Below are 72,089 nucleotides of genomic sequence, written 5' to 3'. Positions count from 1 at the left end.
GAGGAGTGTGCGGGGAGAGAGGGACGACGCAAAGTTCCTCCCATGGTCGCGTGGAAGCTTACATAAATGTCTATGGACTACCTTTTGTATTCGTTTGGCTTCAGTCCAGTGAATTGGAAGGCCGGAGCGGCGGGCTCGGCGCTCGGAGCGGCGGCGGATGGTACGAAGCTTCTCGTATTTTGCGTCAACAGTTGTGAACTTCTCGGGGACGCGGAAAACTTTCGTAGCGCCTTGGGTAGCTCTGACTACAGTATGGGCGAACGCCTCCTCAGTTGCGGGTGTAGATGCCGCAACAGCGTTCTCGACCGCGTCATGAAATGCATGCCAGTCCGTCCTTTTGGCGTAATGAACGGAACGATGCCGATGCGCTCCACCAATGCTGATCAGTACAGGTAGATGGTCACTTCCTAATGAGTCTACATTAACATGCCACCGGAAGCGGCGTGCAATTGATGCTGATGCAGCGGTAAGGTCCAAGCAAGACGAGAGGAGGCTGGTCCTGATAAACGTTGGCGAGCCTTAAGGGATGTGTGTTCGACGAAGTCGAACTGGCTACCCCAGTATGCTTACACACAGGAAGTACAAATAGATGAGAGATGATGAAGAGATGGTGATGGAGTTCAACATGTAGTTCAAAAGTTTCGACCAAGTGAGTGTAAAATGTGGGAATCGCTGGGGGCACACACAGCAGACATTCAGCGAGTTCGTTCAGCGAGAATGTTCATAAGCCCCGTTGTATGCAAGGACATGACCTGAATTTTGCTCTCTAATACACTTGCATACAACATTATTTCGTGTTTAACTTCAGCTATTTCGTTTATTACAATGTCAACTTACAGCTTTAATTATAGAACACAATGTCTGTTTTACAGCCACATGTTGTTGCGACGACAGAGGCGGTGGAAACAGGGCGACAGTTTAAATATTGTGTCGTTCTTTCGTGCAACCAATACCTAATCTTAGAGGCTTCCAACACGAAGCGACATTCAAAGCCACCGCCGCCACCGCATTCTGCAAGTATAGCGGCCACGCGACTTCTGCTCCATCTGTCAACTTTCCGCCTCACCAACCGGAGGTAGTGTTTCCCGGCAGCACGACAGAGGATGCTGTATGTAAACCGAAAATGATCCGCTCACCACCTCTACTTCGTTCCTTACTTCTGTTGTCTAGAATGAAATCAACATATGATGACTCCCGACGGAATTACCTCGTTTTGATTCCCGTCCTCTCCCGTCCGAAGACATGGGGCAAGCCACCATCACAAACACACACATAAAGAAAAAGAACAAAGGTGCTTGCGGAACGTGAAACATGACACAATCACAAAATTGTCCATTATTGGTATGAGTTTCAACCCTTCTGGAAATCTCGGAGATTCCACGTAGATTGACAGAATGGCGTAAATGCAGGCTAGCTGGTGGATAAATTCCATGATAGGCAAGCCTGAGCGATGGGCAAGGCACGTAAACAAACACAAACACGAAGGCTTCCACGTAGATGTTCCACGTATAGTCCACACTCTATAATATACCCCAAGAACACACGCGGTCCTCAGGATGTCCTCAAAGTGTCATCACGTCCTCGTCCGTGATGGTATGAACGGAGGAGGTCCCCAGGCTGTCATCATAGGAGCTTCCAGTGACTGTCATTTGCGTACATCCTGCGGTCGTCAACCAGAGGACGAGCACAGGAGAAGTAAATAACTTCAATCCTGCGTTGTGCATTTTAATACCTGCTAGCATTTATCAAGTCACCGATTTATTTCTCATTACCCAATAAAATATCAAAGAAGGAGTGCTCATGCATAAATTTAAAAAATACAAACAAAAATATAAAATAAAGACAGATATAGTGGTGCAAATACTGAGCTTCGGATTTTAAAGGAATCCGTCCATGTGCTGCGTTTGACGAGCAGTAAAATACAGTTTGCTAGACCTTTCACTGCGGTCTTGTTGCATGAGTGTCCGCAAAGGGTCCCTGGCAGGAGGTTGCACGGAGCATTTTATTTCCGAAGAGACAAAAAATAATAGTGTTTCACTGCTCAAGCTTCACTTGCGATGCATGCCTAAAACCAAAGCAGTAAGAAACACGGACACTGCCTTCATGGCGATTTAATACTCCAAGGAATTTCTCAGCTCATTGTTGCTTATTTGCAAAATCAAGTTAAGCTTAGATACCTCACCCTTTCTTTTGACTGAGATGCGAAAAGGACTCCCGAATCTGCTGAAGTTCGCAAAACAAGCAATAAGTTGTATCTGTTCTGTCTTGGAAAGGAAATGTTGTTACACCATATGCCTTTCTAAGTGATTTCGGTGGTCTTAGTGGCCTACGAGCCTTTTATATATATGTATATCTCTCTTTTTTTTTTTTTGCTTTTAAAACTGTGACACTCATTGCTTGTGATGAGAAATACGCTGAGCAAATACAGATGAGAAACCTCAAATGGTAGCTGGTGACCGAGGTTGAAAATATATAAAAACACACACACGCTGACTGGATGCTGCAAATGTGCCCTCACTTCCCACAATAAATAATTCACTAAGGTATCTGCTTGCTCCCAGAATTGTACTAGCCGCGTCATTTGGTAGCTCCCATAGGAGGTCCTGAGGATATGACGGGGAGTCTCACTTTGTCACATTTCTAACAAATTGAGGACCTGGTACGGAAGTCCTGGGGATGTTATCCCTGTCCGCTGATGACTTTCCCCGGACGTACACAGGAGGTCATTGTGTTCTTGGGGTAGTATGTCCATCATTTCATTTTCCAGTTAGTGTTAGCTGCCGAGAGTGAATTTCTCAAAAGTTATGCTAATTAATAACGATGTACACGAGAGCGAACGCCACAAAAGACTTCAGAGTAATAATTAAAAGCCGTTGGCTCCATGGTGCTGGAGACAACGCGCTACCTATAGTATGCTGATTGCTTCAATGGCGTATACTGTAGGGATCTAAGTGGAGCCCCGGCTTAATTATTTAATGATTCAATGAAACTGTTGAAATACATAATCTTTAACACAATAGTTGTTAGACACAACAGCTCACTATCAATAACCTTTCCAAACAAATGTCACACACATATCCTCTGCAGCAGTCATATCACTTTCTCTCCATTTACGACGAAGCAAAAAACATAACAGGGGCAACAAATTATTCGACTCCTGCAGCAACCATAAGTACATCTACATCATCAGACATACATACTCTTCGTGCGCGTCAGCGACCGTACAGGACACAGACAGGAACGGTCCTTCCATCTGACCGTTGTATTGACCGTTTTGAATTTGGACGCCAGTTTTTCTGTCCATATCTAAATCCAACTAGCGAACCGGAAGTACATACGCTATTCATAGGCTTGAAAAACAGTAAAAGTGAGGACACCGACAGAATCAAAATGTAACTTGTTAAGTTTGTCATTGACTTGTTTACTCCATTTTTAACGCCCATATACAATCTTCTTTTAACTACTGGCCTATTTCCTGATGGATTAAAAATGGTCAAGCTAATTCAAGCAGTAGGCGATCTAACGGGCCAAACAGTAATGAATAAAAGCCGTGACACAAGCAATCTTGGTAACTACAGGACGACTTGCACATAACTTCATTTTCATATTTCACATCTCATGCTTCTCGTGTAATGGGGTAGGGTACTGCTCTCAAGCGGTGAATCACCCCAGGCCATAGTCATGATTTAATTGTTGTTGTTGTTGGTAACTACAGGCCAACATCCAAGATCTGAGGCAGCCTCATACAACAGTCACATCGACACGTCGACCCCTCGGTTGCCTTCTTCATTGCGTGTCACTGCAGTCGCCGCGTGTAATCACTTCTGCACCGCCTAAGTCTCAACGTTGCCCGCACTCCGTTGCTGCCATACAAAACGGGACAATCCAGCTCCCCCTTATGTTCCAGCTGTGGCGAGGTGGCCGATATTCCTCACTATCTTCTGCACTGCCAGCAGCACCTTCACAAACGGCTAGCCCTCCGTCGTCGTCTAATGCACCTTGAGTGCAGCACGATGTCCATGGCTACCCTCCTTAGTCCCGTCCCTCGGCCAACCCACACTCTAAAATCGGTACCTTTTCGCGCGTGTCTCGTTCGGCACGGACGCTTATTCCTAAAGCTCCCGCCCAGACTAGGCTTAGTTCATGAAGCCATATCTTTCGTAACCCAGCTACCGCTTTGGACCAAGTTGTATGTTTTGCAAGTCCCGTCTGCCTATGGAGGGCGGGGATGATACCCCGGGTGTTGTGGCGAGGCCGGCGAGCCTTCCCGCCCCACAGCCCGAGTCTCCCTCGTCCTGGCGTGACAGGAGTAGTTCACCTGTGGGCCGCCGAGCAACTGATGAAGCTCCTGTGGATTTTCACATGTCGGATGCAAGTGGACCTCCTCCCCCTCCGTCGCCGCACTGTGACTGGTCGCAAGCTACGGTGATGTACGACCCCAATAAGGGCTCTGAAGATGAAGTCGCAGCGGACCGACATTGGTGACATATCGAAAGAAGTGGCCGAAAGGAATTCTCGTGCTCTTCAAACCCATCGATGTCAGCCGTTCCTTCTGTAACGTCAACCCCAATGTTGTGGCTCGGGACATATGCGCTGCGGAGCAGGAGTCAATTTCTCACCATCGCATTAGCAAGGATGGCAGCTTGTGCGTCTTCGTCAAATCTCAAGCAGCGGTTTCCAACCTTTTGGGGCTTGAATTCGTGGCGGGTATGGCTGTTTGCGCTTCAATCCCGTCATTTCGCGACTTCGTCACTACAGGCGAGGGGGCGTTACTACAGGCGTCACTACAGGCGAGGGGGACACGGAAAAGATCACTGTGCCACAGGGAGTTCCTCAGAGAAGTGTCCTTAGCCCCCTGTTATTCAACATTGTCTTGATGGGCCTCAAGGGTGCCTTCCTCGGAGGGTGCATCTGTCCATCTATGCTGATGATATTTGCGTCTGGACGGGTGGCAAGTCCCGCCCTGCAATTCAGCGTCGGCTCCAGAGCTCACTTGATGCCATACATGCCTACTTCCTGAACGCAGGGATGGACATCTCCACTGAGAAGAACGCTACCCTTCCGTTTACCCGGAAAGAGACGCGCCGGTTCCAAGTACACATCGGAGGATCCCCCTTAAGGCAGGTCAGGCACCACAGGTTCCTCGGTGTTGTGTTGGACCGGAACCTGTCGTGGGCAAGACACAATGACAATCTCACTTCAAAGGCGCAACGTTGCGGAAATGTGATACGTCACTTTGCCGGCTTGCGCTGGGGATGTTCTTGCACTCCACAAAGCGCTTGTTCGTGGCTCAGTAGTCTACAGCTTTCCTGTGTTGCACGGACTATCACGGACATCCGAACACAAGCTCCGTTGCGTCTTGGCGCGCAGCATGCGAACCTGTCTTGGCGTTCCGCGTTGCGCTGAGACGAGGATGGTGGTAGCCGAAGCCAGGGAACTCCCAATTGGCGTCCTCCGCCAGAGAGAAACTTTCCACCACTGTTTCCGATTGCGCGCTCACCATCGCCGTCACCCACTGGTACAGAAGCTTCGTAAGCGGAACCGCAGCAAAATCGCGCAGTGTGCGCAAGAACTAACGGACTATATACCTGCCTTCACTGTTGCCCCAACCGCTTCTTCAGTAGCACCATGGACACTGCCGAAACCATCCATCTCGTCTCACATCCCGGGGATCAAGGGGCCGAAGAGCCAAACCCCTGCTCCAGTCCTCAAGCAGGCTACTCTGGAGTGGATGGACGCTGCATACGGAAACCAAACCGCCGTATATACGGACCGTTCCTCCACTACTGGCGGGTCATATGCGGCATTTGTAATTCCACACTCTAAAACCGGCACCCGATATGTACCGCATGAAAGAGGACCCGCATCTGGGCCAAGCGGTACACATGAGGTACAGTCCTCAACCAGCAGGTACAGTTCGCGACCACTGCGAAATTCAAGCGGTACAAGGGCTCCGCGACCCATCCATACCGGCTAGGTACCTTTTCGGCGCGGTCTAGCAGAGCTGTACCTCATGTGTACCGCGTGTTTCCGGCGCATGAGTACGAACGCCTTCTCACGATCTCCATGCGCTGCAAAAATATTTCGCGTGATTCCGAATACTAGTCAATAAATTCCCTTATGCAGCAGTGCCGTAATGGATCAGCACTGTCATTCCATCAAAGAAGTGCAATAACTAGAACCCGTGACCGTGAGGGATCGCACGTTTGGGAAGAATGCGTTTCTTGCAACCGCTGGCAATTAAATCAGTTTGTTTTGAAACGTCGGGGAGCGAGGACGAGTCTGCTCTGTCATTGAAGAAACTCGTTGAAGAAACGCGGAGATAACGATTAGCTGTTGATTTACAACTATGATTGTTTCATTCACGGCAGATGATGTCGTCTATGTCGTCAGCTAAAGAGCCTCAGCCGTGGTACTTTTGTTCAAATTGTCTGCGTTTGTTTCAAGTGTATTACGAACACAGGCTAGACAGTGAGCAAGGAAAATGCCGTTCTGTATATGTGATGTTTATTGCTTATTGGGTATTTACATTGATAAAATAGAAAGAGATTGAAGTCTCTCCGTGTGTTCGTGAAGGAGGCAGGTTTGCTTTCTGCCAACATGAAAACTAAAAGAAAAAACATTCCGGAACAGATAAGCTGTCGACGAATCGCCAAGCCATACGTTCCGTTTCATGAGGTCAGGCGGGTCAGTTTCTTATTTTTTGTTTATCTTGCCTGGTATCTAGCCAATCGAACCTTTGATACCTACGGAAGAAACATACGTTATAAGTGCAGCCGCGTCTGCTTGTGAAGGCTATTTGTGATCAGGAAGCCGCCGTCGTCGCACGGTTAAGTTGACCGGTTAAGGGACATGGAAAGGCCGGGAAGGTGTACCTGCTCATGGTAAATTGCTCTTTAACGTTGTTCACAGAGAGCCGAACCGAAACGTTTATCGGTTCCGTTCGTGTTTAGGTTCGACGGCAAGGATTCAGTTACAGTTCAGCTCCGGGAGGTAACTATAATGGTTCGAACCGGTTTTCTTTTAAACGGTTCGGTTCACGAACCGGTTCAGAGGCGACGGGTTTAATGAAGCACAACAGGCAGGTTAAAGCACACTTCCGTTTGTGTCCTACAGTGCTGGTGTATAGTGCTGTGGTACAGTGGACAAGAAGAGGTCAACGTTCGTTCAAGATTTTGAAAGATTTGCGCGATATGAAAGACAAGATTAGTAGTGGTTGCAACAGCAGCATAACCATGAATTACCGGTTTGTGTTGACTGCCCCAGCACGTAGCTCATGTCGCGGTGGTTAACTTACGCACCGGGTTGTTCGCAGAATCTCGGCAAGAATATAACAGTCAACCAAGCCATGGCATAAGGCATTTAAGTCATTGATATTGATATATTACCAGTCAGGAGACGCCAATGAATGACGCCGTTATGGTGAAGTGTCTGTGAAACAAAGACAGAGCACGGGCAAGAGCAAGTGCAAACATTTTCGACCGATTCACGATTTTGGTTGGTCCATGGGTTGGTCCGCCTACTCGCACTTATCAGGATGTCCACGATAACAGTAGAAATGATCTCCGGCACATAGCAATATCAAAGAAAAACTGACAGCTGTCCTATATAACGTTTGCGTTACAAACGGGCTGATCTTACAGTGTATCACGTGTTTGTAATTAGAAACGTCATAGGAGAGCAGTCAGTTTTTCTTGGGCAGCGCTGTGTGTCAGCGATCATTTCTGCAGTTATGGTGGACACTCTGTGTAGCTCAGGTTGATTAGTATATTATTACAATATAGGCCACTTCCTGAATGATACACAAAACTGTGGTTGATCCCTAATTCCTCAAGTGTATGTCTTAGAGGGTAGTAGTCATAACAGTTTTCAGTCATAACTCCCCATTCATCTCCATACATCATTCTTCATTCATCATCTGAAAATAAAGTTGTGGTTTTTGTTATTTCGCGACTCCAGAAAATCCAGAGCATTCCTGCAGGGCACGACCTTTTCGGCAAGGAAGAGGAAGGCTACGAAGCTCATAAAAGAAGAGAAAAAAATATAGTTTTGATGTTCATGCACAACATGCAAAGCTCCGCCCTTAGTTCCGTATGAACCGTCATTTGAACCGGTTACCGATATTTTTTAACGGTTCCGTTCCGTTCCGTTCAGCTCCAAGATGGCGTCGATTGTTTCGGTTCCGTTCAGTTCCGGTTCGGCCAAAAATAACGGTTAATAGCGGTTTTCGGTTCAGGTTCGGGGTCGGTTAGACTCTCTGGTTGTTCATTTCCGCTACAACTATATACGTGCATGCCGTTTCCCAAAACGTGCATGTGTAGGATGAGCGTAGTCAACGGTAGCTTGGTGCGTATGCGATTGTATTAAGGTTAATTGTAACAACCTAGAAGCGTTCCACGTCAGTGTATTATTTCAGGCTTGTCTAGTGCTGAAGTTCATTGTGAAGTTGTAGCGCTCAAATATTTTTCGATGTAGATACAGTGACGCGTAGACTTGCCTTAACCAACGGAGCGCGTGTCATCGGGCGCTGATAGACAGCTGGAAGCGAGATTTGGATGATCCACTATCCCGTTGAAGGGAGGGTCGGTACGCACAACAGAGACGTCGAAAAGCGAACTCATCCACACCTCGCTTCCAGCTGCGTATCAGCGCCCAATGACACGCGCTCCGCTGGGTAAGACAAGTCTGCTCGCCACAGTACCTCCTGTCAGTCAATTAACGAGCACTACTACCCCATGGCATGGCCACCTCCAATGGATTCTTTCGAATCCAGCTCTCCGGGTAAGGAATAAAATTATAATTATATACTGGAGCGAAATCTGATCGCCTTGATACATTGCTTTGTTGGAAAGTCAGGCACCAAGAGTAGCTAGTCGGCAAAATACCCATGGGTGAGAATGACGTCTTCACTTAACGGCGTAGCGATGTAGTTTGTCATGTTAGTAATGTAATTTGTCAACACTAATTGTTCATACGATCGAAACAAATCAAGCTAAGTGATCGGCTTTGCTGTGCTGTTACTGCTCAAGCCGGCAGTGTAGTTTTATGTGTAATATCTAAACTTCATTTGTTTCTCAGGTGATACTGGAATTCGAGGTCAGATTCCGCAAAAACTTCGATCAGGCAATGGTAGAGATGACCATCATCCTGGAGGCTTTTTCAGCCATCAAGGAAAAATAATCGCCGACGTTCGTCCATGTGGACGTATTCTTACGTCCAAAAAAATCGAAGTATGAACTGATATCAATGGTATGTGGACTGCTTCCTTTGTTTGAGACAATCCTTTTGGAAGGCACAAACACGAACTAATTGCGGCGATCCTCTCCAGACCGCCCCCGAAGAGGTAGTCTCTCCGGGACCGAAACTCTTTTTCGGGCAGGAGAGCCTTGTTTGGTGTAGTGACGGAGAGGCTGTGTAGCTGGAACCGTCGGGCATGCTTGAGTTTGCGCTGCAATCCTGCTTGACAGTTTACTACGTAAAACACTTGACATACCCAGCTGCTTTTGGCCAGTTGTTAGGCCTGCTCCAAATATATGTTGTGGGCGACAACGAATACCCGAAGCCGTATAGAAAGCCACGGCTTTCGGAGCTGCTGAAATCGCCGAAGGTCAAATAAAGAGCGGTTCAGTGTTTAGATCACCTTTTGTCTTTGTCCCGCATGTACTTGCAACACGTTGGTCACCTTCGCGTATGTTGCAGATGCACACTTCGGCGAGTATGTATTACCACTACCGATACCTAAGCGTAAACGCACAATACATGATGCGCGTCGTGCATTTTGCTGCGCGTGCGATACGTCACGTACGGATTATGTCACCACAAACATGTTCCTCTCCGTTGTGTGTGGAGTGTATACTTCGTGGACAACTGTACCCCTTAGACGGGCGTACCTGTTAGACAGGCGTACCTCTTAGACGGCTGTACCTCTTAGACAGGCGTACCTGTTAGATGGCAGTACCTTACAGACGGGCGTACCTGTTAGAAGGCAGTACCTCTTAGAGGATTGTACCCTTTAGGCGACGGTACCTCTTGGACGGACGTACCTGTTAGACAGCACTACCTCTTACACGGCTGTACCCTTTATACGGGGGTACCTGTTACAGGGAAGTACCTTAAAAGTGCTGTACCTTTTAGGCGCTTTCGTACCGCATAATATGAAGTGTACGTTTTTGCAAAAATGTTCCTTATAAAAGGGGGTTTTAAGAGGTACAGATTTTAGAGTGCGGTGGGCCGTCACCACAGCCCTGCTCCGCTTCCCGCAAGCTTCTGTAAGGGGTATTCTCAAAAGTATTGCGAAAAAATCATCTTCGTAATGTTCCTTAGCTTTTTCGAAGCCCATTCTGTTATCGCAGCATCACAATATGGTTTCAGGTCTGGCCAATCTACAGAAACAGTTCTACTTCACCAATAATCCTGGTGGTTACCGTGGTACGGAGAGCATCCCAATGAAGGCTACTGAGGGATGCTCGTGTGCTTTCGTGTGGTTCCCGGCTACCCTATTCCCAGAGCAGGGGGGACTGCACATCCCTCCCTCTCCTGAAACACTATCATCTTTCCCCTTGTCTTTCACCTCGCCTGGGTGCACGAGCCGCCACCCATGAGCAAGCTGACCGCACCTTCCCCAAACATCATTCGCCCCTCTCTACGACGCATACCTCACCAACTTCGTCTGCAACGGCTAGGGCGTGTTCTACATTGTTTACTCTGAGAGTGACTATCTTGGTTCCTCAAATAGTTTCGTCATTTCTCGAGTAAGTGGCGGCACCGGCACTTCGGTTGTCCTCTCTGTTGCACAACGCAAACACATCAAACACAATAGAAGGAGTGGCCCATTCACTACAGCAACATTGCGTAGGGCAGACAGGGGACAGTGCACGGCTCAAGTGAGTCTGAATTGCACGTGAGCAAATAAACATGTTTGTTGTTCGTTGACTTGTACGGTACAAGTTAACGAACAACAAACATGTTTATTTGCTCACGTGCAACTCAGACTCACTTGAGCCGTGCACCGTCCCCTGTCTGCCCTACGCAATGTTGCTGTAGTGAATGGGCCACTCCTTCTATTGCGTCTTGTCTCTTCTTTATCTCTCTGCTTCGCTCTTTTTTTCTCTCAGCTTCGCGCTGCTGGCGCTGCCGCATTTAACGGCTTCTCTCCATCACCCCAGCGTGGGAGTTTTTCCACGTTTCGTGGCCACGTTTGTTATCGCCCGGGAGCGCTTCGGGGTTATCATCACACACGTGATCTCCAAGCAGCAGCCAACGAGTGCAGGTCTTACGCGCCGACATACCTCATACATGATAAATGCTATCGCATTTAATACTAGAGACAGACTTATGCGCGGTCCTTTTGTGGTCCTGGCGATATTACGTACAGGACCATTTCTTATTTGGGACCTACTATCACGACGAACACACTTGTCACCAAACGTTCCATCAGACACTTCATTATCAAAACGAAACTTACTTACTGGTTTCAAGTGGCGTTCTATGTAACGTTATCTTGTATCCTCCTGTTGGTATAGCTGCGTTGGAATTTCATTTGCACTGTCAGAGGCAACGTGAACTAAGTAAAAAGATAACGTGACCACTTCGCACATCGTGAACGCCTTTTTCACTGTCTGCTGTACAGGAGCAGGGTACAGGAGTAGCTGTACAGCTGCACCTAGCCAATGTCGTACCCCCCCCCCATAGCCAAAATATAGCTCACTAAGCAAGGCCTTCTGTAGCCATAAAGGTAGCCAACGCTTCATATTGTGTATTTTCTCATCTCCCTTTCCACTGCAACTTTACTTACCCTTACCAACATCTAAATTTTTTTGCCAACTGATACTCAAGAACAAAAGTGATCAGTACCGAGTAATGGTCATCCACCACTGTACTGGATTAAGCAATTATTTACCAAATTCCTGAGGGTCTAATTATTGCCATCAAAAGTTGTCTTAATGTGTTAGCATTAGAAGCCCCATATTGAAGAAAAGCCGGCGTCGTAGCGCGGGGGGCTTGGGAATTTATTGGCAGAAAAAAAAAGAAAAAGAAATGGGAAAGGTCAGCCATGCAGCATGCCGGCTTGCTATTCCATAAACAAAAAAAATGAAAGGAAAAGGAATAACAAAAAGACAAATAAATAAATAAATAAAAACAAGGAAAAAAAATGAAAAAGACACTCTGCTCACAGGGAGCCCAGGAGGCCCGTATCACGTAGAAAGCGGGGCACCGCTTTTGTGACACTCCACTGGCTAGCTCGCTGCACGGGGCCAAGGAGTGTGTGGCCAAGGAGTGCGTCTGCCCGTCCGTCCGTCCGTGCACCCAAGCTCTGAGAGGTGTTGCCAGAGCACGGCACGATGATGGTGGTGACGCTGACAGTGGAGGAGCAGATGGGAGATATCGTCTTCTACGGCGCAGCATGGGCAAGTGGGAGATGGGACACGGCCAATTTTGAACAGGAATGAACGGGTGAGGGTAACGTTCAGCCGAAGACGATGTAGAAGGGACTCATCCTCGCGGGTGCAGCGGCAGCCGATGACAAACTCCAGGGGGTCGATGGACTGCAGGAATGCATCAGGTCTGATAGCGTCTACAAGAAACTGGCGGGTGCCATCGCCGCAGAGACGCGGTATTAGCAGGCGACACGCAGACACCGGGAGCGGCAGTAGGGGCACCGGCGTGGCCGCATCAAGTGCGGCGCGTCAGCACAGGTGTTTCCGTGTAGCCCTGTATGCCCGGCTACCCACTGAAGGCAGATACGGTAGCCGACCGAGGAGACATGGTACGCAGATCCCTGACGACGCTCGGGTGGTATGTTGACAGGAGTGCCAAAGACGCCTTGCTTGTCTGTGAGGACGACCCACGCATCAGGCACAGATTCAGCGATATGCCGCAGAGCGGCGAGCAGTCCGAGCAGCTCCGCATCCGTGGAGGACACTGTGTAGGGAAGTCGGAGGGCGAGGTCACTGTTCTCCTCCTGCGAGATGTAGAAGGTAGAAGGCCGCTGCTGATGACTCATTCGCTACCGACCCATCAGTATAGATGGCGCGGCTCAGCGGATAGGCCGAACTGAGATGCTCGAGCGCAAGCTGGCGAGCTACTGTCACAGGCACATCGTTCTTCCTCTGGAGGCCCGGGATAGTGGCACAGCCTGGGGTCTTGCAAGCGTCCACATCGCTGGGGCGTGCAAGGGCAGGGAGAACTGTGCAGGAACGGACCCTTTGAGGCGAACGAGAGCACGACCGAAGTCAGAGGCCGGGCAGTCTTCGTCGACGTGTCGAAGGTAGTGAAGAGGGTGCCGAGTAAGGTACCGTGCGAGAAGGCGGAGGGTTGCTCCGTCCCGCAGGATATCGATCGGCGGTTCGCGTGCCTCGGCTAGGACAGAGTATGTCTCGGTGGTCGAAGGGACTCCCAAGCAGACGCGGAGGCTCCTGGCTTGGCTAAAGAGGAGATCTCGATTTCTGCTTCGGCTGATACCATGCAAGATGTAAAGGCTATACCGGAGAGAACCCAGCATGAGGGATTGGTGGACACGGCGGAGGTCAGAGAAGGATGGGTCCAATCGTAAACCAGCGAGGCAACGAAGAACCGCCACGTAGCTGTTGATCTTGGTGGTGAGAGTCTTAATGTGGCGGAACCAGCTAAGGTCACAGTCGAGTACCACGCCCAGGTACTTGCAGTACGGGACAAATGGCAGTGGTGAACCTTCAACGACGAGTGGGGACCTCGTGAATGAGCGACGAGTGAACACCGTGGCCTCAGTCTTGCTGGGTGAAACGGAGAGACCGCGGTCGGCGAGATACGCGACGATAATATCTAAACCTCCCTGCAGTCGATGCTGAATGGTGTCACGGCGAGCGGCAGAAGTCCATAAGCAGATGTCGTCGGCATATAGCGTGAGTAGCGTGTGGTGGAGCAGCAGTGCAGGAAGAGAGGCCATGATGACATTGAAGAGCAGGGGGCTGAGCACGCTTCCTTGAGGAACGCCTCGGCTAACAGGGTGGGGGTCAGTGTCCCCCTCAGTGGTCCGAACGAACAAGAAGCGGTCGCTCAGGAAAACCTGGATCCAAAGAAGGGGAGCGCCTCCGACACCAGTTTCTTGCAGTGTCGCGATGAAACGCTGTCGTACGCTTACTTTACATCCAGGAAGACCGCGCCAGTCATGCGATCTTCAGCTCTTGCCTGCTGCGTCTCAGTCAGTAAGTTGATAACATTATCTGTCGCCGACCGACCCTGCCGAAAGCCTTGCATTACTTCGGGGAAGAATCGCAGGGTCTCGAGGTACCAACTCAGGCGGCGGAACACCATGCGTTCCAGCGGGGAGACCAAGGTGTCCGTGTACAGCGCGGCACATGACAGAGAAGAGCGAATCAAGCTGCGCTCCTCAAGCTGATTCGCTCTTCTCCGTCACGTGGAAGTGTCGAAGTACGGAAGCGCGTAGCGACGGCAGCTTGAGCTGAGTCAGTTGCGCCTCGTTTCTGGACGTGTTCAGACGTGTCTCGTGCGTTCTCCGAGAGTTTCGCGAGCGGCTGAGTTTGTGTACGATGTCGTGTGGCGTATGTCATATGTGTCATTGTCTGTATGTGGTGTGGTGTGGCCTAGGTATTCATTCTATATAAGAAACAATTAGCATTAGACATTCGTCTTACTTCTAACTCATTGTCATCGCACTGATTACATTAATCGCCCTCAAATTTTTGTTGCTGTTGTCGTGCCTGACGGGAAACACGTGTGTGAGCTGTCCCAGCTGGCATGAAAGTAATGCTATTCGGTGAACGAAGAAATTTTCGATGAAAGATGAGAATTCATCGTTGATTTCTTAGGCAATTTGAGGCTTTGTTTGTATCTGTCCCTTCTATGTTGTTCCTGCCTCAGAAGCCTGCCTTGAAGAAATTTTGTATGTTTCCTTCCTGTTTCGCAGTATACTTCAGGGGGCCCTTGGAGGAGTAGCCAAAATTAGCGGAATAGCCAACTCCGATATTAAGGCGCCAGCTGAAACCGAATCCTGCAATCCTGTTAAACGGGAGGGCAAAAGTGGCATGTGCCGCCGAAGGACTGCACTGCTGCCTGCATCGAAATTACATTTGCCAGAATACTTCGACATTAACATCTAATCAGCCTTGCGGCCTTCACTGCAGTGCTCCTTATGTTCTCGTAGACCGATAGGCAATGACTTGATAAACCAGACATGCCAATGGAGATACTGCTTTCCAGTGATGGCCACTAACTACTTCTACAGTAGTTTATCTATACCTACTAATTACTTCGCGATGGAGTAGTTTAACTAGTAGTTCAACTACTTTTGAGGGGACGTAGTTAAAACTACTTCTTTAACTACTGCAATGTATTTTAACTACATCTCTAACTACTTAACGTTGTCCATCAACACCAATCCCATTCTATAGTGTTCCTTGGACACCTAAATATGAATCACAAGCAGCAATAAAAGTGAAGATTTAGTACACAAGCACGGCACAATTGCTCTGCACCTCCGTTGTCATCAAAGAAGTAGCTCAAGGTAAAAGTCGGAAGCACAATCGTGCCGTAAAGCTTGCGGCAAAATCGGAAGTAGTTGGCGCCTGCAGTAACCTAACTACTGTAGTTAACTACTCGAAATAGTAGTTTAACTAGTAGTTACACACTACATTTCTGCAAGTAGTTGATAACTGCTTTTTAACTACAATCAGGTAGTTTAACTAGTAGTTTAACTACATGTAGTTAACTACTGTCCATCACTCCTGCTTTCTCATAACTAGCTATTCCTCCTGTTCATATTAACAACTCTGCAGGCACGATACTCTTAGATGTGCCATCATTTTTATTGTGCTTTAATAAAAAAAGGCGTCCCGTAGAACATTTTCTTACTGTGGGTTGCGCACAAGAAGTACTTCAGAATTCAGAGCGCTAATTTGTAACGCATCTTTATTTAGATGCTGACATGAAAACTCAGTTGCAGAGTCGTAGGCTGCCACGTGTGAGCTCCGAATACACAGTTTCCGCGAATGTTGAGCCTGCCATTGAAAATGACCAGCTTAGGCCGCGCCGAGAGACCGCCCTCAGGAGTGGTTCTCCGCTTCTGCCCTGGTACAAACTTTCGACCGTGATGTAATTCCTGCTGCATTCATGCTTTCGGAAATAATTCGTGATAACCTACGATTCTCCAATTGAGGCCAGGTTGAAATTTGAATGAAAGCAGTTCAATTTGCATAAACGATTTAGTCCCTCCTCAGGCGTGTCCCATACTGACGGTCCCAAATTTAATAGTCAACTTTTGGTGCATTCGTTCAGCGACTTGTAAAAAAAAAAATATTTTGTTCCATGAGACACCTTCTACATCAGTCAATATACACTTTGTACCAGTTGTGCGCACAACATTATAGTTCCACGAGATGTAGTCTGTGTCACACGTTATGAAGAGTATTGTTGATGCCTGTGGCAGGTGATTGGTCTTTGTTGCCAGAAGTTCTTAACCGTACGGCAACTTTCGATGGGTATCAGGAGCTCTGATGGTTCTTGAAACATTTTTGAATTCCCCGAAGCATCGTGATGTTTTCTATTTGGATCGCACACTTCACTTGACTACCCACTTATTGAAGGGGTGTCTAGCTTCTCAAACTCATGGAAGCAATTCCGAACCTGCTCCATCTGCCATTACAACAAGTGTTTGGTCAGAATCTGTATCCGGCACATCGGTAGCACACACAATTCTTTTAGTCGTCACATCTCTGTATCAGTCTTCGCAGTGGCCGCCCGAATCGCAGCCACCTCCTCCGCTATCACCCGGATCACCGGCACCACCTCCTGGATCAGCACCGCTTCCCGAACAACAATCACTTACTGATTCAGTGCCTTCATTGTCAACGCTTATACTAACGTCACTGTGATCATAAATGTCGGCTGCATAGAAATGGCCGCTGCCAGACGACAAACTTCTGTCGAACTGTTTGGCGTAACGTGGTTTCCCATTGAGACTCCTGGCTTTGGAACTACTTGTTCGTTTATGGCCACGTCTTGGGTAGCACACACAACAGGCGATGAATAGCAGGATGAAGAGGGCGAACAACCCGATGGCTAATACTGAGATCCCGTTCATTTCTACCATTGTACTATATCCACTCCTTGACGGCGTCTTGTGAAGTCTGCAATTGAGAGATAGACGGATTATAGATCATTGACAACTGAACGACGGCTACGAATAACGTGGTTTTCCTAAGGTGGAAGAAAATTGCGAGCAACTCCGATCAAGGGTTAACAGAGTCATTAGACGTAGAATGCGTTTTCGTCCCCTGACACCGTCCGTCCGTCCGTTTTTCATTTTCGATGCCACCGCACCGGCAGCTCTTAGGAGTTCTCTCGTAGCAGAGCCTTGTGATTGATTGTTTGAGAAAATTTATTTAACGTCTGTCAACACTAGTACACTATTACACTCTTTACAATTCATTCCGATGAGAAAATGCACACGATATTATGTACATGAGTGTGGCTATGTACACATGATGTGGGTTCTATATACACTTACGGAGGCACACCAGCGATACTAACATGCGCACCCTGAATGTATTTAATTATAGTTGTGTTTTATTGTTTATTTATATTATTTCATTATATGATTGATTTATGGCATTCGTGCGTTGCCGATACTGCCACATGGTGCAGTCCCTGCTCTCTGTGCATGCTCTGCCTTCTCGTCTACTTAACAGCACCAACGTTGATTGGAGCAGCACACACACCTTTAGACACCAACGCAAGTAACTCGATCACTGCGCAATACCACCGCCACCATCGTAAAACACGAAACGACGAACTGCACATGCAGTGTTGTAGCTAACGCCACTACTTGAAACGGTGTTACATATACAACAAGTGTAAGGCTTCCTTGAACATGTCTTCTAAAGCGGAAATTCCGGCTGCTCATTACGCTGTTATTCTAGGTCACTACTCCACAATACAACGCCTAGAAGGCGTCGATGCCAAAGAAACGCCTCTAACAAAAATATCAGAGGCGCTTGTTATGGCCCGCATTCAAGATGAGCCCCGTCTTGGATACCGCTGGGGCGCCGTCGCGCCGCTATGGCTACCAAGTTCTGTTCAAGACCTGCGATGGCGCACTGCCTGGGATGCACTACCAACGCGGGATCGACTCAGCTGTCCGGGAGTTTCTCGGACATCCACCTGCGTGCGATGCCGAAAAGAGTCCGCAGTACATGTTTTCCGTGAATACCCTGTGGCCCGCAGAGTATGGTCTATACTATCTCGAAAATATCGCTTGCGGCTCCCTGCTGGGCTCCAGACAAGACTGTACGGTACAACAGAAGGCAAGCTCCGGGTTCTGTTCACAGCAATTGCAGAACAAGATATTAGGAGGGCCCGATGCAGGGACACCATAGAGTCTAGGCAGTGGTGCTCCGTGATGATGTTGGTCGACCGTGTTGGAAGTGAGGTGAGGCAGTATCTCGAAAGACAGTTGCTTATGATGGGTGAGACAGCAATTTCGTCTGCGTGGACCTGTGTCAACATAGTCGAGGTTGCTAACTCCCGGGTGAAACTGTTAACTTTCTATCAAGAATGGCATAAATTCAGTGCTTGCGAACTTACTTGCGAACGTACATCGTCAAAACGAAAGAAATGAAAGGAGAAAGGTCGTTTTGAAGGCAGAGGCATGCCACCCTCGTGTAAATGGGCGGCGATATTGATTTTCATCTGTGACACCTGTGTAATCGGCGTGAATAAACCATCGACGGACCTCTTTGACACTTTGTGACGCTCTTTGTTTTTTGTGCATTGAGATTTCGCACCGGAACTCTCCTACACTGTTGCATTCGGTACCATGTTTTGTGGTGATGTTTTCATCGATTCCGTTTCAAAGTGTATAGATTTGTGTAGTTTCCCTTTCGTTTCTGAATAACGCGTCCTGGAGTAGCAAGTCCCGAGTGGCTCGAGACTAACATCTCCATTTTTTTCTTTTACAAATCAACCAATCAATCAGCTCCTTTTCAGAAAAAAAAGGCTCGTTTTCTAGCGTCACCCAAACGTACCTGGAAGCAAAGGAAAAGCCTGTCAGTGTCCACTCGGAGCTCAGAGGGCTCCGGTTTTTGAATAACGCGGCAACATTTCTCAGTAACCGTTCCCCCTCTTCACGGATCTCGAACGAAGGACACAGACATCCCTAGGGCGCCTGGCTGTATGTTCGCCACTAGTTCTCTGGCCAATAGTGGGGCCCTACCTCGACTCCCAGCTAGTTCACCTACGCCGCCATGGCGTGAGTTCGTGCCCGCCACAACGCTTCACATCCCAGGTTTACAGAAGAAGAGTGAGTCCAGCCCCCTGGTGGCCAGAATGGCGGCTGAGAACCTGATAAGTGACGTCTACCACTCGCATACTCTGGTGTTCACAGATGGTTCCATTGACGACCGTGTCAGAAGCGCTACCAGTGCGTACTACATCCCATCAATGAACGTGGCATGGCAAGGGGAATCAACTAGTTACTCTGTATCATCTTCGACTGCCGAACTCCTGGCTCTTTTACACGCAGCTGCTGCGGTCCAAGTGATAGGAATAGTTAAGGCCGTTTTACTTAGGGACTCGAAAAGTGTGATAACATCCTAGCTCATGTGTGATAGCATCCTAGCTCGCTCTATAAGGAAGTCGTGTGCCCAACATCAACTAATCGGAGCTGATCTTGCTCTCCAATGGATCCCGTCTCATGTTGGCATCAGTGGCAACGAACGAGCGGAACACCTAGCGTCCTCACTACACTTTAGCTGCAGCCCATCCTTACCAGTTCTGGCCGACATCGACAGGCACATGGCCGTTAAGCAGCTAGTTGAAGTGCGTCATCCTGGCATACAGGACATCATGCAAAATCACCGACCTTCTCTTCCCATGAAAGTCATACAGACAGTGCTCCATCGGCTACGCACGGGATCTGCGATCAGAACTCGCAGGTATCCAAGATCGGCTCCAGTGAGGATTCCAGCTGCAGTCACTGTCATCATCCGGAAACTATCGAACATATCTTGACAGAATGCCGCGCATACTATGCGGGAGTCCCACCTCCCACACTCCATGCCTGGCGTAGTGGCGGACATGCTATTCGCCGAAGGTTCTTCTGCAGAACGAACTACCAAAACTCGCAACTTCGTGGGTTTCGTCCAAGAAACAGGCATCGTGCAAAGTGGATGGACTGCGTGTGTGGACAGTGTGTGTGAGTGACTGACTGAGTGTCTTTGTTACTCATTGGTTTTATTGTAGATAGCCATTTGTGTTTTCCTAAGTGATCTGGAGTAGCCGGCTCTTGTAATGAGTGCCTATCTCTCCATTTTTTTTTTTTTTCTTATCAACCCAACTCACCCCTCTACAGTGCACTTCTCATCCCCAGTGCACTTCCGTCTCATCAGTACCGTTCATCCTGCCTATACCTCACCCTTCAACTTTCATCTTCCCCTCCCTTCTTTTCTTCTTTCTTTTTTTTTTTTTTTTTTTTTTGCTATAGCCGTGACGATGCCCACTCGTGTGCGGCCAGCAACGGCGAGCAATTTCGCCCCCCCCCCTCATTTTTAGGAGTATATACACTCTTAGAGCAGAACTTCACCACATAACACGTTGAAGGCCAACCATTGAACAGAGGTACCTTCAATACTTCTGATTTGCGGAAAGTGCGGGGCGTACTGCTTTTGTGACAATTAACATTTCTGCGTAAGTGTCACACAAAGGCGTACCCCTCTCGATTTTAACAATTTAGAGAGAATGATCTCACGCGAGATTATGGTTGACTAGGAGCGTGTTATGCGATCAAATTCTGCAGGCAGCACAGTTCCCTTAGAAGTCTGCCCACGACGCACATTCCCCTAGGGCGTCAGTCGTGACGTTGTCCACCTCTGTGAGGCCGGCAACGGCGAGCCCTTTCAGCACAAGCACCATCACCACCACCATCTGCAGGCAGCTAGCCAACCATCATCCCGAATGACATCGTTCTCTCTCCTGCTTTTGTTGAAAACGAGAGGCGTACAGTTTTTGTGACATTCGTCACACAAACATTGTCACAAAAAGCGGCACGTCGGCGCTTTGCACAATTCAAGACAAACAAGGGTATCGTTCTGTGCAATGGTTGGCCCGTCTTTTGTGGTGAAATTGCGTGGTGAATTGAATATGTCCGCACAGTACCCTTAGAAGTCGGCCTAGGACGCACATTCCCCCCAGGGCGTTAGTCGTAACGTTGCCCACCTCTGTGAGGCCGAGAACGGCCAGCTCTTTCAGCTCCACCATCTGTTTTACGATTGCGCAGCAACTGGCTTACCATGTCGCAGTGTAGTGAATATTGTCTCAATAGATGCCATCAGGTGATGGCACTTAAGACAGCTCTGCTGACGACCTGTGATACTGCAGCTGCCTGGACGGTGGGCGGCGTCCCGCTTCGCCTGCACAGGCACCAAATGGAGCAAAGAAGCACCGCAAGTAGGAGCAGCAGACTGGACAAGATCAGTACAGCCAGTGCATTCTTCGGCATCGCCTACACTGAAAGAAGAATTTGAAATTAACAATGTACGTTATCCGTGCATCGCGTACGCTCTTAAAAATGAACTTCACCGCACAGCACACTCCTACCCAACCATCTTCCCGAGTGACATCGTTCTTTCCCCTGATTCTCTGAAAAAGGGTGGCGTACGCCATTTTTGGTGACATTATACAGTTCATAATTGCCACAAAAATGTCGTATGCCCCCCGTTTTCATCAAATCAAGGAGGAGAACGTTGTCATTCGGGTTGATGGTTGGCTACACTGTAAAAACAGAACTTCACCACACAGTGAATGCCAACCATTGCACAGAATGATAGCTTTATCACTCCCCAATGGGTTGTAGAAAGCGCGGGGCCAACGAATCAGGGGGAAGAGAGATGTCATTCGGGATGATGATTGGCTAAAAGCGTGCTATGTGCTCCCGGGTTCGAATCCAGGTGTCGGCTGTGCTGTCTGGGGTTTTTCTTGGGTTTTCCTCATACGCTTTCCGACATATGTCGGCATAGTTCCCTTAGAAGTCGGCCCAGGACGGACATTGCCCCAGAGCATCAGTCGTGATGTTGCCTACCTCTGTGAGGCCGACAACGGCGAGCCCTTTCACCACCATCGCCACCATCACCACCTCTGTGTTTAGACTGTGTTTCTCCTTCCTCCAGCCTGTACCTCACCCTTCAACTCTCATCTTACTTTCTTTAGTCGTGACGACATGCACTCGTGTGTGGCCAGCAACGGCGAGCTATTCGCTGCGAGATCGACCTATAGGGGGCGACACTGTCACCATTCTAGTGTGGATAAGACGTGGGCCGATGTTCGGATTTGATGGTTCTTTTTCGTAATTCTTGTGTGTATTCACCGGAAGATCACTTGTGCCGCGATGGTACGACACTATTCGGTTCCCCTTATGCACTGAACGCGGAATAAACGTGTAAAAGCAGACGACGCGTCCACACTGCGATAGTTCTCTGTTCTCCGCAGCGCGCCGACACCGTTCGATCTCGGAGCGAATTTCGGCACCCCCCCCCCCCCCCCCCCCCCCCCTCTGTTTTTAGAGTGTGCACTCTTAGAAATGAACTTCACCGCATAGCACCCTCCTAGCCAACCATAATCTTGAATGATATCGTTATCTGCCCTGGGGGCTTAATCACTTCCATCGTTCGCGAGCCAACGAGGGGCGGAGCTCTCGTTAACACGAACACGTGACACGTTCCACGTGACGCGTGACGTGCGTTTTTCGTTAACGGGACAAAGGCGTAAACTCTTGCTCGCGTAACGGCCGACGGTGTTGTCTGCCAACGAATGTGTTCACGTGCTCACAGGCTTCGTCGCCTACATGGCTCATGATCTAACGAGGCGCGAGGCACTCGGGAGCTCGAGCATGTGGTGTAGGGCAGGAGCATGTGGTGTAGGGTGACAAGGGCGTAATCTCTCGGTCCAGTTACGATCGAATGAGATCGTTTGCCTAACGAGTGGGTCCACCCACTCGTTAGAATGTGAAACATCTTTATTTGGAGATTTGCAGAAACGGAATTTCTGCACAAACGAACATGTATTGCTCCAGGACTGTGTACAAAATGACATGCTCCCCCTTTCATCGTATTTACACCAGTGGTTACATGAGGGCTGTGAGATATTCTCGAGAAGATGCAGATGACGACGAGAAAGAAGACGAAGACGTGACAACGACAAGCCATAGACAAACCATGCGAGCTATCCAAACAAAATTAAACAACCTCATTGGTCGACAAGATTGCAGCCTCGTTGGCAGCCGTAGTTCGTTCAGGGCGGTGACATCACATCACTAACGGCTCGTTACGAGCACGATAGCCTCAACGAAGAAGCTGAACAGCAGAGCTGAGCAGAGATTGTGCCACAGTAGGGCGTCGATAAGTTTCTTCGTTTCGTTATTCGCAACGACTTGCTGACGTTGAAGCTGCCCAAGAAAGATGGCGGAGTGATTCTTCGCATGGACGATCACACAAGCGGGTAACTGTGCCCCATGGACGTGATGGCGTCAGGATTCCTTTCAACTGGACGAGACAGATTTTGTAAAGTTATTCCGTCCGCCAAGAAACGCTGTCCGCACCGTTTGTGAGGACTTGCGACCGTGTACTTCACACCGTAGTGTTAAATGCATATAGTAGTGTTCGAATTGTTCTTTTTAATAGTACATTGCGGACATAGTGTTGATGTAGTAATGAACGTGAAGAGCAAAGGATTCTGTGGATTTTCTGAGGTCGATTGTCTTGAATAGTTCCATAACATTCTCTTGCTTCGGGGTGCTAACATGGAATTAAAACAGTTCACTAACGCTCTGTTCAAGCTCACTAGAAAAACGTTGCACTGCGAATTTATTTTATTTTAGGCGTCAGGATGCCTTTCAATTGGACCAGATAGATTTTGTAAAGTTGTTCCGTCCGGGAAGAAATGCTGTTCGCACTGTTTATGAAGCCTGACAGTAAGGCTGCGCGTACTTCCATGCTTGAAGGAAAAATTTACATAAAGTTAATGAAATAAGTGTACACGTTGAGGAGAACGGGCAGCCTCCTCCTCTTTCTTCTTTTGATACTTCTGATAGCACTACGTCTTTCCTTTCTGGTCTCGGACTCCCACGTGCCCTAGAACTCAGCACACACTAGTTCTCGTATCATACTTAAGACCATTCTCACCCGACACCATCGTCAGGGCAGGAAAATGATTTACAATTTTTTGCGTATTGCTCGACGATTATCCTTATATCCTTATATATTTTCACACGACTAGCGAGCCATATATTGAGACGGGAAGAAAAAGAAGATGATGAACGAGCCTGGGAACAAACATTGGAACGCAATGAGCATGCATGAGAGCACGAGAATGCGAGCCATCGGAACAAATGAAACAGTCCTATTGGTCGGAGAAGATGCAGCCTCGCTGCCAGCCTGCTCTTCGCTCAGGGCGGTGACATCACAACACGTGAGCGCTCGCAACGTGCAAAAGAAGAAGCTTCACGAGGAGCACAAATTGTGACCACAGCAAAGCATCGACAAAGTTGCTCGTTTCGTTAGCCAGGGCAGATAACGATCTCATTTGAGATCACGGTTGGCTAGGAACGTGCTATGCGGTGAAGCTCTGTTTTAAGCGTGTACGATAGAAAGGGCATTTGTGACTTGTTACTTGAAGCTCGCGGTTGCGAGGCTGACATATTTACGAGCTCATTACGGTTTATCTTTGCAGTTAATCTTTAACATATTTTACACGACATTTTGAAAAAAGAAAAAAACTTTTTGGTGAGTTGGGTTAAGAATGGGGGGGGGGGGGGGGGGTGCGTACTCGAAAAAAGGTGGCCATTCATTTAACTCCCGTAGGTTTTACTGTGGTATGTCTCGACCTCTTCTCGTTCAATCGAAATATCATGTAATTACCTTGCGTCACTTGCTCAGTTTAAGTTCACTGCAATTCATCTTTTTATTTTATGGTGCCCATGAACAGCTAGGATGGTCTGAGTATATCCCGTATGAAAATGATTTTCTACTTCCTACACACTCGCTATGGACAGCCTGATACCCTATGCAGGGGCTACATACTACATAGAAAATGCATTGAATTTGTATAAAGCTAGTATTAACTAGCAGATTCTGTGTACTTTGAATTGACGACCATGAATGAGAGCAATTGTGTTTTGTGTCCGCAGTGTGTAGAAGAAAACTTTCCTCATTCATGATTTGCATGTAGAAAATTTATAGAATTTTCTAGTTAAAATACGTATGCAATTTCAATGCAGTCGTTGTAGTTCTATAGGCAGGGTGTAGTAGATAGATTGTCCATTGGACAACCATTTTATATGAATATTCTTCTTCTTTTTATCGTAGCCCGTGGCAATTTCAATGCAGTTGCTACCATCCTGACGCTTCGCCTGAAACTTCGCTTGGTCAGTGTCTGCCCGTCCATAGAACCCCCGTGTTCGCAGCTACAGCTGCGTTACTTGGTATGTGACCGATTCCTGGGAGACGGGAAAACGTCGCACGTTTTGAGAAATGCTGCCCCCGCGTTACACGTTGTGTCTGTCCTCTGTCTTCGATGCTCCCCTTCTTTATTGCCTTTCTCATCTACCTTTCTCTCTTACGGAAGTTGCCAATTCTGAGCCTGGATGATTTCTCTTGTCTCAATTTCTTTCCCCACCAAAACACAGCTGCAAACAACCAAATTCGATAGTCGAAAAAAAAAAAAGAAAACGAAAACACACCCAAATATTTGTCGTACTGTGACAGACTTGAGGTGCCTGTAGTGTGATGATTTGCATATCGCTGACTAGATATCACACGGAAGAGAAGTCTGCGTTCTTTTTCTCCATGGACATTTGAAACCGATGAGAATACAGTAGAGTCTCGGCGTTTCCATAGTAACGCAGGTTGCCAGGCGGTCAGCCATCTCCCGCTAAAGCGAGGCACAGCCCGATCTGTTGTACAGGGTAGTGTTTTGGAATTGCTCTCCCGGCGTGGAAGTATGGACATTTCGCTGTATACTCTAAAAACTGATCTTCACCGCATACACTCTTAAAAATGAACTTCACCACATAGCACGCTCCAAGCCAACCATCATCCCGAGTGGCATCGTTCTCTCACATGATTTGTAGAAAACGGGAGGCGTACGCCTTTTTGTGACAATTAACATTAACAACGGCAAGCCCTATCACCGCCACCACCACCACCTCCACCATCATTTTTAAGAGTGTAGCACGCTGTGCCCCAACCATTGCCATGAATGCTGGGATTATCGCTTCTTATTCTAGGTGTACGCCCCCTAAAAGGTGTACGCCCCCATCACTCTAGAATCTAGAGTGATGGGGGGGGCGTACACCTTTTTGTGGCAATTATCATATATCCAGAGTGACAGAAAAAGGTGTACGTTCTCTATTTCCTTGAATCAGAAGCGGTAACCCTATCATTCATAGTCATGGTTGGCGCACAGCGTGCTACGCGGTAAAGTGCTGTTTTCAATGCGATAGCGCGTTTTCGGGCCTCGTCAAGGGTAGCGTCAGTGGAAAGGGGTCCTTTCGTTCACGCGATGCGCTATCTCCCCCTTGTTCCTTTCTTTCGTTTCTTTCTTGCACGCCTTGGCTGATAAGAATCGTTCTGGCGAGCAGAGATTTAGGCCGGATTCACACGGCCTTTTCACACGACCGTTCGTCGTCCGCGTGCTTCAAAAACACAATGTAATGGCATACCAGCACCCTAAGAAAAAAGGGTGTGAAAAAGTGGTAACTTCTATAGTTACCACCTATGTCAACATAGCGTCTGATAAAGGACGTAAAAGGGTGGTAAAAGCAATTATCATATATCCAAATTGCTACAAAAAGGCGTACGCTCCCCTCGCTCACCGAATGAGAAGCGGTAACCCTATCATTCGTATAGGTAGCAGGTAGAACTTTGCAAACTTTTAGGCACAACATATGCGACAACTATTACCTCCTGAAAGGTGTAACTGCTCCACCCTTCTTTCTGAGAGTGAGCCCGATAGGTTCCAATGGGTCCGTTTTGCCTCCCTTAAAAACACGGACGCGAAAAACGTTAGTGTGAATCCGGTGGTGTGGTGATGAATGTCCCTGCTTGCCGTATTTGGCCACGCCAGAGCGGGCAACGTCACGACTTTCGCAGAAAAAAAAAAAAAAATGGAGAAAAGGTTGATGAGTGGAGATGGTGACGATGTTGGTGGTGAAGAAGACAGTGTGAATCCGGCTTTAGCAGGTTGGAAGGTCTTTACGATAGCGGCTCCTAAATCCCGATAAGCCAAACACCTGATTCCTTTTAAGTTGCTGTCCTCATGCTGCGGATCTTTGGTTTGCGGATTTTTATTGCTGGAAAGTAATAGACCACCAGCCGCGACACGTCACATCTAGAATATCATGAGATTGGGAAAGAGTGGATCGTTGCCAAAACAAGCGCACGTGGTTGTTGTTGCCGTCGCGGTATCTGCCTCGCACATGAAGTTTTCCTTCGTTTCTCCTTCGCGCAATAGCATCCATCATCGTGAACGACTATCAAAACAACTCTCGCGATCAGCGGCGACCAACGCACGTGGCGTTAGTTTGCCAATGACACGACGCGACATCTGGCGTTGCGACGTAGACTATTTGCAAATAGCGGGTGATCTATTGTTCTGAGGCAGGGACACACACACCTCTTTCATCTGTTCCTTTATTGCATCGTTTTCTTAGAGCGCTTGCGACCTGCTGAAACTCTCTAGCGTCTACACAGTGCGTTTCATGCAATGTCGTCAATGTCGTCCGACACCACGGAGTGACGGTGTAAACGACGAACTGCGGAGCATTCGCGCAAGTATAGAGCTGGCAGATTTTCCGCCACTGCTGCGGGAGATGCGGGTGAGCTCGCTAAACAAAATGAACGTAAGGGACACGCCGCCGAGAATGCCAGGAAACGACGTCCGGCAAAGCGCACTACTGTTGCTGCCGAAGGAGGGGGCGGAATACGCGTGACGCTGCATCAATACTAAACCCTATTAAGCCTCGAAATACTTCCGTATAACTATTCGTTACCCGCCTACTAGTACTGCCGAACCGAACCATCATACGCACACTGGCCGAAGTCGATCGTAAACGTCGGCACGCAGAAACTTGGCGTGAGCGCCGAACGGCACAGGATACCTTCAGTTTGGACATCGTGGATGACGTGAGTGTGCCGACCACACGCAACGGCACAACGATAGATTGTGTGTACACGAGAAGTGTTCAGCGTTGTTCACACTACTCAGTTTCATTGCGTGCGGACGCGGGCGAACGTTAGTCATCGTGGCAACAGACACGTGTGAGACACTCCGCAGCAGAGCCCAAGGAATTCGCATGAGCTTAACCTTCCCCGACGTGCACATTGAGCCGCAAGCGGGAACGAATCGCCGCCTTCTACGCTTGCGTGCTGCAGCGCTTCTCCTCCTCTGTTTCATATCAATTTCAACATGGTCGCAGAAAACATGGAGTGCATGGAAGTTGAAAGAAAGAAATATGCAGGATTGATTACACTTCAATGCTTTAATTGATTACACCCAAACCAACTGCAGTTTGCGTTACGCCGAAGTCAAACGTGGACTACTTCGAACTTTCTGCCATAACGCCTCCCGAAAGCCGCGCCTTCGCTGACGCTTGCGGTGCCGGCATGTATGTGGACAGTCCAACAGATTGTTTATGTCGTACGTATACGCACGCATGTGTATGCACGCAATGAAACGCAGTAGTGTGAGCCTTATACTAGTGTGCGCTGCGTGGACTACATCTCTTGCATTAACAAACCCATTCTCTGCGTTGCCAGAACTGTAGACCACCCAGACGAAGAGGAATAGTCCGAGTGATCGTGTACGGTGCCACACATACGTTCAGGTTCATGGTCTTAGGAATAAATGGAGAGTTTTCGAAGATCGAAAGGTCTTAACGATAACGCTTCGGAAACCATGAGAAGTCAAACGCCTGATTCCTTTGAAGTGGCTCACACCACGTTGTTGATCTTTGATTTGACAGCTTTCTTTATCGTGTCGTTTCCGTAGAGCGCTGACGATCTGCTCAAACTCCCGAAAGTGTATTTCTTTCGCATCCGAAATGAAGTCGTCGTCCTTCGTCTGTTGTAAACAAGCAGGGTGAAAAACTAAGCAGGGAGCACAGCTGTTTGTTTCTGAATCACGAAAGTGTAGTGGAATTGATGACATATAGTGCACGTCATATAGATCAGGTGATCGGATCCGACCAATCTGCGGTGAGACGTCGCCACAACTGGGACGAACAATTCAGCTGCCAGCGTGGATCGCGTAGACCGTGTTTGTAGATCGGCATACATACGAGATACTAGCGACGGATAAGTGATGCACTGAATTTCGTAGTAGTGTCGCTGCACGCTATGAACTTGAAGGAGAAACAGTTACGTTCAATTCAGCTACACGATCGGTCCGGTTTATCATTTGAATCGAGATCAACGGTCCTTTTACTTGAATTTATAACGCTTAACTCTGCTTCACAAAAGGGAGTTATTGTCACTGAGACATTCTTACGTCACCACTTAACTTTGTGAAAAAGAATTGAGTTCGAGTTAACCAGCGTTATAGTGAAATCGAGCTGCAGCGAGCTGGGAGAGGAGAATTCTTTGTCCTAGTTTTTTTCTCCTCACCCAAACTCCCGGAATCGCGTGAATGACGTCACACTCGCTCCTTATTTTCTTTCCTCCTTGGTTGTAATGCTAGTAATGCTATCGCATTTCATACGCGTTTGGCAGAGCGCCAAAGAGTACAGTCAATTTTTAGAGTGTACCAGTTATCCAGTCAATTTTTAGAGCGTACCGGTAATCCACAAGATGTGGGTTCGAGTCCTACAGCCTGGCTAAACTTTTCAGTGACTTCCATCTTTCAGCATTAATTTCTTAGGCACTTTGAGGCTTTGTATGTATTTGTCCTTTCTATGTGTTCCAGCCTCAGAACATCAATTTCTCATGTTCAACAGATGACGCTTGCGTCGATCCCGTCGTGTGAATGTGTGTATGAGTGAGAAAAATGTAAGAGTGAAAGAGGGATGAGTGAGAGAGTGGTTAGTTTGTCCCTTCAGATGACGCGCCCTTGGAAGTCGAAAAAAAAAAGTGTTGGCTTAGCTCAATTGGTAGAGCCCTGGATCGGTAATCCAGAAGATGTGGGTTCGAGTCCTACAGCTGGCGAACGTTTCCAGTGACTTCCATCTTTCTCCAGTTTCCTCTTCTTTTTCAATATTTTCTCTTTCTCTGCATTCTGCAAGTGATGCCACACAGATGCCGTGCAGGGTTGCAAACGGCACTGCAAACCCTTAAAATATTGACCTGGATTCCTTTCAAATTGCGATGCCCTCGGAACCGTCAACACCTTCTAAATAGTAACGATGATAACAAGGAAAGAAGAAGAAGAAGAAAGAAAGGTCTGGCTGCGCTGCAGCTTTGCATTCTGCATTCTGACACTTCGACATATTATCTTTCAAGAGAGAAGTAAAACAGACAAAATTTTCACCCCATCTTCTTCATTGCGGCGCTGGTAAGCACCAGCAAAGAACGACCTTAAAATGCTTGTCAGAAGCGCATTTCGCGCTCGAACCCCTGCGCATAAACTGTTGACAGCGCAAAAAAAAAAAAAAAACACACGCTGAAGGAATGAACCGTGTTGCAACAGGAAAAAGAAGGGCGAAAGACCCTGAGGTAAACAGCACATTTTTAGCTATTCTCGCAACATCGCAATATACCAGGAGGGCTGTATCGCCCCCTCCTGTAAACAACGAAGCGGGTGCTTCCTTGTAGCCGTGTTTTTTGTCACGTTACAATTGAATTCTGCAGTGAGGTAAAGGAACACTGTCCAATACTATGGCTTACGCTTTAATACGTATACTGCAATGCAATGTGTGGGTTATTTTCGAAAATACATGGATGCATCACAGTAAAACCCCGAGACCATAGGGAGCTAACAAAAACGAACACACACAAAGACAAAGTCTTAAACGCAGCTGAACGTTTATTACACGGACGAACAAATTTGTAGGCAAAACAAGGTCAAGTCGAAAGAAAGAATAGCTTCCCTGTTTTTACTGTCTACACTCTGGTCACCAGCTCGCTTGCTTCTTCGCAATATAGTACAAGCATTTTACTTTGCGGGGATTGCGGGGACACAACATGTACGTTTGGAAGTCACACACACACACACAGACACAAATGCACATGACTGGAAATTAAACGATTTGACAAGACGTCGACGATTCTCTACAAAAATAACTAGGTGTGTCGTACTTTTGTACTTCGTGGAAGGACCTATAGTCATGTTCAGCTTATAAGAACGGAATCGCCGGGGCCTCTTAACCATCACAAGACAATATAGTGTCTGAAACGTTGTATGGTATAAATAGTTTGTTCGGATCACACTTGCGTTTGACAAAAGTTATTTTCATAGTTAAATGCAATAAGAATATATTATTATAGAATATTCCTTAAGCACTTGATATGCCGTTCTTTGTTTGAATACCACTATAGCTATCGATGGATTGATTATAAAAAAGAAAAAAAAATGGAAAGGAACTATAGCTATCATTCGTACTGACTGAGTAATGCCAAAGTTAGGTTTATCTTCATCATTATCCTCAGGCTTTGCCACATTCATGTGTACGTAAAAGTACATGAAATGGCTAATATGACATCTGAATGAAAATAGAAAATAAAAGAACAATCGTGCATGAGTGGCGCATCGTATAGGTGGAAAATACTTGAAGCCTTACCAGTCCAGCCTGCTTAATATGAGGACTAGAAAGATCGCGACATTTTCTATAGTGTAGTATATAGCGCGAAGTATATAGTGCGAGTCAAGCGCTAAAAGTTAGTGAAAAGACATTAGTGACGAGTATCCCTTCTTTTGTACTTTCTCAGAGCACGCAATTATCAGAACCTGTTCCTCCAAGATGGAACAACTGCTTGATCGCGCATCAAGGTGCACTGGCGCAGTAACAGTTCCTATTGACGACAAAACCAGCTAAGAATGAAACATCGGTTCTAACGACAGCATAAACATCTGGGAAAGGTTACAAAATATTGTCGTTAAATATTTTGTAAACTGCCAAACATGCTGGAAGAATATCTAGAGTACATTGAGTCCCCCATATCCCATGCCTAAAAAAGCTCAGCACGCAATACACTGTTCAAACGACCACTCACCTCACCAGGGGTCTGTCCAAACTTCATGAGCGTCTGATATCTTTACGCAGTTAGAGAAAGAAGACTGGCGCTGCGCGCCGCGCTGCGCTCGCGTCGAACAAAGGGAATCCTATGCATTCGCTTGGCCTCTGCGCCCACTCTCAAGCACCGCTTACGAACAGACATCAACATCGAAAGGAAAACTTCCGGAGGGCGTCTAATTGGTGACGGCGTTCTCAGTGGGGCGAACGAGGAAGATGCTGTTTTCGTTGCGTTTGGAATTTGCAAGAAGAGGGCGACGATGAAACAAGAGTGTTTCACGAGCACACTGAAAGACGCCTGTGTCGTATGAAGAAACACACATAACAGGAAGCCAGTTGCCGGCTGGGAGAGTCAAGGTTAGGAAAACAGGTTTCCTTTTCGTTGGAAGCGTCACGTGGCAGCCATGGGAAGTCTTCAGGAGCGCGCTCACCGGCTAAGTTGGTGAACATGGGTTAGAAACCCACGGGCGGGACGAACGACACGGAAACAAATGCACAACGCGAGTACCGGTGCACGATTCAGTAGTGAACCCCTTCGTCGTGAGTAAAATATAGGGACTGCTATGTGTTTGTCTGTGCGTTCCTCTTCCCGCACTTCGTTTTCGAGAGTCGAGTTCGTTGGTAACGTTTTTTGTTTCATTCCGTGTTAGAGCCGCGAAGCAACTGTGGCTATGAGTGGCATTTACGGACGCGGACAGATGGAGAGAGGAAAACAGGAAGGAGCGGGGATCAGGGCTCGTTGATTATGTATTGCATGGTATAGACTTGAGGGATCCGGTGAGGCCAGCGTTTACATTTTTGCCGACTGTATGCTGTGGCAGACCCGGATATCTGATAGCCCTCCTCTCCAGCGCATACAATCTTGCTAAGCGGTATCTGTTAAGTGTGAATATTGCACTCATCCGTACTTGAGTTTAGGTCTGCTTGTGCATGAACAGGATGGCTGCTCTGTGTAATACATTACGGGGACTCGAGCATCGGAAGAGTGCCGACGCCCTGTGTACTTCCTCTGGCTACCTGGGCATCTCCTCAGACCGCACACGAAACTAAATGTTAATCCGATCGGCCACATATGAAGCACACACGCTCAAAGAGGTCATTTTGAAGTATAATGTCGTCAAAGAGGGTTAAATCGCTATTACGGACTACAACAGTAACGGGACCCCGAGCAACATGCCATGCCCATTAGAAGAAAAAAGTACATCTCCAATACCGACGATAAGTATTGAATGGTATACCAGTAATAACAGTGTAGACTACGATATGGCTTCAAACAGGTGACCACTATAACTTGAAAGGAACTGTTACGCCTATACGTTTATATGGTCACACTAGAATATATGCCTCATACGTGTAGGACCCATTATGGGCCACCCACGGCACTGGCTTCCAATTTCAACGTCACTTTTCGGAGCAACATGTCACCACCGGCAGGCCTGACCGCTCGGCAATAACACGTCACCGACGAAACTTCACTAAATAGGGCGCCTCTCCTCACTTATTCCCCCATGCCCTGTCCAGTATCTGTTGTACAGAGAGGCTGGATCGATATAGAAATTTTCAAACCCAGCTACTTTTTGTTGCATTTGGCGCGAAATCTTCAAGCTTGGCTGGGTAGCCTTCTACACTGTTAAAACAGATCCTTCACCACATAGCACGCTCCTAGCCAACCATCATTCCGAATGATATCATTGTGTGTCATGATTTGTTGAAAACGGCAGGAGGCGCGTATCTGGGACAGATTATCTTGTCCCAGATAGGCGCCTCCCCCCTGTTTTGAATAAATCATGACACAGAATGATATCATTCGGTATGATGGTTGGCTAGGAGCGTGCTATGTGGTGAAGTTCTGTTTTAACAGTGTAGGGGCTATTCTAGGGGCTTCATGATGTAGAGCACGTGTACTTCATCGGCAAATGCTGGTTCTCCCTGGTCATGCAGAGAAAAGCGCTACACTGTTAAAACAGAACTTCACCACATAGCACGCTCCTAGCCAACCATCATTCCGAATGATATCATTCTGTGCAATGATTTGTTGAAAATGAGAGGAGGCGCCTATCTGGGACAGATTGTCTTGTCCCAGATAGGCGCCTCCCCCCTGTTTTGAACAAATCATGACACAGATTGATATCATTCGGTATGATGGTTGGTAAGGAGCGTGCTATGTGGTGAAGTTCTGTTTTAACAGTGTACTAACAGCATGCCGCGGGTGGTGCACGATTCCCCCGATTTCAACTCTCCCGCGTGCGATTACACCGGCACGAAACAACCGACTCACCTCCATCTCCCCAATACACCCGTCGCATTTCCCCTGCCTATGTGCGTTGACCCGTAAAGGTTGCAACAGGCAAATGGTTTGGGAAGCTAAACACTCTTTTCATCTTTTATTTTTAAATGGTGAGGCTAAAGCGCGCTATATGCCGTAAAATGCCAAATTTTGTAATGAAACTCGTCAAAGCGGGTGACTGGACATAAGATGCGGTCATGCGCTCAGTCGCAAAGCCGAACAGTAAAAAAAATCCCGTCCATTCAAAGTCTAACTGTACGGGTGAGCTAGCTCATAGCCTCCTATATAGGAGGCTATGGCTAGCTGTACGTCAGCTGCCATTCGCAACAGGTTCTCGAACGTGAGAACGAAAACACAACCACGTGCGACACAAATTATTTCCACTTAGCTGTAATGTATGGATAATGCACTGCAAGCAGCGAAAGAAGATGCTCATCATAATCATCGCACTCATGAAACTGCAAACCAGCGGCATGGCCGAGTGGGCTAAGGCGTCCGCTCGTTGGTGGTAACCAAGGTCGTGCTGAAGACTGGGAGGTGGTGGGTTCGAATCCTACCGCCGGCTGTGCTGTCTGAGGTTTTCCCTGGGTTTTCCGAAGACTTTCCAGACGAATGTCGGCACAGTTCCCCCTGAAGTCGGCCCAGGACGCATACTAACCCCCCTGTCCCCCACTCCTTCCTGCTATCCTCTCTCCGTCTGTCCACATCTGTACGTCGCTCATAGCCACAGTTGCTTCGCGGCGCTAACACCCAATCAAAAAAAAAAAAAAATGAAACTGCAAAGCCACAATCAATCCAACTCTGAGAGGATCACGTGGCCTTGTGGTTAGTTTGAGCGGCACGAGAAGCGCGGAGGGAAAGCTGCTCTGAGTTGTATGTAAACTTGTAGGAGTGAGGCATTTTCTTTTTCTATTCTTATCTGCTCCCCGATAGTTTTCCGACAGCCGACTATTGATAGTATACTATCGATAGTAGTATCGATAGTCTATCGAAAGTCGGCTATCGATAGTTTTCATACTGTCGATAGTTCGATTCCCTTACGACTATGGATAGTGTCGATTGTTCTTCGTTTTGCATCACTACTGCGTTTTCGTAGTACAATGAACATCTTTAAACGATTGTCCCATTCTTGTTGCGGCTTGCAGGTTCTACAGGTTACGTCCCATTCCGACTATTCCGCCTATTCCGATTTCGCCTGATCCAAGTTATCGGATAAAAGAGGCGGGAGGGGTGACTGGCGTTTGGCGAAATGAGAATGCCGCGCAGTCTCTATAGGCGAAACGGGACTGTCGGTAAGTGGACGTTACGACGTACCAGCCCCGCCCCGATAGTGATTGACGTCTGTATGAAATTAATGTGTTCATCTGTCGACAGCACAACATAGTCTTAAACAAGGACCCTTTACGTTTCCAAATCAAGATGTGCGCGACTTCACTGGCACAGCTAGGTAAAACTCGTTCATGACCATGGTCATTCGTTCTCACTCATGCTGAGTGCGGCGAATGAGTAGAACATCAGCGAGCAATCGGAGAGCTGATCGGTTATGAAGCGAGCAAGCCGTGAGCTGAGCAGGGAGTGAGTAAGCATTAGTGCGTAAATTGATAGCCGAGCGACGAGAGAGTGGGTGTGAGTGAGCAAACGAGGAGCTCAGGGGCATATGGGTGAGCAGGAGTAAGCGGGAATCACAAATGCCCATCTCTGATCTCTATAATAATGAAACAAGTCGATTGTTATGGAATAAAACGTTTTCGGTGAATGGATGGATGAACGTTGCAGATAAAAAGGGCGATTGGCTCCACTACAGACTGCAGGAATGGGACCTGCTTCTACTATGTAAAATCGCTAGCACACACGCATACACATTTTTCGTGCAACTCGAAGATTTGTGCAACTCGAAGATCGTGCAACTCATTTGTGCTAAAGTAGCGTCTAAAATCATGCTTTGTAGAACCCCCCTCCCCCCAATGGCGTCGCAAGGACTTTTCAAAGTATGTAGAGGAGGATTCTTGCAGTGTCTCTTCCGTTTTCTTTTTTTGTACGTCTGTTTTTTTGTAGTCTCCCAGGTTTAGAAGAGACGCTTCCTTCTCATTAGTCGCTTTTGAACATACAAATTGACCTCGGCGCGGTAATTTATGCGCAGGCACTTTTCTAGGGCAACTAGGAAAAAGAATAAAGCAGCTAGAACAAGCCTATTTTCTGTGCCAGAAGTATTTGTATGGGCAAGGTAAGTTTAACTGGTGTGTGATGTATTGGGGCTAGGTGGCTGCCCTAAGGGCGCCTGCAGCTCCAGTTCTTACGCGTTAAAATATAATAATAGGGAGTGATGGAATTTAGAGGCGGTCTTCTATACCGCTGTCTTTTAAGAAAGCGCAGAACGCTTTCAGTGCTTTGGATTGGCTTTGTGGGCCATCTTCCGGCAATCTTGCAAAAGAAGAAAGGCCTGTTGTCCAGTGCCGCTAGAGTCTGTTGGAGTTTAAGTCTGGCCTGGCTATATTCTGGGCAGTGCATGATTATGTGGTGTATATCCTCTTGGATTTTGCATCGTTTGCAATGGTTTGAGTCGCAGAGCCTTAGCTGGTGCCTTGTAGTTCTTGTGTACAGCGCTCCAAGTCGTATGCGATGTATGGCTGTTTTGACTGATCGTTCAATTCCTTTTGGAATTATGCTGTCTGCTTCAGGGTGGATGAATGCAAGGTAGCCCTTTGGTCTCATTGTTTGTTTCCATATTGTGCGCGATCTTCTTTCTGTACTTTTACGGAGAAGGCTCTTGGCATCTGACTTTGTAAAGGGGATTGCAGATATCCTACTTTTGCTAAGGGTTTCCTTTGCAGCTCTGTCTGCGCATTCATTTCCGTGGATGTCGCAGTGGGACAGTATCCATTGGAGTGATATATTGTGCCCTAAGGCTTCGGCTTCGCTGTGCGCCTTCATGATGTTGTAGACAATACGGTCTTGTGGGTCCTGCTTCTGGATGGAGTAGAGGGCCGCTCTGGAATTGGAGCACACTACCCATGTCCCGGCTTGTGATTTTCTGATGTGGCGTATAGAGCTTTCAAAATTGCATGTTGCTCTGCTGCCGTGGATGTTGTCTTGTGCGACAACCTGTACGTCTTTGTTGTGCCGTCGGTTACGAAAGCACTTGATGATCTGCTTTTCGACGTGGATCCGTCGGTATATACCTGTATTGCTATCGGGTAGTTTTCTTCAATATGGTGCCATGGCTAGTGCTTTTAGAGCCACTTGTGGTGTTTCGTTTTCCTTGTCAATCCCTGGTACTTAAGTCGAGATCTTTGGTGGGAGTATAGGAGCCAGGGGGCCGTGTACTGAAAGTGTCTTTTTGTGCGATGCTTAGGAAGGATGCGGTCCATGTATCGGATGACCTTGTGCATGCTACATTTGGTGCGTTGCTTTATCTTGTCGATGAGGGGGAGCCCGTAGTGTCTTGTGAGGAGAAGGAGAAGGTGGCGCTCGGTTTCTTGTTTTCGAAGGGTTTGGATGGGGGGCTCTCTTCCTTCGGCAAGTACTATATCCGTTCTGACAGTTCTAGGAAGTCCCAGGCAGATGCGTAGACTGCGGCTTAGGATACGTTGCAGTTTGTTATCCTGAGACGAAGAGAGATTCTGAAGACAAGGGATGCTGTAGGCTATTGTTTGCCTGATGAGGCCACGGTGCATTGCTTGAAGAGCCTTGTTGTTACCCCATCGGTATCCGCCAAGGATTTTCATTATGTTGAAGTAGGTCCTTGTCGATTTTTCCAGGTGTTTCACTTGGTCACCCCATGTTGTATTCCTGTTGATGGTGACTCCTAGGTATTTGTGCTTGGTGACCCGCCTTATTCCGGTTCCGGCCACTGTGAGTTTAAAGTTTTTCAGTCGTTTTCCTGTAAAGGGTAGTACACGTAGACGGTTTTGCTGGTTGAGAGGTCCATGGCTCTTTCTTCAAGGAAGATGGGGATGGTCACTAGGGCATGCTGAAGTGTGTTTTCTATTGCCTGTATCCCTTGAAGAAAGAGCCATATGCAGAGGTCCACTGCTCCATATGCAGAGGTCGTCGGCATACTTGGTATATTTTACTTTGGGTGGTAGTAAGCTGGCGAGCTCCGACATGAGCAGATTGAAGAGTGTCGGGCTGGGTACTGCTCCTTGCGGAACTCCTTGTATAAGTGTGACTGCACAGTAAATCATTTTACACCTTTATTCGCTCAAAACAGGTGTATTGTTATAAAAACACCATTTTCTATCCCGCTGATTGAAGCAAAAGGTGTAAAAAGAGCATCATTAGAGGTGTAACATCAACATACACCACATTTTATCTCATGTCGATCATTAAGAGTGTAAAAAGAGTGTTGAAAAAGCTGTTTACGCTCTATACACCCTTTTTACACCCCATTTGATCTGGGAATATGGTGTTCAAAAGGGTGTTTTAAGTCGTGAAAGAAAAAATATATGGACTTGACAGCTCCTCTCATTAGGTAATCATATTATAGACGATAACTTGAGTTAAAAACACAATATTTGGCATTGAGGGATGTCAGGAGGTTAGCTGATATCTGTGACTCGTTGCAGGCGTACGTGATAATTGCAAAGACACATTCCCGTCACCGTTACAGACGAGTTCTGCCACACTACGCTTAACGAACGTACCCCAACAAACTGTATTTCAGTATATGATCAATCTGGTACGCCAATATTGGCTACCCCTTACGCTTGTCCCACAGTGCTGCTTCCTTCCTTTTTTTTTTTTTTTTGCTCACTCGATCGCTCACAGTGTTGCTAGGACCACGATGGGTGTCTGTGGCGGAAACTGTCGTGTCCATGGTTGTTGCCGTACAAGCAAAAACGTCGGACTGCATGGCTAGGCATGCTCCCGCGGGAGCTTCATCCTAAGGGGTGTTTTCAATAGAATACTCCCCTTTTACATGACGAACTAGCACTGGGAACGGGACAGAAAGAGGAGACGACAGGACAGGTGCTAGACTTCCAACAAAGAATCTATTGGCAACATAGTACCGTCTTTAAATATGACACTCAGAAGGTTAATGTGTCATCCACACACTCGTCCTCCGTTTTTCTTGTCCTACGTTTTTTAGGAATTTGACTTCATTATCAAACAGAGTGATAGATGCCTGACTCTTTCTGTCCCGTTCCCAGTGCTAGTTCGTCATGCAAGATCAACACCAACACGCCCGGTTTTTCACCTTGGTGACTCCCCTTTTAGGGGTGTTCTTGTTTTTGAACACCAACTTTAAGAGTGTTTTATGAGGAATACACCTAATTAAAGGGTGTTTCAGAAAACACCCACATTTCATGGTGTAAAAAAAGGAGTGCGCCATGGGACAAGCATGTGCTTAAAAAAGGTGTAAAATGATTTACTGTGTGTGGGTGTGCTCCCTTCGTTGGTGTCCATAAAGACTTTTCGGGCGATGAGAAAGCTGGTGAGCCACGCGAATGTTTTTCCATTAAGCACTGATTTTCGTGCTGCTTGCAATACGTGGGCGTGGCTGACAGAGTCAAATGCTGATTTGATTTGACAAAAACCGGCGGCCCACGGGCATCGTGTATACATCGCCATGAGCTCTGAAGGCAGCCAATTCATCGCTTACGATTTCTGCGACGTTTCGTACCAGACAACTTTCAGGTTGGGCAACTGAAGCGAGACTGTCTGGTCTCGTTTATTGCATGTTCTTCTGTGGCGTGTACAGTGTTGCAAGACTCCCGATGCGTTCCCTTCCCTTTTTTGTAATATAGCTTGCAGCAATCATACGGGACATTTCGTATGACACAACGAGTCCTCACATCATTTCTGTTGTCGTTCGCTGTGTACCAAGGAACCGCCTTCTTTCTTCGGGTGACATGGATCAGTAGGCGAGATGGGACCGCCTGCCGCATACATTAGGCGAAATGGGATAGCTTGCAGTTCGAAGGTGGCGAACGTGCTAAGGGATGGGGAGATAATCAGCTAAAAAGAAGGTAAAATGTGAATAGGTGAAATGGGAAGACACGGTTGTACCATGTATGGCAAAGTCGTTTCCTCGAGGCTTACCTGAAGCCACTTTACGGCCCAAGGGAACATTGCTCCCTTCATATCATGGTGGTTTTGTCAGAAGCAGAAAGGGTGCTCATGGAATGCTAAGGTGTACCGCGAAAAGGGGCGCGTGTAGATGACCATTGATTACTTCGCTTCATTAGATATTGACGGCAGTATTTGTCTTGGAGTATTTGGAGCAATATTTGACTTCTTCTGTTTAGAGTATTTGTCCCTTGCAACGCAGCCCAGGGTGGAAATGCCACAGGGGGAATTGCCACGGGGGAATCGTCACGGCGGAATTGGCGCAGGGGTAATTGACACACGGGGGAAACGGCGTGGGGAAAACAAGAAGGGGGAGTTGAGACGGGGGAATCGTGCTACAACCCATCGCTCGTTGAAGACAGATTGAGAAATAGGACAGAGAACAAGGTCCCTGCGGTGTCTATTCTCGCACGGTCCGTCTTGTGACTGACAGTACACAATGACTGAATATCAACTTGAACTTCTGATCCTTCGCGGATTCCTCTTTCCACAAAGCTGTCGTCAACAAAGCTGTTTGTGCTCCACCGTCGACATGGGTGATGAAATGCTACCGACTACTTCTCGTGGCGGCTATCCAAAATGTTGTAAAGCATGTCCCGTCCGACCTAGAGAAAGTGCAGAATCTGAAGCTCCTGCAGTTCGATACTGTAGAAGTCCGAAGACGTTGTGGATACCTTCTGAAAGTTTATTGCACCAAGTTATGTGTTCGTCGTGGATCCCACATTCAACAAAACTTAACTGACATATAAAAAATTCGTAGAGACTGCGATTTTTAGATTGGGGTCACATTACACTCCGCTGTTGAAGTGCCCCTTGAGGTCTTTATCTGTTCTCGCGCACATTTTCCTGATCGGTGATTGTATTGCTACGAACTCTTGAGAGATGTCTGTTTTGTTAAATCGACGAGCCAAATAAACACTGTCGAGAGACGACCGACCAACTGTGTTCACGTTCTGTCCTCAAGGGTTTCTAAAGGCAAATGCGTTTCAAGGGGCCCCTCTAATTCCTTGAGTCACGCAACTGCTTACGTTGTACGCAGCGACTGTCTTCTCTTAACGTACAACTATGTATCCCACAAACTCCACAACAATGTCGCCACAGTCGTCCGCTCTGTTTGAACCTGGCTCGAGACAAATGGCTGCTGGAATGTGATTTAGCACGCCCTTGAGTGCAGCGAACGTCAAGAGAAGGCGGTATGGTAGAGTGCGCTTCGACGATCAAAGGGAGGACCTCGTGAAGTGCGAGAAAGGCGAGAATACAGTATAGAAATAGAGGGCCCCCTTCAAGTGTCCCTATACACTGTTGAAAGAGGGCTTCATCACATAACACCGCTCGGAGCCAACAGTCATTCAGAATGATATCGTTCTGCCTTCTGATTTGTTGAAAACGGGATGTGTCCGCGTATTTTGGACACTTCGCATGATGTGTACAAAACAGGCGACTCCCGTCCCGTTTTCTGCAAATCAGTAGGGAGAACACGCTCCTACAAAAAAAAAAAAAAAAAAAAAGAAACATACGTATGTTTTTTTGCTAGGACTGTGATTATGTGGTGAAGTTCTGCTTCAGCAGTGTATAGGCTCTGGAGATCCCTGAGAGCGGGGCGAGATTACGGCGGATAGGAGCGTTCATGCACATACATGGCATGAGCCAAAAGCGTCCATAAACCAAGTAAACTAGTAACAAAAACAGCGCTCTGTACGAGCTACAAGAGCAATTACTATAGAATTTTGTACCAATAATATTGAATATGAACTATTCCAAGTTCATGTCCTTCCACAGATCCATAATGTCACTTCCCACAGTCCGCTTTGCAATCCACTCTTTCATGCGCTTCGTCTGGTCCGGAGAGAAATGGTTCTTCCAATCACCAACTTCCCCTTTTCGAACAAAGTCGCCCGTCATTGGCTTTTTCAGGTCATTATTCGCGCATTTAGCTATATTCACCAGACACGGTGGCAGACTATCGACCGGCGTAGAACACACTTGCGGTAACACGTTCCCCATCAAGTCGTTGACCCAACCCTTCATATGCTTCACACCAGTAAGCTCAAGAATTCGTTCCAAAAGGTCAGGATGTTCCCGAAGTCGACGTCCGTACTCGTCTCCAAGAAAATCTGCCACTTTTTGTATCCAGACACGTGTATCTTTCTTCAGGTCTTCGTAAGTCACGAACATAATGTTGGGTCTGTTCCTTTCCTCGTACCAGGACAACAGGTGTGTGAAATAATCGCCGAAGTCAACTTGACCCTTTAGGAAGAACTCGAAGAATTCATCAAATGTTCCGTCCTCGAAACGGTACTCTGGTAGATGTTTCGTGTGGTAATAGAAGGAAACGCAGCAGTCAAAAGGGTTCCTTGTAATGTAGATGTACTTTGACTGTTCGACATGAAAAGAGAGAGAAAAAAAAGTTAGGGAGTTTAAAGGTAGAATGTCAGTGTTGAATAAGCATAGCTAGAGCACTACACACCAGGGCGACGGGAACAGTCACCTACTGTAGCTCTCCAGACGAACTAAAGACTTCCGGTTTTTCCGTTAAAAATGAACTATCTCTGTTCAATACAAATTAGACCCAATAAGTAACCATACGCGTGACGTGTCGTACGCCTGCGGATAAGGGCCGGTAGTATACGGTAGTGTCTAAACTCAAAAATGGCCCAACTCGATCATGGTTAGAAGTGGTGTCCACCGCGATCTAGATCGCCCTCCCCCCGCAACGACCTCCTGTGAGTGCCATCATCATACAATGAGTGCAACATCAAAGAATCGATAGAGAGATAGCATTAAAGCTCACCTGCGATGGGTAGAGGAACAAAGGCCGCATTTACATGAACTTGACAGGAATGGGTCGAGTTGGTTTATCGCAGCAAATCCTCTCCCATCAGGCCGCGTCAACCAATATCCGTTGAAAACAGGAGGCGTACGCCTTTTATGTTACAATTATGTCCTAATTGTCACAAAAAAGTTGTATGCCTCCTATTTTCAAATGCTCAGGGGAGAGAACGATGTCACTCGAGATGATGGTTGTTTAGAAGGTGAAGTTACTGCCATTCTGTTTAATGCATTAAGTTTGCCGGCTGGCTAGGGTATAACTAAAACTAGCAATAGTCTTCATATAAACGCTGCAAATTTTATATCAGGAGGACAACATGAATCAAGTGATATCAAAGAATGCATAGAGGAATAGGCGAGCAATTATTATGTTACATCCACTATCATAATCGTTTCTCGCACACATATGTTCATATCATTGACCACGTAACATCCGAAACATTCCCCTGTCATTAACTGGGATCACAAGCTTTAATTAAGGAAGATATTCCTAATAATACAATGACAGTTTGAAATCAGAACATTCTAAGCTTGCTGTATATGTGACAGAAATTTCTACATGCAGGAAACACCAACAGCCAAGACATACAGCGCATTGAAATAAACAACAATATGTAACCTCCCAATTACTTAGCGTGGTACAATCTTCTGAATAGGAACAATTAGGGACTCTGTGCAAAATATTTTCAGATAACCTGCAATATATTAGGACAAACAATTTTTATGATAATACTTCTAAACTTACTGTATATGCCATCCTCGCAACAGAAATTCCTGCACACAGTGCAGTCATCTAATGCATCACAATAAACAAAGCTTTCCGATTGATTGGCATGGTAAAATCTTTCAAAATATAAACAATCAGGGGCGCATTGCGAAATATAATATCAAGACAATTCACATGTGAGGAGGAAATATTGAAACTTTTTTAAACTAAACTAGCAATCTAAACACGAATGTGATGCAAACGCTATGACAGAAATAGTGCAAAGCTCACTTTTTGTTGTTAGGGGGCCCCACTTTCTTTGGCTAAAGCGATTTCCAACGAGCTAGCAATAATTACATACTAGAACTTGTCAGGCATAAACACAATTTTGACTCACGTTCTTACAGTTTGTAGATCATTTTCCAGGAGAAGTTGTGGGTTACGTTCATACACAACACCACTAAGAAAAATAGGGGTGCACAGTTCAGAACCAGTTTTCCACTCCTTCACATTCCTTTTTGCCCTCTTTTCCTCGAAATGAGAGGGAGAACTCGCTCCACCATTCCCCTGGGCATGCTGGCAATCCAGCAAATAGATGATTTCCTCTCCACACAGATGTCCGCTAATTCAATCATCTCAAGATCTTTATGTGCGGCCAACATTGTTTGTTACAGATTTAAAAAATGTTTTTAAGACTGTCAGTGCTGCTGGGAAGGGTGACAACGTGAATCAAATGGAGGGGAGAACACGGGAAAAACGACACAAAGACAAGACAGTCAAGGACGATATCAGAGCACAATATACAAATTTTAACCAATACAATGAGTACGCTTGCTCTAACACGGGGCAAGTGGCATGCATTAGTTATGTGCAGAATCACCACGAAAACAGGACAAACCACCGTTCCATACGCACCGAAAGTAGGTTTCTGTGCAGCAGAAGACTGCCAGGGTACGGTACCAGCTGCGTATTTATGATTGTGCTTAGCCACATTAGGATGTAGTGGCACTTTTATATTTCTGAAGCACACACGGCTCCGTCGACGGTGGGAGCACGCGATTAACTGTTGCTGCCACTGTCGGATCCAAATGGCATTCTGTGGCTAGGGGAGTGTTTGTGTTCAGTTCTTGTGTTCAGTTATTGCGTTCAGTTCCACTGTTAAAACGCACTTCCAAGGCTCTACATTCGGTGCGGAAACGAAGAGCGCTCCGACAGGTCATAGTTTAATGTTCTGCGTTGAGTGGCCCCCCATAGACTAGTAACACCTAATAACAGTGGAGTCTCACAGCTTACCAGGAGCGATGCTCATTATCGTCCGTTCGGGTGCCACTGCCACAGTATCAGGCTCCTAGTGCCTCACATTGTAAGATGCGAGTTTCTACGCGTGTTGAGGCAAGGTTGTCTTCGTCCCGTTGTTCACGGTAGTTTAGAGCATTGTAGCTGCCATGTGACTACATTTGCGGCTTGTATGAGGACACTCGCAGTTCGCCCTAGATAGTTGTCTACCCCGCGAGACCGTATTCTGAACGCAATGGGGACAATGTTTGCAGGTTGCTCACACGGACAAACTTATGCAAGAGCCGAATAGTTCAAACTTCAGCAAACATATTGCGCTTATCTTTCGATCGATAAACCAGGATCATCCCCAACAAAAACTGGGACCTCTAATACAGAAGTCAGAGCTCTGTTAGCCCTCCCAATGGCACTCTGTGCATCGAATGCTCCTTTGTTTACCTTTATAAAGCGCGCACATGGTTCCTCCTGCCAATCACGAGCGTTCTAGAAACGTCACCGTGACGTCATGCGCATTAACGTCGCAGTCTTGCAGAGCGTATAAGGAAATATCATCATTTTCTACGGGAGAGATGCACAGTTACGCCTCGCAATTAAACCTTGCACAAGCAATCACACCTCATGGGAGGACCTGGAACAGATGTGTTTTGAAAAGGACCCATGAAATGGTATCATCACCTCTGCTTTTCGATATGTCATAGACATGGTCATTTTCAGAGATACAGGAGAGAGAACACAGAAGGTGAGGTACAAGGAGTTGTGGGCAGGATCTACACGCATTACAAAAATGTCTGCACTTCGGCAGTGGAAAGACCACTAGGATTGATGGCCGAATATTCGGCCATCGTTGAAATACAGAAGTAAATTTAGTGCGGTGGAGATTGTTTAAAAAATTTGTGCGAGTTACTCATGGGCAACTTTGTCAGCCGCACGGCAGTCATCGCTCTATCCACTCCGCGGAAAGCGTGCCCGGACGGCCGCGAATATCTCTAGACGACAGACCCCGGCGTACCTATAGTCAGAGAGCGTGTGTCAAACTGTTTTCTTCGAGGTCACGCTAAGCGCGCACGTGTCGTAAAATCGGAGGAAAAACGCTCTATGCGTTTCGGCCTTTATGGTTCTAACTATGTTCGAGTTAAGCTATGTTTGAGTTTAGACACCACCATATACTACTAGAGCCTCATGATTGACGGGACGCGTGCACTTACTTGGTCCGAAAAAGGCTGCAAGTGGAAAGGCATGTGTGTCTTGATAGCCGCAGGTCTCGACAGGTAAATGGCACCTTCAACTCCAACGAACTCCAAAAAGGGGGTCTGTGCTAAGAAGTGTCTTTGATCTTTGGGTGGTTTCCCTTCGTTGAAGATATAATAAACGATGTGTTGCATCCATGTGGTGCCGCACTTTGGGTAGCTCACGATGAACACGTCATCCTGACGCGGCTTGTAGGCGAGGGCCGAGCGGACTACCTCTTCGGAAAAGCCCAGACTGAGGTACATGCCGTCCACCTCTCGGTACATATTAGAAGCCATGCCGACGTCACGAAGTGTCGTATCTGTTGGATATGAGAACTTTCACTTTTTTTTATATTCCGTGTTAGCGCCGGGAAGCAACTGCAGCTACGACTGGCGTACAGGCGTGGGCAGATGGAGCGAGGACAGCACGAAGGAGTGGGGGACAATGGGGTTGATAACATTTAGTGAAACACCAAGCACGGCGAAGGAAACATGCAGACAGTAATAAACGTCCTGAAAATAATCTGGAAGTCGCGTCTCATTTTATCGAGCCTCGCGCTACAGACTGAATTTAGTCGGCCCAGGACTCATACTAACCCCCCTGTCCCCCACTCCTTCCTGCCTGTCCTCTCTCCAATCCACATTTGTACGCCGCTCATAGCCACAGTTGCTTCGCGACGCTAACACGTAAAAAAAGAGAGAGACTGGATGTAGATAATCCAGATTTAATATACTTCATTATTTTTGGTTGGTGCACGCAAACAACCCTGAGGTCTACTAAATGGTGCCGCACCGCATAGCAGGCAAAACAACAGAACAAAAGGAAGTGACAATCTGATTTCATTTCATTTCGTTTCATTTCATTTATTTACCTGAAGAGCCTCAGAAGAGGCAGTAGTAACGATAAGTTGATAATTGCAGAATTGGTTCTGTTTTATTATTATTATCTGGTTTTAGAGTGTAGGCAATAGGAACACATTTAATCGCTTGCCAGGCTACTGGTGCGGTGAAACAAGCTGGCATCTTATGCCCTATATAGCCACACGGCAAACTTAATGCATTAAGCGGAATCGCATTTACTTGACCTCTTAACCAACCATCATCTCGAATGGCATCGTTCTCTCCCCTGATTTGTTGAAAACACGTGGAGCACGCCTTTTCCGTTGCAATTGTGTTCCGCATAATTGTCACAAAAAAGGCGTACGCCTCCTGTTTTCAACAAATCAGGGGAGAGAACGATGTCATTCGACTTTATGGATGGTTAGGAGGCGAAGTAAATGCCATTCCGTTTAATACATTAAGTTTGCCGCGTGGCTAGGGTTTTTTGGCAATGGAATCGTGTAAAGAAAGTGTATTGTTGCGGTTATACTAATGTCAAAGACGCAGCGTTCGTAAAGTGCAATGCTTTGTTTGTGTAAATTTGGCAAGATGTTTATAAACATCCACACTTTTGCGAGGATGGGCCCGATTGACTTCCATACCTATCGATCAGAATTCAGTTGGATAATTTTTGGGGTAATTGGAAAGTGGGTATCTCTTATGTTGAATACGATTAAAATTAAAATGAACGAGCTGCTGGAGGACCTACCGGGCCCCGATTGCTGATACTTGTAGTTAGTTAAGTTAAGTAATTAATTACTTAAGTTAAATAAGTTTGGACACTACCTCCAGTAGTGCTAGTTGCATGTGACTTTGCCTCTTCCGACGCGCTTCATTAGCCGGCAGTTTCTTCCTGTGTTCCGTGCGAAATATCCTCGGCATATGTGGCAAACCATATACGCATATACCCAGTCAGAAAGTTCTGTCCCACGGATGTCCATCGGATATACTTTCACGGAGATACGGATATCCGCAGAATAATGAAATTTATTCAGTCCTACGGAGATCCACTTGGCCGGGCTTCGAACTTCCTACGAATGTCCACTTTGCGGACATAGCCAGGATATACGGACGTAAGCAGGAGCTCTCTCGGATGCAGTATATATATCTCAAGCGAATGTTACCTTTTATTTTTAGATTTAATATATACGCATTGTAGTAGAATAATTAGCGTCTTTCTGGCATTTTTTTAACATCTGCCACCGTCTCAGGTCGTTTCAGTTTCTCTTGCTCCGCTTTATTTCCCATCAGGGAAAGTGAGCGCGGCGTTTTAAAAAAGAAAAAAGAAAACAACGAGTGACTGGGCCACCCAGCGAAAGAGCTTTAGAAATGAAGTGGCATTCACTTCCAAAAAGAAAGCAGATACTATACATTGGTGTTCTCGCGAGCTTCTGCACACTCGATAGCCATGTTCGCCTGTGAGTCAAAATGAAGGGTGATATGTCTAAATTTAGTTCGATTGCGTACACAAACAACATTGAAATGAGGAACTGCTTGACGTATTAAGTCACCATGGGGATAACGTCTGTGTTTCTTACTCATTCGGTTTCAGAAAGCGAGTTGGTCCATGAAAAGTCGAATTTATGCAGTGCCACATCGTCCCGCGTTTCTCTCTCTCTTGCAATACGTGATCCATACAGCATCCCATCACGGAGCTGAATCAGACTATCCGTGAAACAGCCGCGACAGGACCTTCGGATATACGGCTACGGATATCGCTCCATAAATATCCCAGGGAAGTCCCACGGAGGTTCATTTCAGGATATGGACATTAGGATCTATTTCGGACGTCCGTAGGAGATGGTGTTTTGTCTGGGATGCGGTAGCCATATTGTGACAACGACGTGCACGCCTGCTATGCCACGTAACACCGAAGAAATTAAAATGTAAAGAAGGAAAATGTAAAGAAGCAATTGGTCCACAGAAGACACAGATACACACATACCTCGTAACAGCCACAATTACCTCATCGAAGCGTAGCGAAGTGGTGGAGCACTTGCTAAACTGAGCCCGCACGTAATTCATACGGCATGTGACGCAATCGCCCTGCGTTACCCAAGGAAATAGCTAAACGCACACGCAAAGCCAGTCCGGCGCATGCGGAGCGTGCAACCCGCTATTTCCTTCCGTACGCAAACGGATTTCGTACGCTTTAACTAAAACTATTTAATGTCACCCCTTTCACCGGATTCCTCGGCGCATATGACGGCACGATCTTTCCAAGCATCTCACGAAATACGTACAATATTGCTATCCTATATAGTTTACTCACATTTAAGAAACAAATGAAACAGGTAGAATTCCTTCGGGAGCAGTGATGTTTCCAAGAGCACCAAAAATGTCGCGCAGAATACAACGTGTCCAGTATTACGACAGCGCGGCTGGCATGTATTATGATATTATCACTCCAGGACTCAATGCGGAGGAGGGAAACGTTACGTGTGAGAGAGAAGTTTCAGGAATGTATGTCACTCGACGTCAGATGAATGAAAGCAGCGCAGATGGAGAAGTCAAGGCCGCAGAGGGAAACTCACTAGGCACATGTCTGTAACTCCATACGGTCCCATTCGCAGCCAGCGTGTCACTCTGAGGAAGGAATGCGCCGGAGCGTGTTCAGTAAACTTTTGTCCGGCACTGTAAGTTTGTTTTGGAAATGTGCTGTTGGCAACACATACGGAGATATTGTGTGCGGATTACTCCTCCAGAGGGCGCTACCTAAGAAGAGGCGAAAATATTGCCGGTTTACATCGCTGTCGCGCGCTATTTAGTAAACTGTTAACGTCGAACCCTTGAAAATTGCAGGGACATGGTTCTGATATTTACACAGCACAATAACGAAGGAACACCAAATGAACAGTGAATGCGATGATGATCAGAATGTTCAAGGCCATCAGGAGGTTCCTGAAGACAAGTGCGCTACCGACTGTAGCGCTTCCTGATGTCATGTGAATAAACACTCAGGAACGTTTACACGTATACGCAAAACCGTGAGTATACGGTCACTTGACCACCGTACAATATTGTTGGGAAGAATCACGGTGATTGGGGCTTTACGCCGTGAGGCACCTCGCATGACCAGCGGCGTGGTTCATGTCTGTCTCGTATATCCTCATCAGTGTTCTGTATTCAGCAAACAACCCCTTTTACCCTTCAGTACAATTCGAAGCCGTTTTACCTGTTTTTTACTGTATTGCACAGTTTGTCTTTAACCTTAACAGTGTTAGTAGTAGTAGTTTTAGTAGTAGTAGTTTTAATCTCTGTTTAACCACTAAGTTCTCTTGTCACACTGTCTTGGCGCATTACGGCCTAAGTTGCTAATCCGCCATAAACATACTAATCATCATCATCTTTCAGCAAACGGGATACGTTGCTTAACTAGTGGTTTCCTTCGAAATGTATAGTACGTACTGTATAGTACGTAATGTGTAGTAGTTATGGTTTGTATGAACATTTACAACATGTTCCTTGTGAAGGCGAAAGCTACTCAAATATTTACACCAAAGCCGTTGAGGCTCCCAAAATATGGGTACTTACGTAGTGTGCAATGTAAAATGGTAACTGGTTTATTATGTCCATGCAACCAAGGAGTGTTCATTACTGAGGAACAAATAGTGCAGCAGATAATTGCCTGCGTAAATGGTATAAATCCTTGAGTGCCACAAAACGCATATTCTTCGGTGCTTGGTATATTTCGTTGCAATCCCTTACTCCTATATAAAATTTATTCCTATAGGCAGTAAGGAAACATGAACACAAAGTACCGTTTGCGCCTCCATAGACACCGCATGGAAGCGATGCAATATAAATTGGGCTGAATGATCAAATGTCTCTTCAAGGTCATCCAGAAATGGCGCGTACAATGTGACATTTCACGCAATATTGTTACCAAATAACACAAATATGAATACATAACGAACATTTGCACATTGCTATAAGATTTCAATTCATATTGAATAATTGCAACACGGGCCAATCACGTAAGCGGTTAACGTGTTACGAAGCCATTCATACACGCCCTGACGCGTTGCATTATGGCCACACTTCTTCTGTGAAGAGACCAAACCTAGCCACGGCTATGACGCCATCCATCGCTGGTAGTCGCCTTTATACAAGTAAATGCTGTGCGACAAATGGACGCATCCATTGGTCACTGCGAAGACCTGAAAAATAGACCGGAAAAGGTGACGGTTCGAAGCAAACACGCACAAGATACTACAAAAAGTACTTAGGATACGATGTATTTTAAATTTAATTCTAATTAAGATAGAGTACAAATACTTAGAAAGAAAATTAATCAATAAATATGGTGGCATAGTACACACTAAAAACAGAGCTTCACCGCATAGCACGCTCCTAGCCAACCATCGTCACGAATGACAACGTTCTCTCCTTTGATTTTATGAAAATTGGGGCGTACGCCATTTTTGTGGCAATTATGAACTGCATAATGCCACAAAAATGGTGTACGCCTCCCGTTTTCAGCAAATCAGGGGAAAGAATGATGTCACTCGGGATGATGGTTGGCAAGGAGCGTGCTATGTGGAGTATAGTAAATGCATACAACAAAGATTTGCCCTCTCCCTTTTAACCCCCCTTAACTTTAATCATAGGCTTTATAGTTCACTGCCAGCATTTAGATATAACGAAGATTGCAACGCAGAAACTGTATACGGTGTGCATTTCTAAACGAACACGAGCAGGGATTACGCGTTTGTTTTGCACACTGGACAAATGATGATACACTCTAAAAACACGTTAAAGCACGCTTTGCATTCTCACAATGTTGTGCAGTTTCCTCGCACATGTATTTCACATTCATCATCGTTACGTGAACAGCAACCAATCGGTTTATAAACATACTTTCCCTGACAACATCCTTCTGGTGTGGGGAGAACTTGTACAGGTGCAGAATTTTCTAAATGTTATTGCGAATTACAGCAACAAACCAGTTGCGATTGCCACGCAAGCTTAGTTAGTGACGTATCTTGTAACGTGTTAGAAATTATTTTAACAAGGCATCTGACTCAATGGAGGGAACTGGAATGAAAACGGTGGAGAATCAATATGTAAAGGTCCTCGCGCAAGTGATATCGTGGAGGGACAAGAACTCTCAAAATAAATATTATCTGAGCAATTTTTACCTCATAAAAGTTTACTAGCTTGAACACCTATTCATGTGTTCCAAGCCTAATAAGTCTGTATCTTATCCAGCACTTCTGCTGTATACGAGATGATTTCGATTTGCAATCTTCAATTAATCCACTATCCGTACAACGGTGTTAATTTGACGACAGTGGGGAAGGTCATCTTGCTGCGAGTTATCAGTGATAATGTAATATCTTCATGAGTTTCAGCAGAGTATACTATTCGTAAAGTGAGGGTTTCCAGACATGCATGCGAAACTCTATCTATACCAGAGAGTTAATATGAGCGCCTACTGCTGCAATGACGCTCCTTGTTGTGTCATGTTGCCAGGCAAGGGTGAAGACGCCAGCGGCGAAAAACGTTGAAAACGCTAGGACATGGAGTCCCAACTCCTGCATAAAGGCAGACATGAAACTGTCATTCAAAGCTGTGTTCAATGGTAAACTTTACATTTATTGTTTCGGCTCCTGCAATGTCTAGTGATGCAGTAAAGCTTGGAACACAGTCTCGGTTTATTCTTTAATTTGAGATGTAAAAATGTGGAGGGGCCTAGTTATCTCATGAAGCCACAGCGAAGATCTTTATTTCTGAGCTGTACTTCTATTCTGTATTTTGTGCAATACCGCCCAAAAATGCTGGCCAGACGGATTTTCAAGGACTCCGACTGAAGTTACAATCAACTCCAAGACACGTGTGGCTATAAGAAAAAGATAAAACATACCCTTTTTCTTTCCTTTTCCGTTCTGGAAAATCGTTTTCCCTCTTATGTAGTATAAAGTGTAGTCTTCTTTTTGGAGGCGTAAATGTTACATTGCCATCCAGAAGTAAGGCCCTCTTTAATGGAGTAAATACTAATCTGTGGGTCACTTATCAAGAGTGGAGCCGTTCAGGTCGTGTGCCGGACGTCCCCTGAACGCACACACTTGTACTGACAAAGACGATGGCTGACTGTTACACACATGCTTGAGCGGTCCTGAGGTACATACGAGTTTGAATGCCAGTCATGTCCTCAACTCACTAGCCAGAATTTCAGAGAAACACATGTGGTTGATGTTGATGTTGGCGAAAAAAAATATAGGGAGAGATTGAACTCGTCACACGACAAATCCCCCCTCCTCCCAGCCACCCCCCCCCACACACACACAAAAGAAAAAAGAAAAACCCGCCGCTTTCGCGATAAATATCGGCCAAAGGCCAAATCTTCGGCTAACGTATGGCGCACAATGAACCACACGGTCCTAATAGACTGACTCCAACGCACTGCTCTGAATAAATGTCACAAGCGCTGACAAGGCAGCGCTGCCTTGTCAGGTGGCCAAGTACTCAGCACTTTTACAAGGTCAAAGTTGCGGTTGTTCAATCGGTCGAGAGCAGATTTCATGGTATCCCTTTCAGATATATATCTAGAGCAGTGTACGAGAATGTGCTCAGTGTCCTCCACAGTTGCACAAAGTGTACAGTTCCCTGAATCAGCCTTCCCTAGTTTATGGAGGAATTGGTGCCCGTACGGGTCGTTCAAACGGAACCTGTGCAAGAGCGTCTGAATAAACCGGGGCAACTTGGACGGAACTCTGAATTTCAGTTTCCGGTCTACTAGATTGAGCAACAAGGAGTTCCTGTCGCCTTGTAGCCATTCCTGTCTAGTCATAGTCTGTGTAACAGACATAAATATGTCTTGCGCATCTGCTTTGGCGTACAGCACTGTTTTGATGAGGACAGATGCACTATGTCCGCTCCTTCATCAGCCGCTTCATTCCCCCGTATGCCTGCGTGTCCAGGAAAAGTGTCTGTGTCCGCAACGCAACAGGACATAATTCATTGGTGGATGAGGTAGCGGAAGAGTGCCCTTTTGCGCTTCGCCTCGACCAGCCGCGATAAAAAATATGTAAACCGAAACCAATTAATTACTGCAACAAATGGCCCGCTTTTGTGGCAGATTTTTCTCTAAAAGGTGTCCCCTGAAGGTCCCAAAGGGGTATAGTACCCATTTTAATGCCGACGGCGACCTGCTTTAGAAGTTATGTTTCTCAAGAAACTCATTTGATTTTTTATTTAAATAATGAGCGCCTCCCACTCATTCACACGATGCGCAGCTTGTAGGTGATGTCGGACAGATACCTGTAAAAAGAAAGTTCTTTGATTCGTGCACCCGTTCGCGAATTATTTAGCCCGGATATTTAGCTGAAACAAACTGTATATGTTAGGGGCTGCAAATAGCCTGCAAACACGATGTGCATCATTCTGGAAGTATGCGTCCACCTTATGTCCATCTTATGCCTAGCATCCTTTCTTTAGAATTTAACAGTAAACAAAGTTTTAGTTATGAAATTCGAATACCCCGGATCGGATGTCCTTTTTGCAGAAAATGCGCACAGTTTTACGCAATCGCTGCGCACTTGTCTGTAAAACTGGTCTACCGTCGCACTGTTCTCTGCTCCGCCTAAACGGAGGATGATCCACACGTGCGCGAGTGAGGTCGGTCTCCCCACCCTGAGAGCGGTGCTGCGAGACACGCTAGGTATGGCCTGTGTGCAAACCAAGGGAGGGTGTGGGGACACTCATGGTATAGCAGCCTTCCATTTTCGCTAAGCATGTTGGACGAACATCGACCGAACTCTGCAGGAAATTGCCTACGATCAACGCGAGTGTCCACACAAGCATGAAGTACTTACAACCAAAACGGGAAATCTTCCAGTTGATACCTTTGCGATACACCCATGAAGCAGAAGGTAAAAGTCGACGAGGAAGAAAGTGAAGGAAAGCACCAAAAGCACATCAGATGTCTCTTCGTCAGATCGCATACAGAGTGCGTTAAATGTCACCACCGCCAGAGACTGCAATATATCAAGTTTCCCAAGGGACATCTTGAAATATCGAACAACAAAGCGTATGTCATTACGCTGTTTGCAGTTTCTTTACTGATGGATTCCTGTGGTCTCTGTAAATTCTGCACAAAGAACCTTCTCTATAACTAGAAAACCACTCAGCATGTCACCTTCCTGTTAAGCATGTCCATTGGTCGTTCAAGGTTGACAGAGATTTTTGCCCGAGCAAAATCACGAGTAAATATTATCGAATAAAAATTTCAGAGGACGAAGTGCAATCCTTCTCGGGTCAGCGGCACGTGCAGCAGCGGCAGCTATCATGGTGGCGAGCAGTATTGTCTGTAGAGCTGTGGAAAAGCGATGCTCCTTCCTAATGCTAATCAAGATGCTAGTCGAGTTACTTGTGAAGGGGAACGTCAAACCAGCTCAGATTTTGCAAAGATTGCATGGGGAACAAACGATGCCAAGGGGAAGAGTGTACGAAAGGCGCCGACAGTTTGGGGAAGGACGGGATATGGTGACGAATGAACCACTTCGGTTCGTCCGACTGCAGTCACGCTAGTGAACATCGCAGGCGTTGCGCAAGCCATCTTCGAGAAACAGTGGGTAACAGTTCGAGACATTGCAGCCCAGCGTAATATTAGTGTCGGCAATGTGGAGACACACCAGCTCCCGTGGCACCGTGGTGAGGATGACCGCTTTCTATACGCAGAGATTGGGAGATTACGCGGGTTCGAATCCCCGCACAGGCTGTGCTGTCTAGGGTTTTCCCTGGGTTTTCTGGCAGACTTTCGAGAAGAATATCGGCACAGTTCCCACTGTAGTCGACCCAGGACGCACACTAACCCCCATGTCCTCCTCTCGTTCCTGCTGTCCTCTCTCCATCTGTCCATGTCTGTAGACAATCGTACACGTCATGTAGTCAACCATAAGGACAAGACAATCATACACGAGTACTTACTGTTCCGCAAAGTCTGTGCAAAACGGGTTTCCTGACACCTCACTTGTGACCAGAAGCGAGTGTGCATGACGATCTCTGAGCAGCTGCTGAACGGGTTTCAATCCGAGGCGGACGAAATTTTTCAATCAATCATCATAGGTGATTAGACCTAGATGCATCATTTCACCCCAGAGACAAAAAGAAGCAGCACGGAACGGCGACAGGAGTCTTCCCCGCCGCCAAAGAAAAGCAAATGCAGCCGTCGGCTAGGACGTCCATGGGAACTGTCTTCTGGGACATGCGGGGTTTCATCCATTTCGATTTCTTGGAGCAAGGGGTCACGATTAATTACCCGTACTACTCCACGTTGACAAAGGGTACCGTGCGAAACGCAATTCGCAAGAAAAGGCCTGGCCTGGGATGTTGTCCGGAAGGGTCATTCTTCTTCATGGTAATGCCCTGTCTCACACTACCAATTTGACGGTAGCAACCGTGGCCGAAATGCGCCGGGACGTTTTGCCCCATGCCCCTTACAGCCTAGATTTAGCTCAAGCGACTACAATTTGTTCAGGCCCCTTAAAAAGCACCTTGGATGAAAGACGTTTAACGCAGATGAAGCCCTCCAGAAAGGTGTCCTGCGGTGGCAGCAGCCCACTCCTTTCTACGCCAAAGGTATCAAAGAGTTGCCAGCGCGATGGCAGTGGTGTCTAGATGCGCACGATGAATACTTTGAAAAACTGATGTAGCATGGTGCTTCCCGTTTTTTCCATCGTATTTAAAGAAATAAAAGTCTCGGTCAACCTTGAACGACCCTTCTACATACGACCCTTCGACATAGTCAGAAAAATATTTCGGGGGGGGGGGATAACTTGGGGGAAGAGTATTTCACACTCGTTTCCGTCTCCCAAATGCACTACCAAAAGTACAGGTTCCGACAAAAGTTTACGGAACACTGGGGTGGTGTATATAGTCATCTGAGCGACACGGCTGCTGCAAACAGGAGCAGATAGACTTACAAACAGGTGACCGGGTACGTGACGCACCTCTCAGTAAGTGTGTCCACTCCCGTTCGCCGCTAGGGTGTCGCTGAGATCAAGGAATACGTCGCTCTGGTGTTCCGTAAACTCTTGTCGGGATCTGTACGATTTCGAGGGTGGGGGTGGGGGTTGAACCCACGAAACCACCCTCTGGCTACGCCACTCACGTATCATCATTAGACCCTCCATAAACAGTACTAATCTCTTCCTTCACGATCGCACCTATAGTTCAAGCATGCTCATACCGTGCGGAGTACGGGCCTATGATATTCGCAGAAAACATCAGCCACTCTTTGGTTTATTCCGTGCATATAAATAACGCCGTGGCAACCATTGGAGATAGAATAAATGCTTACATAACAAATTAAAATTTGAAATATTCAAGCGCATGTTTTTATATGAGCTGCAGCCTACTCTATGCCAAATTGTACAGTCTACTCACACAGCTCAGAGTGTGTGCACCCAAATGCGTATTATAATAGGGTAATAATAATAACCAGGAGCCCGGTACTGTATCCCGTCTACCGGGATAGCTGCGTCCCGTTGTAATCGACACTGGTATAACACTTCCGTTTTAGTGTACCGTAGTCGCTGGCCATACCAGCGGCAGCCTCCTCTAAAGCCCCCGTGCAGAAGGCCCCGGGCTCCTGTGCATAATATTAAGCAGTAGATGGCTTATCTGAAGTTTGGTTTTTTGACATGAGCATGGGTATTTCATGCATCACCTTACTATGTTATGGAGCAGCATATTGCATAATGAAATGTACACGATTCGAGTCATGTATAATCAATCGTGGCATACTCTTTTTGTGCGTAGCACTATAAAACCACCAGCTCCCGTGGCTTAACGGCAAACATGATCATCTTCCACGCCAGGGGGTGCCAGAAACCAGGGGGTGAACCGGGTTCGAATACCGGTCGTGCTGTCTCCTGGGTTTTCCTCAGATGCTTTGACGCAATTGTCGGCACAGTTTTTCGTGAAGTCGGCCAAGGACGCACGATCCCCATCGACCAATACACCGGCATATACGCTACCGTTGGTTCTAATATACAGGGTGTTTCAAAAAACGTGTCATTCGGACTTTATAAAAAAACAGGGCGACGGAAAAATACGGGGTAAAGGGCACTTGTGCGGCAACTGAATTTGCCATCTTGCAAAATGATTTTCATTTGATTTTAATTAAAATTGAATTTCTTTAATTGATCTTTAAAATTTCCCAAGTCAACCTAATGTTTTTTTTTACAGAATTTGAGAGCCCGTAGCGAACTTAGTCAGATCCACCAAGAAATCCGCTCGATATTGCAAATGGAACTGCCCAAAAAAAGTCCCGAAGTTGAGGCATCAGAGTTTCGTGTATTCAACAGCGCACCAAATCAGTCGGAAAAATGCGCGGAGGGCAGGACATGCTCCTGCCCCCATGAAGCTAGAACAGTTTATCGCCGGACCGGCGTGCAGCACAACACGCGCAGATAACAAGGCAGGTGACATTCCACCATACGTTGATAAGCGGCAAACAAAAATGATTCCGCCTCTTTTTTCCCGCCCTGTGTTTTTTCGACCTTCTATCTTTCATGGGGGCAGGAGCATGTCTTCCTCTCCACGAATCTTTGCGTCTGATTTGGTGCGCCGTTGAATACCTGAAACTTTGAAGCCTCAATTTCGGGACTTTTTTTGGGCAGTTCCATTTGCAATATCGAGCGGATTTCTTAGCGGATCTGACTAAGTTCGCTACGGGCTCTCTAATTCTGTAAAAAAAACGTTAGGTTGACTTGGGAAATTTTTGAGTTCAATTAAAGAAATTCAATTTATTTTAATTAAAATCAAATGAAAATATTTTTGCAAGATGGCAAATTCAGTTGCCACACAAGTGCCGTTTACCCCGTATTTTTCCGTCGCCCCGTTTTTTTATAAAGTCCGAATGACACGTTTTTTGATACACCCTGTATACGATAACTTCACGGTGCCGTTATCGACGGTCTACTAACACTCTCCACCATCTAATTCGAAAGTGTTAGTAGACCGTTGGTAACTTTAGATTCCGAGGTACCCTATCGTCGGCAACCAATCAACGGATAAGGGTCTGAGTCATCCATGCTACGATTGGTTCCAGTATGTACGATAACTTCATATTGACATTATCAACCGCCTACTAACACTCTCCCTATCGAATTCGAGAGTGTTAGTAGACCGTTGATGATGTTGGAATCCGAAAAGTACCCTATCTACTGCAACCAATCAACCAGTAAGACTGAGTCATGCACGCTACCACTGGTTCCAGCATGTACGATAACTTCATGGTGTCATTATCTGTGGTCTACTAACACCCTCTACTATCTAATTCAATAGTTTCAGTAGGCCGTTGATAATGTTGGATGACGAAGTACCCTATCCACCACAACCAACCAATGGATAAGACTTTGGAGCCATACACGCTACCATTGGTACCAGTCGTTGGCGGAATGGATTTCCCTCTCTCCCCTCCCCTCTACGCGCTCCGGCAAAGAAACCGTCCCCCCCCCACACACACACACACAAACCGAGGGTATGTATCCGCCCTGGTTCCAGTATGTACAATAACTTTACAGCAACCGTTATCAACGGTCTACTAACCCTCTACGATCTAATTCGAGTGTGTTAGTAGCCCTTTGATAAAGTTGAATTCCGAAAAGTACCCTATCCACCGCAACAAATCAACCAATGAGACTGAGTGATACACGCTACCATTGGTTCCAGTATGTACCATAACTTTACGATGACGTTATCGACGGTCTACTGGCACTCTCTATTAATTATTGTGTGACAAACGCAATATAGGCAGAGTTTTGTGCTACAAAGCTCGGGCATGATTATAAAAGGGGTCACTTTCACGTTCCCTACCACTTCGACCATGTTGAGTCCACCGACGACGGTCTGAAAGTATTGGGTGTTGAATAGTGTGTGGAAGCCCGACTGCTGCTGCAGTTCAGTCATCGTTGAAACTTTGGAACCTGCCGTGCAACACAATGTCAGTGTGGAGTTACTCTGGAAAGTGGATTGAATTGTGTGTGAAAAGCAGATATGTAAATTTTTACCAGTAGGAGGTGTGAGCAGGAGCACTCTTGTTGCATTGATAACGATTCGATGGCTATTCTTGAATTATGGGCCGAACACTTGTGCTCGATGCCTGAACAGCATGGCGAAGAATATGTGACACTTAGTTAGGTGATGAAGTACAAAGATTACATTGGCAACAGTACGAGGTAAATAAAGGCATACACACGTGTTCCAAACCGAGTCACCTTCTTGTGCAAAGTGGTGGGTGTTTTTCTGTGGATATACGAACCATAGTCAGAACCGACACGTCCGGACCGCCACCACAAAGAATGGACGACTATTGTAGAAAATGTTTACCAGAAGCAATCATATCTCGCGGCGCTTGCGTACAATGTACAGAGGTTATGCGGCGGATAACAGTGGCGGATAAATCCCGCTAATGAACGTTCAACGTATCACACGATGCATAACCGTAGCAGATACACAGTGAATGGAATAAATTGTAGAACTGGTAAACAAAATAACGGGATTATTGCAGTAATCGCTTATTGTAGCCATGGGCGTTCCCAGTATTTTTCCAAGAAGGGGGGGGGGGCGACGAGCTGCATTCCTATATTATGCATTTATATTAATAAGAAATTATGAATTATTAATATTAAATTACCGATTAGGGTTATTCAACCATATACACTTACCGTCTTACGATACAACTAAATATAGCTAGATGGATGGTCCTGTTTTGAGTAGGACTACGGGAGTTCGGAGTCATGACTAGGAGGAAATGTTGGAATAGGAGTTACGCCTCTAACGAATAGCAGTTACTCTTCAGATGCGCTCAGTGATTTTCGTTCCGTGCAGATCCATGAGAGCGGTAGCAGTGCATTGCAGAAAATGGTGCTGACAGGCAGTTAGTAAAAATGCTCCAGGCAACATTTGAGCTCGATTCAAATTTTGCCGCGATCTAACGAGGGCAATTTCTTACATTTTTTTTTTATTCCTCACAATGTCCTGTCTTAGGACAAATGCAGTATGTTCGAACTACACATGGCCAGTACAGCTTACAGTGCACCTCAAGGGCGAGTATTGAAAAAAATATCTGCATTCAATTTGCTATTCCCGTAAAACTAAACTCGTATTGACACAGGACTGACAAATGCATAAGCATCAATTCATCTACATTTTTACTCACATAAAGTGGCATGCAGTGCACAGCATTGCACGGAGAAATGTCAGCAGGAACGCGCGTACTTCTACACCGCAACCCAGAGTGACTTCTTCCTTTTCGGCTGGTCGTGCATGAACTCTATGATCTGACTAGTATTTCAGTGCATGGGCATGTTGTATAAAAGTGGACATTTTACTATCGTATAAAATAGAAACAGCAATTAAGAAATGACTAAAACTGAAGATGCTCTTAGCCTTAGCATATCAACTCTGGGCGTTCGTATCGTGTTTCTAATGCCCTCGAAGTCGTACTGATACTATAATTTTCAAGAGCAAGTAGATGTTATATCCTGTTTGAGGTTTTGATATGTGATGATTTCAGACTTGAATAATTCACAAATTTGCAATTCGAATGACACTGAAATTTTGCACCTTTACTTCACCTGAAGCTCACCCCGTGGTGAGTTTACAGCAGCGAGCGCTGCCATTTTCTTTCCTTTTGTTTTTCATCCCCTCAAGAAGATAACTGACGCCATCTCACAGTGAGAATAAAAAACATGATGGCCCCAAACAGGGCCCAGCGTTCTAAATGCCTAAGATTATTCAATTGAAATGTTATGGTCAAACTTAATATGTGCACTGAAGTCCGTGGAAGAGTCCAAAGAATATAGTCGCACGAGCAAGACTAATGTTTTTATTGTGGTTGTTCTTCATGTACACTCTTAACTCGGTACCCTTTAGTAAAGGGTAAAAAATCGCAATATTTTACCCTCTATTTCAGAAGCTACCAGGTACCCTCTGAGCAGTACCTTTTATAAAAGTTACAAGGAAACCCACTAATTAGAGGTTACGGCCTTCAATCCAGCACCTGCCCGTAAAGGTTACGCCAACGTGCGGCTTTTTATACAGGATGTTCATTTTTATTCGCAAGAGAGTAGCGCTCATTTGGCAGGTGGGTTATGTGAATTTTTGCTAATTAATCGATCCGTAGTTACAAACACATGCGTCAGGAAATGTCGGAAATGTTTGTAACTACGGATGGGTTAATTTGCAAAAATTAACATAACCCACCTGTCAAATGAGCGCTGGTGTGATGGGAATAAAAACAAACACCCTGTGCGTGGGATATGGACAGACATTTACAGAACACACCAAGGTACCAAAATGAACCAGCAGAAAAGGAGATCTTGAATATATGTATATTAGAAAAACAGAAGTCTGTCGAGAGGTGACACATTGTGCACAAGTGCGATTCTGATGTGAGGAGAAACCATGATCGCTTTACCATGTATGTGGAAAAAAGAACTATCTTCTAAGTGAGAAGCAATGCATAAAAGTGCGAGGAAGCCAGCGAGTCAAAACAACTGACCTATGTTTGCTAAGCTGAACAGACCCAACGAAATGGAGAATTGCAGCAGAAAAAAATTTATTCCACATTCGTGTTCCAGAGGCGAGTGCAAATGGCAATACAGTATTACATAAAACGCACACAACCTTGAGGAATATGAGTGTATAGTAACGCAGGAGACACTACATTACTGCGTTATCAGCGTTGGAGGCGCTCTGGGACGAGTTTGTGAGGTACTGCACTGCGCTGGTGACGGTATGTGAACCTGCATGTGGGATCCTGGGAACAAAAGTTTGGGCAATGAGAGTAACATTTACGGAACCATTCAAATCCGTACAAAGCACAAGGTACAAAGCAGCATAAATGCGGGAAGGCGTTCACTCTGCGATTGAGTCTTAGAATATCGTAAGAATACAACAAGTAGGAAGCTGCGAATTATATATCTCGATGCATATATCCGCAGCTCGCAAAATGCACGCTGGTGTATTGACTTGGCGACCGAGTAAGAGCAGAAAAGTAGCAAGCGTAAGTGGCGTTCATATGCAGGACCGCAAAACGCTTGCCATAATCACAACAAACATGCGCTAAGAGCTCTTGCTATCAAAATAACGCACGTACCTAGCACAAAATGTACACTTACCCAGTGTATGAAGTGTGTGAATTAGGGCTGCGGTGGTGACGTTCGTTTTCGGTTATATATTCTTTGCAATCTTCGCACTCACTACACTTTCCCCTGAGAACACCGAAAACATCCTTGTTTGCTAGCGACATCTAGCTTTTCCGTTATTCCTGACGATACTATGATAAACGCGAGGAAAACCACTGATTAAAACAGATCACACTTGTTAACGGACGGACGACGAGCGTTAAGCGTTTCAAGGAAACCGCTCTCAGTGTGGATAGACCTAGACCAGGCTCGACTACGCAGCGAAATCGGAAATCTTGGTGGTTGCGGCATTGACAATGGTTTTCCACCCTTTAGAAAGAAACATACTATCAGTATTCCAGGCTGCGAACTTATAATCTGTGTTCATACAGTATTGATAACATGTAGTCGACGTATAGATGACGCTGAAACAGATAAAAAATAACAGCGTAGATTCGCAACTGTCGTCTCGAATGGGAGGCTGAAACGCGGCATTATGCTGAAAAACAGAAGGAAAACAAACGATAAGAAACTAACAAAGAAATTATCGTTGGAGATTTCGCTTAGAAGTTACAGTGCCGGAGTAGAGGGTACATTTATAAGTTACAACAAACTGTTTTTGTTTTTTCCGAGATGTAACTTCTATTCGTGTTGTAAAGACATGACCTTGGTCGCTTTTAACCTCTAAATATACGTTACAGTGGTGTAACCTATAAGAAATCTCGAAATCTACGTCTATATAGAAGTTACATGTTTCTAAAAGTTACAATAAAAGGTACGGGTTTAAGAGTGTACACTGTTCTACCAAAGGTACCCGCGGACGACTACTTTACAACATTCAACCTTTATTTTCAACATAGCTAATGACATTTTCTAAGTCATTTGGCCTTGGCGATGGCACCCAGTCCTCGGGGGAAAGCGCCGAGATTATGTCGGCCGTTCTTGTTTCAAAGCAGGAATTTTGAAGGCAGGAGACGAAGAAGAAGTCTACATAGTGCCCATTGACGCTATCTCACGATGAAAGCGCACAGCGGCGAGACACATAGGAAGTAGTTGTGGCAGTTTGCCGTCGTGCTTCTTCAATACGCCAAGTGATTATGGAGGACGACAGCTTCTCAAATGTCGCGAACCACGTTAGGGATCTTTTCAATGACTCCCGCTCAACCTTAAGTGACGCATATGACTATTTAGGTACCGTGGAGATAACTGGTGACTATGTTGCAACCTGGAATGGTTTTTTGAATGCACTTGAAGTGGTAAGCGTTACATTTACTTACAGATAACCTGAGATACCAACCATGAGTTTTCAGCTGTAAACGTCACTGCACACTGAAAAGACATTAAAAGTTTGGTACAGTAGGCGTCTTGCTTGCCCTCTGTAGTGGAACGTTAAACTGTGTGTACCGCGTCACGGCTGTTACCCCCACTAACGTGATGTGGGGCTTTGCGTTGTGTCCCGTACACAGTTTGCAATGCAAACTACGGACGCGACAGGGACGATCGGGATCAATAGGAAGCTATAGACACGTACACAAAAATGGTCTAATAGGTAAGATTTGGACGGAGGATTACACAAAGGAAAAACTTAAAATTTATCTGAATAACGAGAGTGGTTATTTGCACTATCTATGATTTACAGAAAGATATACAAAAATTATGCAAATAATCAATATGTCTGAACTTATTTTCTACGTTGGTAGCTAAGGTCCTTATTTTATCAGTACGTTTTAAGGGAAGCCCCTTTGGCTGCACTGTACAAGTCAGTATTGTGCAAGCTTTGAACGTCACAACGCAAGCACAGAACAGTTAACAATGAAAAAATGGCTAGGAAGCAAGCGAGCTGGTGAAGATGATGCATCATGTAAAACCCCGAGACTAGGGAACACGAAGGGACAGACACAACACGAACAACACTTGTTTTTGCATTTTTCTGCTTGAGCTGGAAACTCGTGTTACATAGCCATGGACATCCCTCTTCGTTATTCCTGTACCAGATGTCCCACGGAAGGGATTGTCCCACCAATTAATGGACATTGACATTGTTGTCTCGGAGTTCATCAGTATAGCTAGAGAAGCTCGTTTCGAGAATGCCTGTTGGTGAGCCTCCTTTTAGAGAGTAACGTTTTTTATGGAAGATGAAAACGCGTTACGTGTACTGACTATATTCTTAGGTATATTCTTACTGACTTACATATTATTGACTGCATAGTGACGATCAATTGGCAGAGAATGTGAGCACTTGCGTCACTGGCACATTGTGTGAAAGGCGGTCAAACTCAAGGGACAGTACCTGAACGTTTGAAAGCACAAGAGATGCGGCAATGCGACTGTCACAGGATCTGCCCTCCGTCCAACGGACCGTTCATTTACGTTCCACTCTTTCTCGGCTACTTAGAACGTTCATCATGGATCTGTGGCGAACAGCGGTTTTCTCGCGTCTTCACATATCTGCATATTCCAATAGAGTGGAATTTCCCTTATCTTCGTCAATAGGGTTTATTCGCACATCGTCATCCGCAGGTGAGCGCCACTGTCGCTACCAGATTTGCCGCCATAATGTAGGTGCGCAGGTTATGACTGTCCAAGGCTTCACTCACATCGCATTCAGCGTACATTTGGTGTTTCAAAGTTATTGTGTTGTGTAAATGTTATTTGTAGCGTGTCCAAGTTGTTTTCGTGTTTTCGACGTTAAGGGTCCTCTAAATAGCTTATGGCAGCGAACGAAGGCCGGGACCAAAGTAAGAGGGACCTACATCATAGCGGCGATTTTGCCTTTGCGAAGCTAGTGCCCTCTGGAGGGTGAAGTCAGTGAATAATCTCTGTTATAGTAAGCTGCACCTCTCCTTGTTCCTTCACCTTCTTACGCTTTTGCACAATTAAACCTTTTTCGTACACATTGACAAATGATTCCACTCGCAAGCAATGACCCTGCATATTTTAGGGGTACACGTGAGCCATGTTAGGACATGTTGTTGCCACATTTACCTAGTACAGACACGCGATACTCAATCAAAATATTAATGTTGACGTTGGGTTCTTCTTTCTTCTGTCCCACAGGTGTTTGCCTTTGCAATGTTCCTGAGTTTGAACTTGCTGGGTGCTACGGATTCGACGTTTCGGTTCATGGCTCTCCTGTCATTCGCCTACGCTCTGCAAGGCCTACACTTCCTCGTATGCGGTATTCTCTCTCCAACGTTATCAGCAGCACTAACGAAGTCCTTCTACGTAAGCCCATCCATCTAATACCCCTGTCACACGGTCAACGGAAAATGACAATCGACTAGAAGGCCTTCGAGATTTTATATCGCCTTTGAACTCAAATGGATTGTCTTGCTGTCACACGGGAAGTTCTTGATTGCCGTTGAAAGCTTCCGCATTTGGTCTTCAAAATGCTCCGGCGCGTCAATCGCGATGTAGCTCCTTCGATTTCTTTTCGTATGGCCACATTGTGTTTTGTTTATGGTTTGTCCTGGCGTATCCGCTCGTAGGCGCCGATGAAAAAAGTAAGGAAATGAAACACAATATGCAGACTAAATACGACAAACGTGGCTTGAAGAAAAAAAAAAGAAGAAGAAGAAGAGGAAGCTTTCAATAAATACAAAAAGCAGAAACCGCGTCAGGAAGTGTAGTCTAGTGCGAAGAACTCTCGTTCACAGCGCATTTAGGGCGAAGACAATGTGTCCGAGAGTATAGGGATCCGCGTCTCGACGGCCTCCGAGACTTCGAGGGAGTTCTGTGGCTCTCCCGTGACCCACTTGACAGTCCGACGGAAGGCCATCCTGAAACGCCATGTGGCAGGACATAATAAACCTCTACCCGAGCAACGTCATCATGACGTTGGTGGACACACCGAAACCAAAACAGATCGGAAGAGGAGGGCTGGGACCGAAGGTCGCGTCCTTTTCGGAGACCATCATAATCCCCTCAAGACCATGGCTTTCGGGCGCGACCTTGTTTGCCACTAGCTTTGAACGTAGTTCAACTGTACCAAACTCGTGGTGCTGCCGAACATTATGACGTCATTTGTATACAAACAAGTAGAGGTCTCTTGCCAGCTGAGTCAATTGACAATGGCCCCAAAGGCCTTCGAGCTAAACCCGAGAATTGGAAGCGATCGTACCGTTCTATACCTATATTTCGCTTGGTTCACGCAGTATCTGTCCTTCCACTGTGCAGCGGGCGTACTCTATTTCTTCTCGAGCATATCTGCCATCTGTGCCTTGCGGTTCAGTGTCATCCAGTGTGCCCATGGGGTTACCAGTGGCGTAAGTGTATCTTATCCCCAGTTCATTGTAACGATCAAGCGCGGAGGGACCGGGGGCAAAACAAAGTCTGTACAGCATGGCATAGCATGCAGAATAACTGAGCATTGCAGAGCTTACCGAACAAAAATATGAAAAAAGGCGTACACTATTTTCTCGATGCGATCGCTGGAAAGGATACATGTAGGTAGGGTTCTATTCGGCATGTATTCCCCGATCTGCTGTAGGTCAACAAGAAAATGTTACACAACTTCTTGTAGTGTTCTTATGGAACAAAAGGGCAAAGCACTTTTAATTTTTAACTGCCCGTGAATGATTGAATGTGCTATTTGTGACACTAAGTATAAATAAAAATCAGTTTTTGATGCCGGGACCATAAATAAAACAGGGTTTGTTTCGGTATCATCGGCGTTCATGATAGCATAGCGTGGTTCATCATAGCATGGCGTGAGCTCAAAACACGACGTGGTTTTATTTGCTACCTGTGCTCATAACAAGTGGAATAGAGGATGATTGGAGCAGGTAATAATATTTCCATCATAATACTGCTAAACTTCACTGTATAAGTTTCGCATCCGGATTCAATCTTTTTTTTTTTTCCTTCGTATTTTTCTTCCTTTTTTCTTGTTCTGCATGGTGTAGCTACCCAGTCGTTAAAGGAGCAGTGAGTGAGGTACCCCAATATTTTTTTCCTTCATTTTTCGCTGCGGCTGTTCTGCAACAAACAAAATGAGCTCCTGCGAAAGAAGGACTAGAGCACGTGACATGAGCAACCGCGCAAGACTTCTGCGTTCCTTTCAAGAATCCTGACACTCTTTGAAAGAGCACGTAAGAGAACAAGGGACAGAGAAGGGTACTTCATGACGTGAGTGACCCCCGGGAGTGAGCTGAGAAGTAAAACACAAATAGAAGAAGAAGTAAAATTGCGGTCTCCTTGCTGATGAAACGAGGAGTAAAGCGATAGCAATCGTCGAACTACTAAGAAAATGCGGGGCTAATGTAATGTTGCGCGTCATGGTTTGGAGATATGGGTCAAATCTAAGAGCACAACTGTAATGAGTTATGATCTAATGCTAGAGAGGGTAACGCGCTGTGGGGTTTGGCGTGAAGAAATAAGTACAGGGTTGGCTACCGGAAACGGAAACGAGAAACGGTAATTACCGAAATTCAACAGGAAACGAAAAAGGAAACGGAAACAAAATTGTTTTAGTTTCCACTACCAGAAACCGAACCGAAAACGAAATTCAAAAGTGGTAACGTTAACGGAAAAATTCGCAGGACGTTTCCCTCAGTGTTTTCGCGTTAATATGAAAATTATATATATCCGCACTATTCTTCCAGTCATCATTCATTCATTCATTCATTCGTTTATTTTCTGGACTTTCTTTTGTGTTGAGCCCACTGCGCAGCAAGATGGACGCGAAAATTTTGGATGACGTGTTATTTTTGCGCACGAACGGAGACTTTTGAAACTTAAAGGCATCTTTTTCCGCAACCTAGAGAGGCATGTACTTGTGGTGTATAAAATTCGTGACGAACTTTGCATTAAAGTCTTGATTGTTTGTGTTTGGTGTGGCTGTCCTTTTGCATCCATTATGTAACTAGAATATCTGACATGAAAAAGCCAAAACCAGACAGTACGAGTTCCGGATGAGAAACAGAAACCAGTACCGAAATTACTTCGGAAACGGAAACGCAAACGAAATTCTTAACAGGAAACAGAAACAGAAAGCGCTACCGAAAACCGTCCAGAAACGGAAACAGAAACGGAAACGAAGAGCCGAGTTTTTCAGTTACCGGAAACGAAACCGGAAACAATATTCTCGGTAACCAACCCTGAATAAGATCCACTGACCCGAATTAGGTTATCTTTCTTTAATCTTTTTTGTTTTTTGGTCCCTTGTTAGCGCCGCGAAACAATTGTGGCTATGCGCGGCGTACCCACCACCTCCCAGTCTTCAGCACGACCTTGGCTACCACCAACGAGTAGGACGCCTTAAAGGAGCAATGAAGTCACCCCCAAAATATTTTTTTTTTTCGCTGTGACGTCTTCTGCAACGAATAAAATGAGCTCCTGCGAAAGAACGATGAGCGCAGGTGACCTCGTAGAGCACGCGCAAGGCTCCTGTTCCGCACGCATTTAAAAAACCCTCTCCACGTGCAAAGAGCGTATTGGCGAACGACAAGACGTCGTGACGTATCACGGGCTCCGGCACGTGACCAGTGACGTCCAACGGCACAGCTCAAACATGTATAAGCGGCGCGTGAGCCGAGAAAAAAAAAAACAAAGGAAAAAGGCACGGAGCAGTTTCTACGTCACGCGGGGCTCGTGTGTCTCGTCCGCGACTGCTTTCTCTGACTGTCTTTTGTAAATTCGACTGCGCAGTGACAATGCACCGCAAATCGAAAATATTTTGCGTGGTGACTCCTGGTCGACAGCTTCGCAGATGAAGGAGCGTTTCGAGCCATGTTAAATGTCACTTCCATGCTCCTTTAACCCGCTCGGCCATGCCGCTGGTTTTCTTCGTCTTCTTCTTCTTCATTGTGCACACGGGCTTACCATATGCATAGTAACGGCTTATGAGTGCTGAAATACGTTATAATCCGCGCACATCAGTGAGTTCAGTCTTCTTGCAAACATAATCGGTACGTTTCAGCGTGTGTCAAGTTTACAATCAAACTCAAAGTCGATTGTCGTGCCGTGCGGGTGGCAGGCACCTCGAGTGAATGATGCACAAATCATGCTAATCTTTCTTTTTTTTTTTTTTTTTGCTGTGTATTTCGAGAACCATTGATTTTAATGATATGAATTCACATGAAACTTTTGGGGATGACGACAGGCCTAACTAGATTTACTGAAACGCACAGACAACGGCCACCAGCATGGGAAGTCCGAGAGCGGCCGTTTGTTCATGTCGTCAGGCCCACGTCACGACGAAGCAAGACATTGGTCCCCCACCTTGGCAGTCTTGCTCGCAAAATGTTATAGCTTCGCATTCCAATAGACGACCCTCTGTTTACAAACATGTGACGTCACGAGAAGATCGGTTCGAGGTTATATTTTGCTGGGGTGGGCAAGAAGCCGGAAAAACGCGTCATCGTGCACCCCTACGTCATTGATTACGTAACGCCACCGCTCAAAGTATGCTGGTGGGCACTATCAGCTTTATCGGCCTGTCAGCCGAAGAATTGTTCTCGCTTCTTACCCACCACAGCAAAATATAACCTCGAACCGGTCTTCTCGTGACGTCACATGTTTGTAAACAGAGGGTTGTCTATAGACTAATAAAGCTGATAGCCCCACCAGCATGCTTTGCGCGGTGGCGTTACGTAATCAATGACGTAGGGGCGCCGGTCGTCTATAGACCATTTCACTGCTTGCAAACAAACGGCGCAAACCGGAAGACCTACGGGGCACAAAACAGATTAACGCGCGCTGGCGCAACATGGCGGCGTGGAGCTGTCGAAAGGGTCTTTGTAAACAACAAGTGTAACCGGAAGACCAGCTGGGCGCACATCCAGCTGACGCGCGTTGGCGCCCCCTAGCGTCGCGAAAGGGTCTACAGCCACAGCTGCCTCGTAAACCCTACATTTAGCAAACACGCCTGGTGCTATGCTTTCCTAAGTACTCCTCTCGTCTCACAGTCGCGCAGTCGCATGATCTGAATATATGGGGTGCCGGCAGGCAGCCGCCAGCGACCTTCCGCAAGCAGGGGTGTATACGGGAGAAGGGGAGGGGTCACGTTGAATATCCTGCCATAAACGCTTCTGGGCCCACGCAGAGCCATTTATAGGGAGAGTTTGGCCATTCTTTGATCTTTAGCCGCCTCATGGGTGGAGCCTATTTTGACGTCAGAGTCACCGTTGCGCCGCCCAAAAAGCCTGAATCCGAGCGGAATCCGCTTATCAGCCGTCTAGTCCGCGCCATATTGATGCTGTCCTCCAGCTGGTCCACAGCTTCGTGGTCGCGCTGAATGTAATCTACAGGAATAACCGGCTTATGACCCACTCACCCTAGTGATAAGGGGGGGGGGGGGGGCTTTGTTGCCGAACTGAAAGAGTTCAAGGACGAAAGGCTTTCGAAGTAAGAAGTTTGCACGTGTCTTCTCTCCGTGGATTGTAAACAACGATCAGCATCAATATGGCGTCGGCGACCAGCTGACGACAGGACAACAATAGAGCACGAC

At 46.4% G+C, this 72,089-nt stretch overlaps 1 protein-coding gene and 3 long non-coding RNA genes across 5 annotated transcripts in view; 1 reads left to right on the top strand and 3 right to left on the bottom strand.

Moving 5' to 3' along the window:
- Positions 1 to 16,219: 16,219 nt before the first annotated feature.
- Positions 16,220 to 32,592, bottom strand: LOC135399076 (uncharacterized). Its single transcript, XR_010424180.1, has 3 exons — positions 32,187 to 32,592; positions 21,281 to 21,498; positions 16,220 to 17,123 (listed from the first exon to the last, which is right to left on the bottom strand). It is a non-coding gene; the product is annotated as an uncharacterized LOC135399076 (long non-coding RNA).
- An 8,909-nt stretch (positions 32,593 to 41,501) lies between these two features.
- On the bottom strand, positions 41,502 to 51,533 carry LOC135399067 (sulfotransferase 1C2-like). Of its 2 annotated transcripts, none has more exons than XM_064630739.1 (3): positions 51,513 to 51,533; positions 46,599 to 46,942; positions 41,502 to 42,938 (listed from the first exon to the last, which is right to left on the bottom strand). In XM_064630739.1, the coding sequence occupies exons 1-3, from the start codon at positions 51,529 to 51,531 to the stop codon at positions 42,315 to 42,317; spliced, it is 987 nt and encodes a 328-aa protein (XP_064486809.1). In that variant the 5' UTR covers positions 51,532 to 51,533; the 3' UTR covers positions 41,502 to 42,314. The 2 variants fall into 2 exon arrangements, with proteins under 2 accessions (XP_064486809.1, XP_064486818.1); XM_064630748.1 differs by lacking the exon at positions 51,513 to 51,533 and adding an exon at positions 49,774 to 49,857.
- An 8,695-nt stretch (positions 51,534 to 60,228) lies between these two features.
- On the bottom strand, positions 60,229 to 61,760 carry LOC135399054 (uncharacterized). The gene is made up of 4 exons (XR_010424178.1): positions 61,672 to 61,760; positions 60,709 to 60,755; positions 60,521 to 60,612; positions 60,229 to 60,436 (listed from the first exon to the last, which is right to left on the bottom strand). It is a non-coding gene; the product is annotated as an uncharacterized LOC135399054 (long non-coding RNA).
- Positions 61,761 to 66,701: 4,941 nt separating this feature from the next.
- The window catches only part of LOC135399060 (uncharacterized), a 6,636-nt gene continuing 1,248 nt past the window's right edge, over positions 66,702 to 72,089 (top strand). The window contains exons 1-2 of the long non-coding RNA XR_010424179.1: positions 66,702 to 66,865; positions 67,795 to 67,905. This is a non-coding gene — a long non-coding RNA (uncharacterized LOC135399060). The remainder of the gene's footprint in view (positions 66,866 to 67,794; positions 67,906 to 72,089) is intronic.

Source organism: Ornithodoros turicata, chromosome 1 (genome assembly GCF_037126465.1).
Source record: "Ornithodoros turicata isolate Travis chromosome 1, ASM3712646v1, whole genome shotgun sequence".
Taxonomy (NCBI): domain Eukaryota; kingdom Metazoa; phylum Arthropoda; class Arachnida; order Ixodida; family Argasidae; genus Ornithodoros; species Ornithodoros turicata.
The sequence above is the reverse complement of the archived record's forward strand: the minus strand, read 5'-3'. Positions and strand labels throughout refer to the sequence as shown.

Coding starts and splice junctions, on each gene's coding strand:
- LOC135399067 (XM_064630739.1), bottom strand. Junction 42,939..46,598: donor TGCAGCCTTTTTCGGACCAA/GTAAGTGCACGC, acceptor CATGTCGAACAG/TCAAAGTACATCTACATTAC.